Consider the following 72,089-nt stretch of genomic DNA (forward strand, 5'->3'; position numbering starts at 1 on the left):
AAGACACTTGTGAATGCAGGATATGCATTAACTCAACCTACATTTCAACATTATCGGAATGAAATTGTATTGTCAAATCCGGATGCGGGAAGCTGGATTGATAACCTTGCAAGGGAGAAATGGATTAGGGCTTATGATAACGGCATACGCTGGGGCCACATGACAACAAATCTTGTGGAATCCATGAATGGTGTTTTTAAGGGCATTCGAAACCTCCCTATTACTGCACTGGTGGAAGCAACCTACTTTAGGATGACTTACCTATTCTCAACAAGAGATCAGAGGTGGAGTGTTGTTAGAGAATCGGGACAACTGTTCAACGAGAGTTGCATGAAATTTTTGAAAGAACAATTAATAAAGGCCAACAGTCATCATGTTACTGCTTTTGATTGATTCAACCGCACATTCAGTGTTAGAGAAACAATTGACCACAATGAAGGATTACCGAGACAACAGTATAGGGTTCTACTAGATGACCATTGGTGCGACTGTGGAAAGTTTCAAGCATTTCGTATGCCTTGCTCACGTGTCCTAGCAGCATGTACATGTGCGCACCGAGATGCATTGTCACTAATTTCTCCAATTTACAAGACTGACACCTTGCTCGAGGTAGACAATGTCGCATTTCCAGTGGTAGCGAAGGAGGATTACTGGCCTAAGTATGATGAGGAAGTAGTTTGGCATAATGACATGATGCGACGGAAGAAAAAGGGTCGCCTCAACAGTACTCGTATTCGAACCAAAATGGATGTTCGTGACAAAATGGAAAGAAATTGTAACATTTGCCGCCAGCTAGGGCACAATAAAAACAAATGTCCTAGTCGTGGAACAACTTCAACACGTGTTTAATTGTATGCCCTAGGACAATTATTGTGTAACAACTTTGTAAAATATTTTTATGCAATGAACTTTACTTTTTTAAATACCAAAATATTAATAATCAGGGTTAACGACAGAGAGAAAAATCAGAGACAAAATCGATGAGCGGAACTGAAAACTGTGTGCAAAATGAACGAGAATGGGGTATTTTTTCCAAAAAAAAAAACTAACACATATGAGCCATTTCAAACGGCTCCTATGTGTAAGCCTTTGTACATAAGCGCCATTTCAAATGGCTAACCTAATTTAAGTTGAACATAAGCGCCATTTCAAATGGCACATTCACTTAAAATACGAGCATAAACGCCATTTGGTTTGACGCATACTCCAAGGTGTGCTGCCAAATCTAAATATTTTGATAAATTTTTCCAAAATGTAGTTTTTTGTGTAATTTTTTTTTAAACCTTGTTATTTAATTTTTTTTCTTCATAGAGTGGTGAATAAGGTTATGCTATTACACGTGTTGTTGTCTCTAGTAATGAGATGAAATGATCTTTGATCATAACCGAGTGAACATAGGAATACGATAAAATCGGTTGGTTCAGAATCACATATGAGACTATGATCAATGTAATTGTTTCTATTTCTCTTTTTTTTTAATTTTAAATTATTTTTGTTATCTTTTCTACTATTTTAGTGAATCAATTTTCTTTTTTATATAAAAATAAAATTGTATATTTTAATGTAGAACATTTATGTCATTTACTTGATGCATATTTTTTTCCTCTCATTTTATTTTCACTTTCACTCATACTTAATACATTTTCTTTCTCTTATTTTATTTTCACATTCATTCTTATTTAATAAGAAAATTCCTCTCATATTTTTAAATCAGAAATATATATTTAAATTCAAAAAACAGTTACATTGACCATAATTCAAACCACTATACCAAAATTCCTCTCATTTAATTTTCACTTTAACTCATACTTAATTGATTTTTTACCTCTCACTTTATTTTCACTCACGCATACCAATTTTTTTTCTTTCATTTCATTTTCACCTTCACTCATGTTTAATATGTTTTTTCTCACACTATTTTCACATTGACTCGTATCAAATACTTATAAAATTATATATAACATTTCACTTACTTTCTAGCCATTTTTATTTATTAAACTTTTTTTTTTCATTTATTTTTTATCATCCCCCATTTAGGGGTGGGAATAGGCCAGGCCGGCCTACAGGGGTCTACGGCCCAGCCTACATAGGCCTAGGCCAGGCCAGGCTTATTTAATAAAGAGTTCAGGCTTAGGCTTTTTTAAAAGTCTATTTTATTAAATAGGTCAGGCTTAGGCTATTAAAAAGACCTATGAAGCCTTATAGGCCGGCCTATATTTTCATATATATATTAGAGATATGTTAAATAAGTTGGTTCATGTATGCATATATATTAGAAGAAAAAAAGCTAAATAGGTTACCCGATATATATATATATATATATATATATATATATATATATATATATATATATATATATATATATATATATATAACAAATGCTAAATAGGTTAACTTATATATGTATATATAGGCCGACCTACAAGACTTCTTAAGTTATATAGATTAATTAAAAACTTTAATGGGATACAGGCTTTTTAAATAGGCTTTCAGGCCAAGCCAGACTTTTAAAAAGGCCAGGCCAGGTCAAAAAACTGAGCCTATGATAGGCCTTAGGACAAGCTTAGGCCTTTTAAGTTTATCGTAGGCCAGACTCAGGCTTTCTAAAGTCTAGCCTAGTCTATTTCCACCCCTAATCCCATTATAACGGTATAAAAAAAACTCAACGAAATTGTCCTTTTCATTTTACAATATAATTTAATTTATTTATGAGTTGTTTCATCTAATTAATATTTATTGTGTATTAAGATGATATAAACATATTAATAATTAATATTATTTATTTTCTTTCAAGTTTTTTCTTAAAAAGTCTTAGTATCTAATATTATATATTCGAATGTGAGATTTTGAGAGAAACACAATTTTAAGACTCAAGTCTTCATCACAAAACTAAAATTTAAAATTTATTTATTTCTTTCATATATTTTATATTTATTTTTAATTTGTTTGATATGATCGAATAAAATAAGTATTATATAAGATTTAGGGAGTACAAAGAAGAAAAAACTTCATTTTTTTAAATGCATATTAGTAAAAGAAATTAAAAACTCAAATTTTCTAACTACAAGAGCTTTTAGTGTTTGAAAAATTAATATTAATTAGAAAATTCTGAATTTGAGATCCATAAATCCTCTTTAAATCATAAAAATCATCCTTATTTGAATAAAACAATCATCCTCTCCCTTTAATTTTTATATAAAACATTAAAGTCAATTATTTTAATTTTCTACCATTAATTCAATTTTTTTATGAACAATAGAAAAATAAATATCAATAGAAGCTCAAAATATCTTTATGATAATATATTAAAACAATAACTATTTTTAAATAAAAATATGTTTCAACTTAAGATATCCTAAATAATATGATTGTGAACCATACAAAATTGATTGGGTGTGAATTTATAAATTTAGTGAGTAAATTTATAAAACTATAATTTAAAAGATCAACATCTTATAGTTGACTAATTCTAAATAAATATTGTATTTTAAATTAAAACATTCCTATATATTCCATAATACATTTGAGATTTAAAAATTACCGTTTGGTTTTCCATCTTCCTCGTCCCAATCCAAAGACTTGGTTTTGATTTTGTAGTTGTTTTTTTACTAATACATTTTTATTCTTAGTTATCATAAAAAAATTATAAAAAAAAAATTCAAGAGTTAAACCATAATTAAATATGGTCCCATAAACTTTTATCACCAATAAAATATAGTTGAACAGAGCTTCTAATTATTTTATCTATGGTTGAACTATGATTAACCTACACAAAAACTCTAAAAACTTGAAACAACTTTGATCATCGCCCGCTTCATTTTACCCTTTCCCTCATATTTGCTTCTCTTTCTAACCTCTTCTCATATCCTATTTTGCAACTCACCTCTTCCTCCATTACGGTCTCAAAAAGTTTGATTTTCGTTTTTCATTTCTTAGCCAAGTTTCTTTGACCTTTCATCTTTATCTCTTTTCAAGATTTTAATGTAAATGTTTTAATGGGTGGGTGACTAATGATGAAACTTATCTACCTTGATATGTTCGGAGATATGATATGTGTATTATTTTTTTTATGGTTAACACATTCCTTATTCTCTCACGTATATTTGAACGGATATAATTTGTTTAATAAATTTATTTTCTTTACCTATTAATTGTAAATGACTCTAGAAAAAAAAAGAGGTTACGAATTGGAAACAAGGTGATAGAGCTGCTTAATATTAATATTAAGATTTATAATAAATTCAAGAAAGAAGAATACCAAAGAGAGATCAAATAGTCATGGTAGCATAATGGGGCATAATTTTCTTATTTAAATTTACTATCGTTGATTAAACAGATTTTTGTAATTTTATTTTATAAGAATTAAAAATATACAGTTGGATTTTGTACATAGTATTAATCTTTTTACAAATGTCCTATCGAAATTGTTGTGTCCTATCGAAATTGTTTCCTATCCTCAAAATGAATGAGTAAGTATAGAAAATAAATACTAAGAATTTTGTAGGTGTCTATTGAATATTAGAAGAATGAATTAGGAAACCGAACTGATATTCAAAAAAAATTTTATTAAAAAATAAAAAATAACTAAGCTCCTCAAAGGTTTATCCTCCACAATAGAGATATAAATGATTTACAACAATGATGTTATATTCTACTACATTGTATTTTTATTTTTATATTTATTTACTAGAAAGTAATCATATTTTAGATATATTTAATGTCGGATGTGAATAATTCCTAGTTGCAATTTTAACAATAGTTTATCACATTGGAGAGTCTAATATTTATTGGTTTAAAAGATATTTTTTATCTATATATAATTTCTATGATAGAGGGCAAACCCAAGAAAAAAATAGATACTATAGTGGAAAATAAATTTTTTATATTAATATAAATTAAAAAACAATAAGAATAAATTGTAACCTAAAATCAATTGATGGTCCAAAAAATCAATTGTAACCCTTTCAAAAACATAACATATAATCAATTGTTGGGGACAACTTCTCTACCCATCACAAAAAGATGGATAGTGTACCTTCCACCAATCAGATGACACCATTTAATGTTTATGTATTTAATTATTTATTATATAGATTAATTGTTTGATGTTTTCAATGCAATTTACACTAAAGGTAACCTTACCCAACTTTTTGAGTTGGGTAAATAAGAATTCACCTTGTAACAAATTTTGAAATAAAAATAATATTTTGAAACTTTATGACCAAAATATAAGATCAACCTAAATTGATGGATTAAAAATATAATTAAGTAAGAAATATTTTGTAATTAGGTTTATAAATACACCAACAATCTTTTATTGAATCAGTTAGTTTTGTGATTTTATGATTGACAACAATTTTGTTAAAACATGTACCACAGCAAGATGTTGAGCAAGATGTCATGACATGTTTATCAAATATCGTAGCAGGCTGCATTTTTACTTGGAAGATTTGGTTTATTTAATGTGAGATTCTCTACTATTTTATCTCACATATTTTCGCAGTACAAGAAGCATTAATTTTGTAACAATTGTTTCTATTTCAGCTGTACACTTGTTTCATAAAATAGGATGTTGAGACATTTTAGGAAACATGTGAAGTTTGTTCCTTATTTTAAGGAGAAGTTTTCTGCATAAATTATGCAACAGTCAGTTTGTGGATTTGCATCCATTTGATTGAAGAGCCCGAAGCCCATGCTTATCGAAGACTGTTTAAAAGCACGATATGAACCTAATGCATCAACTAAGATGTGTGTATTAAAGATATTTCTAGGGTTTTAGTTTGTTCATTATTTATTGTGAGCCACTCTATTATCACCTTGAAATTAGAGTTAGACTGAGTTTGAGTTGTAATTTATCAATCACTCAAGCTTTTAAACAAGAGTGGATTGTGTGTCTTGAAAGTGTGCATTCTATTATTTGATTGAAGTTGTTATCATTGTTGTGTGATTGAAGGGAAGTGAGAGGGGTCTCATCTCTAGGAGTGTCTTAAATAGAAATAACACATGTAGTGATTAGGTGAGAATATTGTAAACTAGAGGTTGTTTACTTAGGCTTCAAACTAATATTATTTTAGTGGATTTCCTCCTTGTCTTGGATGCCCCCAGAGTAGGTGATGTTGCACCGAACTGGGTTAACAATTATCTGCGTTATTTACTTTCAGCAGTTTACCTTGCATAATTGTTCTTGAAATTGTGACTAATATGATATCAGTGTCGTCGCATCTGGTTCGAAATATGATATTTGTGTACCATAATTTCAATTGGCATCAGAGCAGACACACTGTTCTGTTTTGGGTGAGCTCCACGGAAGTTACTTTCTGGTACCATGGACAAGGAATGAGGATTTACTAACAGACCACCAGTGTTAGATGGAACAAACTATGACCATTCGAAGGCACATATGATGGCATTCCTAAAATCTATGGACAACAGAACTTGGAAAGATGTCATAAAAAGTTGGGATCATCCTGTTGTGAAGGACAAAGATGGGAAGGAGACTTTGAAGCCAAAAGAGGACTAGTCTAAAAATGAAGATGAACTTTCTCTTGGAAATTCCAAAACTTTGAATACTCTATTCAATAGAGTTGACAAAAACATATTCAGGTTAATAAACACATGTACAGTGTTCCATAAACAACATCAAAACACTTATAATAAACACTTGTACATTGTTTCTATTTAATGTATTTCATGCAGCCATTAAACAACTAAAGCAATCACACACAATTTAATCAACTTATTGTGCAATATAATGATCACAATAATTAATCATACAATGTTCCATAAACAACATCAAAACATAAATAACATACAACAACATAGTTCCGCCTACGAAACTACCACCACCCCAATAATAATTATGCCTATTAACATAATTATCCACAAGGCACCAACATATGCATCCATATAATCGATAAACAATCCAACAATCATATTTAGATTAAATACAACACCAAACACAACCACACAGTAGCATAATCATTAGGATTAACACTAAACATTATAGAACAACACATTTGATTCATGATTATTTCACCTTTATAATAACATGGCAACACATCACATGTATTCATACAAATTCACCTCCATTCATCATACATACATAATTAAATTCTCAAACCATCACCATGAAATAGTGCTTCGTATTAGCTTTCTGACGCTTCAAACGACACGTCATATGGACCTATGGAACTAAAGTTACAACATATATTGTCGGGAAATAAAATATAATTCAGTTTCAGGATTTTTCAAAAATGGCATAGCATCAATCGATTGACATAGGGTGTCAATCGATTGAAATCCCCCCCCTTTACTCACTATTCACTCAAAAAAGGCAATTAATCGATTGATACCGAGTAGCAACCAATTATTGTAGTTAATTTTTTTCACTTTTTACACACATGCAATCGATTGACACATGATATTAATCGATTGACACAGCCTAAATTTCCAAAAATTCCAATTTTCACAGTATCGTTCGTATCCTTCATCTTGTACCTCTCATCGCTTAAACCAGTCTAAAAAACAATCATTTAAACTCCCCAAAATCACATACTAATATGACTATAACATCATATAATCTCATAACATCAAAAATATATGTTTCTATCATGAACTAATTCATTATAATTATATTATAAACTCTCAAATTTCAACACAACTTCATCATATAGTCATTTGATTCGTGAAAAGCACAACAACAATACAGCACAACAAATTATCACATCAAATCATGACAAAATAGAATCATAATCATTCATTCATCATATAATCATCAGGTAATAGAGAAACACAGACCCTATTGGAGGTTAAGGGAAACTTCTCTACCCTTTCATGATTTAGGCACCCTTAAATGAACAATTTCTCCTTACCTTGTAAATCCAGCAAAACCATCAACAAGTCGTCAAGCAATCTGTAAGATATTCTCCTCCAAACCCTAGCTTTCTACTCTTATTTCTCTATTCTCTTTTATTTCACGTACCGAGGAAAGGCTTTAAAAATCTAACTCTCTAATTTCCTAAATTTATAATATTCTAATAATTTACTTTTAATTAATCTTTGACCCAACTAACCAAAAGCTCTTCATTATTAACTAAGTATTTTCATTATTCTCACTTTTAATCCAACTTCTATTATTCTCTCAATTTCTATTAATTAAATTGATTAATTCCACCCAAACTAATTAAATCAACAAAATTCATCACAAATGCCACCACCAACCAAAGACGTCGTAAATCAAATAATTATTTAATTAATTTAATAAATAAATCACATAAATAAATGAAATAAACGATTAATTAAATTGGGGTGTTATAGAAGTCGTCTAAATAGTATCATTTGGAACCTTTTAAAATGCCTCAGAATTTTAACTTCTAAACATTAGGAAATGTTACCTAAATTCTCTTTGTTTTCAATAGTTATAGGTATGGTACACTGTGATACTGTCAACCAAACTAATGCATCAGATGATGGTGGGCTAGAAGATTCCCAACCCGGTGGTGTACACATTGATATTGGAAAATAACTTACCACTAAATAGATGTTTATGTTACATGATCATATGCTAAAATCAGTCTGTGCTAAATCTACCAAATTAGGTTTTGGGATAGTAATTGAGAGGTATGATTCGGGTTCCGATAGAAGATATGCATTTGCTACGATGATAAATCAAAAAAGTTGTAAGTATAAAGAACTTATCTAAAAGTTGAAACGTGATGGCACCAGAACAATAAAATGAATATGTCCTTCTAAGTTGTGTGGGTGCCACATGGGAAAAAATATTCTGACATTTAGTATGATTTGCTATGATATAATCACGGATTGGATCAAAAGTTAGTTGGTTCTCTCATTATTATGCGTTTATATTCTGAAGAGAAAAAAATAGTTGGTGAGATTATAATGAACATGGTTCAGCCCCAAAATAGACTCGCAACTTTGAAGCAAAAAATACCTAAGAGTATCTCAAATATTAAGCTAAGTGTCTTGTAGACTCGCAACAGTTGTTTAAATTTTTTTATGAGAAATAATTTGTTTATAGGTATATAATGTGTAGGGTGGAACAAATGTTGAAGATACACTTTGGACGCATCTCAAATCTATTAAGTTTTTTATCATATTTTTCACTTTATTACTTTATTGTTAATTGATTCAACATATAAGATCAAAAAAATAGACTTTCTCTTATTAAAATTGTTGGTGTTACTTTTAAAAAGGCTTTGCTTTTTCTGGAATATAAAAAAAAGGATAATGTTATATGGGTTTTAGAAATGTGTCACAATTTATTAAAAGAATAAAAAATAATGAATGACTCATGGTTTGATCGATAGCCTCTAAAAACATATTAGAATTTGATTTAATTCTATTTTACAAAATTGATTTGTAAGTTAAAAAGTATCTCTCTATATAAATTTGTAAAAGGTTCGTGGAACTTGAATTTTTTTTTTAATAAGCTCAATAAACACAACAAGTCTACAATAGACAATCATTTTTTTAAAAGAAATTTCTGCATGTAAAATAAACAAATATTTTATACCAATACTCCATTAATGTTAATATTTACAAAACACTCATGAATCTTCTGCATTTTATAATATATATATATATATATATATATATATATATATATATATATATATATATATATATATATATATATATATATATATATATATATATATATATATATATATATATATATATATATCAACTTCTACCAACCGAACCTTCCTAGATAACTATAATTGCCCATAATTAGCAAATGAGGTTATTAATTTGTCCTATAGTTAGTAATAGGATTATGCGGATAAGTGCAAACTTTGATTTTTCATAATAAAGTTGTCGAATTTTCACATACATTGATATTTTTAAATTAAGGTGAGTGGAAGAGTAACTCATCAAAAGCTATAAATGAAAAGCTCGATGTTATTGGTTCTTTTTCTTTTGACAAAAGAAACCTACCTATATATATAATTAATATTGGTTCTTAATATAAAGTTGTTCTATATATAGCAAAATCTTCCCAATGAACGAAGCATGACAATACAATAGTTATTAAACCCACTAATCCATTACTTTAAATATGAGTAAATAGAAAAAAGAAAATCTATGGTCATTGGGGTGGCTTGCTACACGGGACCTCTGTTTTTATTTCTGCACATTCTTTATATGGTTGAATAGGTAAAGAATTGTGATTATGAGTGATTCCTTCTTTGCTTTTTTCCCATAAAACAGTGTACAAACTTAAAACCAGCAAAATTCCACCTAAAACACTGAAAAATAAACAAGCCGATTAAATGAATAAGCATTAGGATAATAGAAGTTATATATGTAGTTTATAAATTTGGTTTAACATGATAGAACTCTTTGATAAATATGTGAGTTTTATGGAAATGCCTTTTATTGTATACATAGTTTGTCAAAATTTATCATGGCTATTGATGATGAATTTATAGTTATAATCTAACACATGTAACAAGAGTTTGAAAAATCGGACCGGTCATCAAACTGGTGAGGGTACTGAGTCACTGGTTCATTGGTTTAATTACTGGATCACTGGACGAACTGCATAACTAAATCGGATAATTCGGTTGAATAAATCATACTCTATTGCAATACTATATATATATATATATATATATATATATATATATATATATATATATATATATATATATATATGTATGTATTAAATCGCTCGAACCGGATGACTCAGTCTCTAAAAAACATCACAACACCTACAAAATTTTAAAATTTTAAAATTTCAAAATATCATAATTTCATATGTTTATTCTTTACATTCAAATTCTAAATATAATCATCACTCACAATAAAATAATACAAAATTTAAATTTAAATAAATTTTAAACCAGGGCTAATTGTATATAGTGAAAAATTTGTTCCAAATAAGATTTGAATAAAGTCTAATTATATTTTTATTTTATTTATAAAAAAAATCATAAAAACAACGTCGTTTTGTGCGGAAAAAAACATGCATTTGAACCGCCGGTTTTCTAAAACCGCCGGTTCACTGGTTTTTTTCGATTTTGACCGGTTTTGGTCGATTTTCCCCGGTTCAATAGCATACCTTGTCCAACAATCAGACCAGACCGGTGACTCTTCCGATTCCCGATCCAATCGATCTGATAGGCCAGTTTGATCCAGTTTTTAAAACATTGCAGGTAACATGTCAGAGCTTGATTTTTTTTAGGTGAATATGTATTTAATTTTGAATTTGTGAACATTCTGTATGTGGATGATTTAAATAATGCTATAAAAAAACTATGTTTTTAGTTTTCTGTATAGGTTGATATAACTTAGTATGATAATTCATACTAAGGAGTAAAAGCACATGGCAATTCATACTCCTTAGAAGGGATACTAAGCTTGAGGTTTCTGACTTCCTTAGTCAGTTTGTGTAAGGTAATTTTTTTTGATCGGAGCTTTTGCCCCCTTGTGAGCAATAGCGGTGGTCTCTCTATCTAGTATAGTTTGAAGGATAGATCACTATTCTATTTCTTAAATCAAGGGTTTCTTGGTGTTTGTATGGAGTGAGGTGCTTCTAAGGCTATTTTATGTGTTTAATGTCTATTTTAAGAGTGTCTTGTCATAGATGATGGCAATGTGGGCGGATCTTTGTCTCCGTAAAGAAATCATGGGAGGAGATTGGTGTGTTTTGGATGATTTCAAATTTGTCCGCTCTTTTGGTGAAAAGTTAGAAGTAGTTCCTTTAGTCCTTCTAGGAGTAATGAATGTTTAGTCTTTACCGATTTTATTTCACATAAAGATTTGATTAATCTTCTCCTTTTAGGTAGGAGTTTCATTTGGTTCTAGACTATAGGAGAGGCAGGTGCCAGGCTCGAACCGATCAATGTGTCTAATGGGTGGTGGGATCATTGGGATCCTAGTCTTTTTGAGTTGGTTCATTCTTTCTGATTTGATTCTTCAATCTATGATCAGAAAGCTTTTGTTATTTTGGAGAAGATCAAATCTCTCAAACCAATCTTAAAAATAGGGAATAAATAGGTTTTTAGAAATATTATAAATAAATGTAAAAAAACATTTTTTAGGTTTATTTGTAAGAAAATGTGATAAAGCACCAAAACACGGATTTATAATTATGTATAACTCTAGGCTTTGGAAGCACAATTAAACACTTTGTGTAGATAGGAATCATTAGGTAGATGATCCCTAAAGTGATTTCATTGTGAGTTTAAAGGGCGAGAAAATTAGGGATTGTTCATCTTGAGTAATTGGAGATAATTTCTAGTAATGCTTTTGGTTCTCTTGTAAAGACGCATTGATAGTGAACCGGAGAGTTGCTCTCTCCCATAAATGTAGTTGTCTTTTTATACTGAATTGCATCAACAAACATAAGTGTTGTTCTTCTACTTTCTCTATCTTTGTATTTGGTTTGATTGTTTAATTTTTTGTTTGTATATTGGTTCTTGATTCATTCTTAGTTTAATATTTATTTATTGTATTATTTAATTTGGTTATCATTATTATTTGCTCTTTTTTTCGATCTGCTTGACATGTGGCTCCATCTATGGGAAGTGAAGATGAATATGATTTTGATTGAACAAAAATATGTAGATACATTGGAGGGAGAGGAAAAGATGCCAGAACACTAAGTTAATGGGAGAAAATATAAATGATAAATAAGGCAATAAAGTGTCAATATCTTATGTATTAGAGATAAAGTTTTGAAGAATGTCGCAGGGGAGAAGGTTGTCGTAACGATATGGATAAGGTTTAAATCCCTATACATGACTGAGTCATTGACTTGACACAATAGTTATGTCTGAAAAATAAATCTATTTATTTACCGTAAATCTTGCAGTGTTAATGAATGATGGCCCAACATAAGAAATTAGTATCCAAAGTGGTTTGAAACAATGTGACCTTCTTGCTCCTTTCCTTTTCCTACTTGTGACAGAAGGTCTAAGTGGTCTCTTTTTTTCAAGATTAGAGTAAGATCCTTTAATATTGTGATCATATCTTTAGTATGCAAATGATATTCTTATCTTGGATGACTAATAAATTGAGAATGTATGGTGTATTCAAGCTATTCTTAGGGGTTTTAAGTTGGCATCGGCTTTCAAGTTAATTTTTTTAGAGTATTATAATATGGGTTAATCAAGGCCGTCTCAATTTTTTGGAGGCCCTGTGTAGGTTAGTCCTGGTTCAACCATAACAAAATAATTAGAGGCCCTATTTAATCCAATTTTAATAGTGACACAGATTTATGAGGCCCTATTTAGTTATAATTTAACCATAAAAAATCTGAGGCCCTGTGCGGTAGGCCGCTTTGCACGCCCTCAAAGACGGCCCTGGGGTTAATGTGTATCCTTTTTTTTTAGACTAAAAAAGTGACTTCTCCACTTTATGCCAGGATCTCTTCTATTTAAGTACTTGGGGTTGGTTGTAGGGGTTGATCCTTGCCTTGAATCCACTTGGGACTCTCTAGTTAGGTTGTTGTCCAAAAGGCTCAATTCTTAGAACCAACCCATAATACACAAACAATTTTAGAACCGGAACGAAACTGAAACCAAACCGAATAAAAACTGAAAAATACTTAAAACAAGTTTTAAGAAAATTTTAAAAAATTGAAAAATAGCTTAATAGTTTGGTTCGAGAAAAATTGTCTTCTAAGAGTTCAGTACGATTCGGAATTTCTAAACAGTATATCAAATCAATGATTTTGGTTCGGTTCTTAGTAAATTGAAATAGTCAGATTCACTTCAACTGAATTTTTACTATGATTTGCTTCAATTCAATTACGTTTTTTTCACGAATTGTACCATGAACAACCCTAATCCTATTACACAAAAATAGAAATGTGATATACCAAAAGAATTTGTGTTTGAGAAGGTTAATTTTAGAAGACCTTGTCGGATGCATTCATCGAATCATTAGATGAATCAATGTTTAAGGCTCTGTTTGATAAGACACATTTTTGAGCTTATAGTTTTAGCTTATAATATGACATTTTAGATATTTTTGGTAACGGTCTTTTTATCACGAGTTTATAATTTATTTTGCTAATCTATAACTTATTTTTCATATGTAATTTCAAATAGCATTTTAATTTATTGTATATCATTTTTCTTCCTTTTTTATCCTTATTATTTTAACAAAAACCTACTTTTATCCTTTATAATTTATTTTAATTTAATATGAAATAGTTATATATTAAATATCTTTATATTATTTTACATTTATAAGTTAGTTGAACCGCTAATTTTATCATAATTTTACGAGACATTTAACTAGTTTTTCAGCTAGATAATGTGTCAAATTTGTTAAAGATTAATTTTAGTTCGGAGAATAGTAATTATTTGGGGCTGAAATGTGTCAACAAACATGAATGTTATTCATTAACCATCTTTATCTTTTTTTTTATTTGATTTTTTGTTTTTAATCCAGGCATAGATTCTAAATTTGCTCTTAGGTAAATCTTTATCGGTTCGATTATTTAGTTTAGTTGTCATTCTTAATCGTTTCATGTTTTTTCTTTTCCAATATTTTTGAAAAATAACTTTTTAGAGTTAAGATTGCAACTCACCTTCCTAAAAATAGTGGCTCATCCAATAGTATCACAGAACCAATGGTGGCAATAATAAAACTGAGTGGGTTCCAAGTTGCTGGAAAAACTGGTCCTTTCTTCTCAATCACCAATGCTTGCAAATAGTAAGCAACTGCAGTCACTAATATCCCCTGTTACATTAAAAATAATAATAATAATCAAAATCATTAATAGAGCCGTCTCTCAAAACGTGTGAAGCAGGTTATTGCACATGATTTTAAATTTGTTATAATTAATTTATAACTAAATAAAATCTCATAAAATATTTGTTATGTTTAATAGTGATTAATTATAGCCACAATTTATAATTTTTTTCTAATTATTTTTCTTTAAGTTTAAGTGGAAAAAAAAAACAAATATAAGTATCAAAATAGAATACTACTTACACAATAAACAACTGCTAATAGTCTCATGTTCCAACCTAACTTCCACTGCTCAAAATCTCTTTCAAAAGCAATGGCAATGCCAAATGACTGAATTGCACTTGATACACTCTGAATACTCATGAATGTTAATTTTGAAGGGTAACTTTTCAACAACTGAGACTGTTTTCATTAGAGAAAAAAAAATCAGTATAAATATTCTATGATTGCATCATATAATAATATAAACAAACAAAAAAGTTAAATGAATATCACCTGAAGTACAAGCCACAAGCTCCACATGATGGTTGATAAGAACAAGAGTAAAGAACCCAAAATCCATTTATTGTTATATGAAAAATGATCCTTATGTTGCCAATCATCGCGATGATGATGCACAATATGCAATTGAGGCCCCTTGTAAAACGCCAATATCGACACACCGGCCATGCATAATAATACACTTCCTATTTTTACAATTCCAGATTTTGTCCTTAAATTTACTTTCTCTACTCTGCAGAAATAGATATTACCATATATATAAATAATAAAGATTATACAGAAATATCAGACAAACGGATAATAAATTTACCTGAGTAGAACAGCGAAGAATAATGTTGAAGCAGGAAGACTGTTAACTATTGCAGCAGCCAACATAGCAGAAGTATAAGCAAGGGCAATACCATTAACATTCAAAGCTAAAGTAAGTCTGGAAAACAACCAATTAAAATTGAAGACCTAATTAGTCTTAAAAAAATTTGTCGAAATAAAATCGGTTTAATTAGAGATTAGAGAAAGGTCAGAGAATAGTAATGTATTACCCCAATAATGAAAGCATGAAAATCTTGAAGATAGTCATGAACGAGAAAGTCACTGGCACAGCTTGTTTTCTAAACCATATAACAAAATATATTATTACACGAAAACTCAAATTAAATATAAGCCAAAGAAAGAAATAAAAATTTAGTATTACCGTTCAAATATCAAAGATAAAACAACCATGATAATGGCTCCAACAAATTGTCTATAAAAGACAAACACAGATGTTTTCATTCCTCCATTAAACACAGATTTAGACAGCAAAGTCATCCCAGCATATATTAATTGTACTAAAAACATTGCTAAATATGGACCAAATTGTTCACCCATATTTGATAGTAAAAATGTATATGAATGAACTTATGAATGATGTTCAGATATATATCATGTCCATATATATAGTTTTAAATTGGTTGTTTAGTCCCATTCTATAAAAAGGAAATAGTGCACGTGATATATGGGGGTAAATATTTATGCTTTGATGAAATCACAGGTTGATTAGAAATCTCAGTGGTGTATCTATTCTCATAGCACTTTTAATTTTTTATTAATTATTTCATATAGCATCTAATCTTTCGGTTTTTTTGGGGGGAAAGTAGTAATTTAATACTACAACTGGTAACATTCCTTAATAATTTCGTTGGAAGGAAATTATAATTATTTGTGCCTTTTTATTTTGTGTTTCTTACCTTTTATTTAGTTGAAAAAATATATGCTGCTTAGGTTAAAAGAAAAGATGACTAAATCATGTGAGTATACTGAATAAATTTAGTGGAATTCGTATAAGTATTAAGTAATAAAAAATTGGGTTGAAAAGAATATATCATTAGCTTTATTATAATAAATAGCCTATATATAAGACTTCAAAAGAAAACAAATTACTATATGTTTTACAAAGTATGTAATATTTGATGAATAAATTCAAGCAAAATCTACACTTTTACAATTTGATTACTATTGTAAATCTACACAATTTTATATTTTAAAAATGGTAAAAATTGTCAAAATTGTGAAATAATAAAAGTTTGAATACTCAAATCTGTTTATGAATGAAAAAGTAGTATGGGAATAAATCATGGTTAGAACATTATTCAGATCTTGTGTGGGATCTCTTATATATGTGAAGTGGTTAGAGATCGATCCTCTTACTTTTTGGAGTAGTATGCGGGACATTGTTGGACGACATTCAACGACGAAGCATGATCTGTGGTGTGAATCGAATACAAGCCTGGAGGTCGCAGATGCATTGTACATCCAACCCCTTATGTCTTTCAATTAATGATTAGGCTTTTTCGTTATTGGGCCTCCAACTGGCCCAAAACATTCTCGCCCAAGACCTGCCATAATGTGGTAATATAAATTCCAGCATATCGGGCCGGTGTCGCCTTAGGTTGGGGTCCCCAAGGTGGGTCCTTAGTTTGCAGATATGGAAAAGATTCACATAGCCTGATTGAGTGGCCTTAGGAATTGGTACATTAAATGTCAGTCTCGTCATTTCAATGTTTCCCAGGATTGCCCTTACATGTGGCCCAAGGCTCCTAAGGTAGGTAATGGCTTTCCCCATCTAGGGTGCTTAAATGTACTAAAGTATTGTGGTACTTGCGAGGAAAATATAACTGTAGCTTTTCTTTGCATGATTTCCTTCATTTTGAAGTATATATTTATCTACATATCTCCCTTCATAATATAAAGGCCATCTCACCTTTTAGGGAATATTTCCACCTTTTGCGTAAATTATGATTTTTCTCTTCCTTTTTCAACTTCTGATTCTTCTTCTTTGAGTCTCAACAGATCTCATTTTATTTGTTCTTTTCTTCCTTTGAATTCTGCACATACTGGGTTCAATTCACTTTTAGAATAACCTATCATTATATTTCTCCCTTCAAACTTCCAGCTCTTCGTGTACCATTTCTATCTTTCTCATTTAAAGTTGTTGCTTTATCTCCTTTATTCTAGACATGACCAATGTAGGGGTGAATTATACAATTTCATAGAAACATCCAATGGAGATGATATAAGCGATGCTTAGTTTCTCATTGGGGTAGTAGACTTATAAATGTTAAATATTGATCATTTGGTAGTTGTTCATCCCAAACCAAACCTTGTTTTTATTAGCGATTTTGAGCCTAGTGGGGGTTCCATAAAAATGGTACCAATCTCTTAAGTCACATCTCTAGTTGAAACGTGAGTGCTTCTACAGAAGGATTCAGAGGGATGAGCCTAAATCATCCATTCTTTTATGTGTTAGCCATATCATATCTTGTGTATGTTGAGGCATATTGCGATGGTCTGGGGGTTCACCCTTTCATTAAAGCTTCTTAGGTTTTAAATGATTGAGAACCCAAAGACAATGAGATTAAGGAGCATATCCACTTGTGGGGTCACTCCCGAATTCATGATGAACATTATCATTTTGTTGATAGTGGGGTAAACATGGCTTAAAAGGACTAAAAAGGTCTTGTGCTGCTTGCCGATGTTTCTCAATATTATTGTATGGGGACAAAATCGGCGGGGACAATTTCTACCATCAACGACGCTCAGAGCTTGAAAAATGCTTACTAAGATGTAGAGCCATCTTTTGACAGGTATATTCCTCTATTAACCCCGACAAAAGAGTGTGTAGATTGCTTAATTGCATTTTTTAATGCTCTTGTGTCAAGTTAATATTTACTTTCTTGTATCTTGCTTTTGGATTTCTATGGAAATGAAGGAAGATATTGGCTTGATGTTGAAACTTGTCTCTTGCCCTTTTGCTTTTCTGACAAGTTATTTTGTGGGAGGCTTGAAGACATGTTGATAAGGTTTGAAGTGAAAAAATGGGTTGATGATGATGATTCGTAGATGAAGATGATATGAGGTGATTGATGATGAATTGGAATGACGAATATTTTCGTGAAAATGGGTTTTAGTGAGATGAACGGTTGAAATGAAATGGAGAATGAGAAGTGAAATGAAAAAACAAACTGAACAAATTAAAAAATAACGTGACACTTGGGTTTGTGATTCGAATCCAGTAGTAATTATGATCCAAATCATATGTTTTTTATTTTAGTGAACAAACACTTTGATTGGAATCAAGTTCAAATTATGGCTTGAATCAAATTGAACAACCCCAAAATGCCATAACTTCCACACTCATGATTCGAATCAGGTTGTAATTGTGATTCGAATCAAGTAGTAAATTTTTGAGAAATTTAAAAGCAAATTTAATGCATGAGAAAAAAAGTTCTAATGAAATGTAAAATTTTAATGATGATGTTATTGATAAATAACTTTAATGTAAATGCCAAAATGATTTTTAATGATAGAAATAAATGGTGATGTATGAATGGATGAATGATGCACATATATATACAATGAACAAACAAAATAAATTTTAAATTGATGCATTGAGTGATTGAATGATTAAGCCATGACATGCACAAACATATCGCATACACATATACATTCCAAGCATATAACACATCTAGCACTCAAATAATTATAACATGTATAAACACAAAAAAAGGGGTTAGAACAATCATACCAATTTTGACGATCAAAGCTTAACTTGTTGCACACAAAAATGGTTAGTAATAATCAATAAGACTATCATGAGAGAAAATACGATCAATCATATACTAACTGGATACAACTCTTATTGCATGTCTGAAGAATATTACCATACTCACCTTCATAAGGCTTCAGATGAACTTGAACAACGGTTATTCCAATGATTATTGATTCAACTCTTTGACGATTATTAGCACTTAAAAGAACACATTTCTACCCTTGAATCTTTTGTAATTGTTGAAACTTTAGTGAACATTGCCAATAGTCACAAACTTCCGTTATCTTCTTTTTACGACAACCTTGGAAGAATAGGTCACTATAAGATGATTTTTGTTCTTTTGTTTATCTCTCAAAAGCTTCAATCACTTTGTCATATGAATGCATGTCCGTATTTAAGTAGGATTAATCGATAATAAAATTTAAGACATGGTGTCAGATTTTCAATTACATTGCACATACCTCAAAATATTGTCAGTTCAATCCTGAATGAATCAAAACTTAGAGAATATCTTAAAAACAATTAATGTTTGAAGAATACACTAGCAAGGTTTTACTTTAAGTTAATCTATTTAATGCATGCAATGAATGATCATACATTAGAAAATCAATGTAACATGTTGGAATTCATTGAATTGCATAAGCTTCCAAACAAAAAGGAAAACTCGTCTAGGATCGAAGGAACCATATCCTCAGAATTTGGAGTCGCAAGGTTTTGATCAAAAGCCCTGCTCTGATACTAATTTTTGGGTGGGAATATGGACACAAAGACGTATAGAAGAGGGGTTGAATAGACCTATCCCCATAAAAGAAATCAGAGAATTTAATAAATGCGGAAGCAATACACAACACTAAGAGAGCTTGGAAGTATATCGGTGATTTAAACCAACCAAATGAATACAAGATATCAATAAGGACTTGATTACTTCTGATGCAAGTCAAATACAAGATAACCAAAGTCGCTTTAAACCAAAGCGATTTAAAAAACAGTTTACATAGATATTCATTCAAGACATAATAGGACTTATGATGATCCAATGAGATAAATACATTGCATACCTAAGCTTACACATTAAATCTCTATAAGCACAATCTAACCTAAATGATATACAAACAATGCAAAAATGCACTAGTGCAATAGCAATATTAATGAATGCTTGAAAACTAATGAGGTAAGGGAAGGGAGAAAAGATAGACAGAGATATGTATTGGTTAGGCATTCGTCCTCACTTTACCTGCTCCACTCTTTAATAGTGTTAAAGAACCATTAGGAAATAATCACGATATTCTGTTATTTTGATAAGTTTGATACAAGCATTTTGATTACAACGAACTATCACACGATAATTCTCTCTGTTGATCTAGACACTCAAATTGCTAACAAAAACAAGATCCCCAAAGATCTTGATCCAATAACCTTGCAATCCGCAATTACCTGTTCTAAGTATTTATGTGTGGCAATCCACCTGATCCCACTATTTTTTTTGTTTGAGGGATTTCCATTAGCTAAGCGTTGATTGGACAACTCCCACTTTTATCTGCGACCAGTCTTCCCACAATCTCACAAAAGTTGGACAACTTCCAACTCTGTCTTACAAATAATTTGTACTTGGCTTTGCCAAATTCTTCCGTGGAGTATAATGAAACTCTTTTCTAGATAGATACCAAAAAGATCCAAACTACATTCAAGAAATGATACTGGCACATGTTACAAACAGCAAACTTCACACAAAAAAATTAGATACCCTAATGTACCACTAGTCTCCCTCAAACACTAAGGGCCCGTTTGATGCGCAGGATAGGATAGAGACATGATAGGATATCAAGCAGGATAAGGATAGGATATGATACAGACATGATAAGACTTATCCTATCATGTGTTTGGTTGACACAGGATAGCAGATAGCATATATATATATATATATATATATATATATATATATATATGGGACGTATCAAATGAGAACTTTGGTTATTATAAGAATGAGAACTTTTAATAACAACCGTACGATTTAAAATCAATGCTCAGATATGCATTTATGTGATATGTATTTAAATCAGAATCTATCTATTAATATTGTCTTTTAAAATTTGAGTGAAATCTGAGGCATTGATTTTAAATCGTACGGTTATTATTAAAAGTTCTCAGTTCTCATAATAACCAAAGTTCTCATTTGATACGTCCCCTATATATATATATATATATATATATATATATATATATATATATATATATATATATATATATATATATATATATATATATATATATATATATATATATATATATGTATATGACAAAATTACCCTTGCAAGAACATATATTTAATTTGGTAAAAAATAAAATTAGAATTCGTATTTTTAAAATTTTAACAATTATTTTATTTTTAAATATTCTAATTTTTTATTTTATTAAATTAATTATTAATATTTTTAATTTAATATCAAATTAATTTTTATTTATATTTTGTCATATTTAATTTTATATCTTATATTTTATTCTATAGGGGTAAATTAGTAAATTATTTTCTTATCCTATCCTGCCGAATTCTAATCCAGCTCATATTCAGGATTACAATTTGAACTAGTGAGGCAGGATAGGATAAGTTTCAGGATTAACTTATCCTATCCTGTTGTGTTAGCAAACACTGGATTGAGATAGGATATGATATAGATATCCTATCCTATCTTTTATCCTGCGCACCAAACGGGCCCTAAGTCTTTAGAGATGTAGGTCTACAACAGTGGAAAATGACTAAGGATGAACATGATGAACACTTCCAAAGGAATCTCATAAACACTTTAATCCATAAAGTGTTAATCAAGTAATTAGATGTATGTGAAAGAAGAACACGCACACAGGTTTTCTCTAATTTCTGGATAAATGGGTCTTGGTTCTATATGGATATCATGAGCTCGATTAATCATGAATCACTACAAGATTGATCAACTCACTCTCTCTAACTTCCCTCAAAACAAGAACAAAGTTCAACAAAAAGAAGTGAATCTGACATGGATTAACACTCAAGAATTTGGTCTATAAAATAAGAGAAAAATTGAAGGTTCTAGGAATAGACACGCTAGAAAAGAGAAGAAAAAATGACATTTTGTCTCTATGGGTTTCACCCACATTATTTCACTCACACTTGTTTTGGATCAAAGAAACAACTTCTTAATTCTAAGGTGGAAAACTGGATTTGTTAAGCTATGATTCGAGTCAAGAATAAATCATGATTCAAGTCACAAGGTGTTGCGATTCTATTCAAGTTCAATTAATGATTCGATTTAAATTGTGCAGAGCCCAATCCTTGCTTCATGTAGAGTTATGATTCGAGTCAAATTTACAACATGATTCGAGTCACACTAGGTTGTGATTCATGTCCAGTTAATTTCATTATTTGAGTCAATTCATCCAGAGGCAAATTTAAATTTTCACAATGTCCATAACTCGAGTCACATATAACACTTGATTCAAATAAAATGACTTTTCACCTTGATCTAAGAGTTCTAATTTGTAATTCAAGTCACACCTGATGAAGCGACAAAAAGAAATTTGCTAGGATAAAAAAGAAACACAAGCATGGATCAACACTCTAATTTTATTAAATAATGAAGGGTCTTAATGGTACAATTCTAAATAGATGAAGAAAACACAATTGAACTCAATTGCAAATGAAAACAAACACGTTAATATTTGAATAACAAACAAATTATAAATAAGCGAATAAACAATATCATATACACTAAAATTGACAAAAACATCAAAACAAAAAAAATGATACCGATCAATAACATAACTGTACTTTCAAAAAGCTTACTAAGGTTGGAGATAATCTCGGTAGAAAATCTCCTAGGTTAGTGGTTAACACATGAAAACCCCAGTTAAATTTGAGTTCATCCAATGATAAATGTTTGCCAAGGTTTGAGATCAAGCTGTGTAAAATCTAGATTTTAAAGCTTGAAGACTAACCGCTCCAAGTTTCTGTTTGGAAGGAAGACTCGCTGCTTCTCTCTGTGTTTACTGTTTGATGGAAAGTTAGCCACAAATTTCATTTTTCTTGTATAAGGGGGTTTGAGAGTAAACCTACTAAAACATCTTAAGTTTATTGTTGTGTAAAATCTCGATTTTAAAGCTTGAAGACTAACCGCTCTAAGTTTCTGTTTGGAAGGAAGATTCACTACTTCTCTCTGTGTTTACTGTTTGATGGAAAGTTAGCCACAAACTTCATTTTTCTTGTATAAGGGATTTTGAGAGTAAACTTACTATAACATCTTAAGTTTATCGGATACTCTAAAGAAAAAATCTTGGGGAGAGAATTAAGTCTTTTCTTTTTCACTGAATCTCTATAATTCTTGGTGTTTTCTCGCTTCTCTTAAATTTTACTTTTTGCAATTTAAATTTTTGTTGTTTAATTATAAAATGTTTTTAAGATCTAAATTTTTTCAAACTTATGAAACCTACAATTCACCCTCTTTTGTGTGTGGAGTCATATGTCTTACAAAAATAACATCTTATATTTTTCTAAGAAAAAAACAAAAAAAAAATGTACGGTAGAGGAAAAACAAAACTTTGCTTGATTCTTTATTAGTGTTTCATGTTGGAATCATAAATGAGTAATGGTGTTTTTATGCGGTGAAGTAAACTGACTTGCAAGTATTCCCAAGTTTGTTTTTGAATGAAAAGTAATTTGGGAATAAGTTATGGTTAGTACATTACTCAGGTCTTATGTGGGATCTCTTACATATGTGAAATGGGTAGAGATCCCATTACTTTTTGGAGTAGAATGCGAGAAACCGTTTGACAGAATACAATGAAGAAGGATGATACATGGTGTGGATCGAATACAAGCATAGAGGTCGCAGGTGCATTGTACCTCCAACCCCTTATGTATTTCAATTGATGATTGTGGTTTTTCTTTATTAGGCCTTTAACTATCCCAAAACAGTTCTCCCCAAGACTTGTCTTAATGTGGTAATATGATTTCTAGAATATCGGGTCGATGTCGCCTTAGGTTGGAGTCCTTAAGGTGGGTCATTTGTTTGCATAAGTGGAAAAGATTCACATAGACGAACGGACTGAATGACCTTAGGAATAGGCGCATTAAATATTAGTCTCGTCATTTTGATGCATCCCAGGATTTCCCTTGCATATGGCCCTAGGATTCTAGAATAGGGAATGGCTTTTTGCCTCTAGGTTGCTCTAGTGTACTAGAGTATTGTGGTACTTTCGTGGAAAATTTAATTGTATCTTGTCATCTGCATGATTTCCTTCATTTTGAACTATTGATCTACCTATCTCTCTTCAAAATATAAAGGTCATCTCACCTTTTAGGAAACGTTTCCACCCTTTGCGTAAATTGTGTTTTTCTCTTCCTTTTTCAAACTTCTTATTCTTCTTCTCTGAGTCTTAACAAATTCCATTTTATTTGTTCTTTTTTTTTTCCTTTGGCTTTTGCACATCCTTTTGTTTAATTTACTTTTAGTGCAACCTATCATCGTATTTCTCCCTTCAAACTTCCAGCTTTCTGTGCACCATTTCTATCTATCACATTTAAAGTTGTTGCTTTATCTATTTTATTCTATCCATGACCAATGTAGGGGTAAACTATAAAATGTCATAAAAACATCCAATGGCGATGATCTAAAAGATGCTTAGTCTCTCACTGGGGTAGTAGACTCATAAATGTTTGGCAGTTGTTCATCCCAATCCAAACCTGGTTTTTCTTAGCGACAGTTTTGAGGCTAGTGTGAGTTCCATTGAACATGAATGTTGTTGTAAAAGGTGTCAGAGGAATGAGCCCAGATGATCCCTTTATCGGTTAGGCTGGTATTTCTCCTTTTTCTAATTTTACCCATATCAGATATTGAGTATGTTGAGGCGTATCGCGATGGTCTGAGGGTTCATGATGAACATTATCTTTTCGTTGATAGTAGGGTAAACATGGCTTGAAATGATAAAAAGGTTTTATGTTGCCTACTGACATGTCCGACCCTGAGGAGGAGGAGCAGGCTCTGCAGCACAGAGACCCAAATTTTAGAAGGCCCCCAAATTTGAAAATTCCAATTTTTTTTACATTATTATTAATAAACATAAAAAATATTATAAAAAAGTTGAATAAATCAAAAAATGCTTTGATAAAAATCCAATACATTAAAAAATGAGATTGATCAAAGTCAAAATAGTTATAATTACATATTTTTTATTTAGATGTGTTATTTTTAATTATAATTGTATTTTTTTAAATTTGGCCCCATTTTTTAAATTAGAATGGGGCTTTCAGTTTGATTGGGCCGGCTCTACCTACTGATGTTTCTCAATATTATTGGGTGGGAACCGAATCGGTGGAGACAGTTTCCACCATCAGCGACGCTTAAATCTTGAAAAATGCTTATTAATATGTAGGGCCATCTTATGACTGGTATGTTTCCTCATTCATCCCAATAAAAGGGTGTGTAGTCAATTCAATGAGTATTCAACGCCTTTTTATGAATGTCAGTTTTCGATTTTGAAGCTTTGAATGCCTTTTAACATATTTTAGATGGAAGATTTAAGTAACTTAAGGATTGCACCATTCCATCTGCACCCAGTAGCTTGGGATTTCGTTAATCTGTTTTGATATTGGTGTGAGTACCAAAGAGGACTGCTGACCATGAGATTGCTCTATCGAACCATGTTTTGCAGGTTAATGATCAAAGAAGTCTTGAAGATAAATATGCTTTTGATGACGAAAACTATATATGACTTGAATGATGACAACTAATATGCTTTGAATGATGAAACCCTAAAGTCAAGTATAAAGTGGTTAAAGATGAAAGCGGACTAAGTAGGGTTGATAAGTTTGATCTCTGATGATAGCATCTAAATGGAATATAACTCAAGCCTCATCACAAAGTAAAATTTCAAGCAAGTGTCACCAAGATGGAAGTAACTGAAAATCTTGAAGTGTGTGAAAGCTCATTCAAATACGTCTGAGTGAATAGGGTTTTCTCGTAAAGTTATACGGCTAATCTCACACACAATAAAACGAGCTTAACAAATGATTTTCCTAATAAAATATTTCCAAAAATGCCTTCAAGTCGTGCTGGATGAATTTGGAATTGTCTAAAAAGTCCTGGTCAATTTTTTGTATTGGCCAATTGTTTCGTACTTATATCCAATCGATTGGACTAGTTGAAAAATGTGTCGTAATCCATTAGGACAGTGCCTTAATGAATGGTAACGACTAAATATCTTTTCTTTCATTTTTTATTTTTCTAATCGATTATTTTAGTCCAACCAATCGATTGATACATTATACGAATCGATTGGCTCATAAATTCTGGCAACAAAAAAAAAAACCTTTTTTGCTCCAACCTCTAATCTATAAATAGAGGTTCCTTCATACAATTGTTTTCATCAAGAATTGTGATCTCTCACATCTCACACCCCACTCTCTAAAAATATTTCCTCACCTTCTCTCACTTAGAAATTTAATCATAGTATTTTCGAGAAAGGTTTTTAACGAGTGATGCTTTTGTGTATTTCACGAAGGGTAGAAATGTAAATTCACTAAGGAATTTTTGTTTCTACCTTATTTGAATAATTGATCCAATTTATGGAGTAACCCTACACAATGGGCAAAAAACACCTTCAGCGTCCACAAATACCCTACACTTAAACAAGTTCACTTTAGAAAGAGCCTTATGTTTAAAAAAATTGACCCGAGAAAATAACTATTTTAAGGGAAGGCTACCTTCAAATAAGAGAAAAAAATTGAGCTCACAAAATTGGAAGATAACTAGATAGACCACCATTTAGGGGGAACATATTTTAAGCAAATAATCCATATATATATATATATATATATATATATATATATATATATATATATATATATATATATATATATATATATATATATATATATATATATATATATATATATATATATATATATATGAGAATGTGAGAATAAATATGAATCATTGGATTTTAAAATAAATGGTGGAGTTTATGAGTGAATCTTTTTTTTCTCTCTCCTACATTTTGAAATAAATGATGTAGGAGGGAGAAAAAAAATTCACTCATAATCTCCACCATTTATTTTAAAATCCAATGGTCAAGATTCATTCTCACATATATATATATATATATATATATATATATATATATATATATATATATATATATATATATATATATATATATATATATATATATATATATATATATATATATATATATATATATATATATATATATGGCTTTGCTACAATATACCCACTTATTTTTATGAAGGTCTATTTTAGCAAACTTTAACTACAAAATGGTTAAATGCACCTTAAGGTGCATGTTGCTAAAATAGACCTTCATAAAAATAAGTGGGTGTTTATGAAGGTGTGTTTTAGTAAGTTTTAACTAAAAAATACTTAAATGCACCCTAAGGTGCATGTTGCTAAAATAGACCTTCATAAAAATAAGTGGGTCTATTGTAGCAAAACCCATATATATATATATATATATATATATATATATATATATATATATATATATATATATATATATATATATATATATATATATATATATATATATATATATATATATATATATATATATATATATATATATAACCTCCTTAAAAGGATATAAGATATGAAATACACCTAAAACCTTTAACAAAGTGTCAGTTATCAAATTTGATAATCTCACCAAACCACGTTATTTTATGCCTGCAAAATAAAAATGTTAAATATATTATACATCCAAGTGATTTTTTTATTTTATTTTTGGTTTGTGGGGAAATTATTCCCGCATTACATAATGTATTTAGACCCAATGTAAGTGATCCTACATACTCTATATATAATATAACTTTACAGATTTTTAATATATTTACTTTTATGGAGTCTTATATGTAAACACGAAGAAGCTAAGTTATTATTATTTTTTTATAAATTAAAAAATATTCTTAACACAATTTAAATAAAAATTATATCAAGATTGAAAAACTCAATTGAAACTTTTAAAAGAATAGAATCAAAGTGAAAAAAAATAACACAACGAAAAGTATTTTAGCCAAAATATGATAATGCTACCCTCATAGAATTTTGCTAAAGTTTGACCAAAATGTTTTTAAATTCAATAGACAGGAAATGATTCAAATAGATGATTATTATTCTGTCAGAAACATAATCTGATGCGAATTCAAGTATTCTGTTTCAATGAATGATAATGGCAATCGAAAGAATAGTTTTGCGTGTTTTTTTTTGTTACAAAAGTAGTCTTGCGTGTGTTTTCACATCAAGGCTTTAATTTTAAATTCATTCAGGTTTTAAATGAATTTTCCTATTTGTTTATACACACTCCTTTTACTATTTTTAACTTTGGTAGCGAAAATTACCTTCATTAATTATATTTTAAATAACTAAAAAGTTGAAAGTTAAAAATTAAAAATTATATATATATATATATATATATATATATATATATATATATATATATATATATATATATATATTCGTAGGAATGACAACGGTTGGATTGAGTGGATTAGGTGTGGGTTTCACACTACTCAAACTCGCACCCGAAATCACCACCTGAATCCGAATTCAAACACAAAGGCTATGCGGTGACAAAATAACACTTACACATACACACACCTGTTGCGTTCGGATTTTTTTCACCCGAATCCGTAGCAAAACACATAAAATACAACAGCAACATTGAAATTTTCCTACAACTTTTCAATAGCAACATTACAATTTTCCATCAACTTTACTACAACTTTCCAACATCAACATTACAATTTTCCATCAACATTGAAATTTAAATTAAAGTCTAAAACTTTCTATCAAGTTTGTTACAATTATATATATTTAAGGGCATTTATGTAATTTCATATTTAAGCGGGTGTGGTTTCGGGTTTTGGGTGTCTGTTGTGTGCAAGTGTGAGTTGTTAGTTCCACATTGCTTGGAAAAGTGGAGGTTAGACACTTTATAAGTGAGATGACGCATACACCTATCACCTTAAGGTTTTTGGTGAATATGTGGTGTCTCTTTCACTTGTGTGTTGTTGCTCTTGACCCAATGTGGATGCTCCCCGTGATGACTCAACAGGTTTCACACTACCCAAATCTGCACCCGAAATATTGGGTGGCACCCGAACCCAGGTTTTTCACCAGTTGACTCGTGTTCGGATAGGCCCCACGAGTTGAGTCTGTCTGTCATCCCTATATGTTAATGCATAAGGTTGAAGATGAAGATGAAAGAAGAAAAAGAGAATAGAGAGTGTAACAAACTTTTTAACAAACTTCTCTGAAATTGAAAAACGATTACAAATGATTTCCCTTACACATTGAATCTTGAGTTCATTATTTATACTATCAAATTTAAATGCAACTTAAATTGAATTGAAATACAAATTAAAATTGTGTTAAATTTAAATTACACTTCAATAATATTTAAAAATAAATGAAAGCACATAAATAGTTTCTCTTTCAGAATCTCAAACGTGAGTGTTATATCATTGTTATATTTTTCTATATCAATGATGGAGAGTAAGTGTGAACCTCTCCCTTACATAGCATTTTTTTTATGAATTATTTGATGTGTGTTGTGAAAGCTAGTTCGTTTAGATCATTACAAGTTTATCCAACTAGTATCTCTTTTAGTTGTGGGTCCATGTCATTAATGGTCATTGATGCATATTTAACATCAGGAAGTTGGATTGAACATTTGTAAGCTTCCTTTTTTAAACCTCTCAATAAAGTCAATAGCCAATTCATCCATTTTTTGTTGTAGGTTTGTCAAATTGACTGAAGTAACCTCATTCTTAGGCTAATAGACATGTCATGGAAATACTTCACATATCCCCGAATTTATATTGAGTTTAGTGGAAGAGAAGAATACCAAAAAATGTTGTTCGTGTCAATGATAAAGGGAACAAGTATAGTTTGTGGAATTCATTATTGTTTCCCTCGTCGCATCCCGATGCAAACATTCTAGTATGCTCCATAGTCTACTTGTCATCTTCCTAAGAAAATGAAGCAAAGTTTGGAGTTTTGTAACCTCCAGGAAAAATGATAATTATCCACTCAATCTGGATATGATTTCTTGTATTACAAAATTGTATGGTTAGGGAAAATTAAAGTCTTACATAGATAAGAACTACTCAAGAAGAACTAAAATTCTTATAAGAATACACTAAAAATACACCAAATACATGTTATTAATGAGAGTTATCACAATATAAAACTTAAAATGTTGGTTGTCCTTAATTGACAAAATATACATGTATGAAAACCACTAATGAATTTTTTACAAGTGTACCAAAATAACTCAAGTAATATAATTCATAAAGATATGTATTCGCATAAATTGTTTCAATTTCTACTTAGCAATCATTAATGTTTTTAAGATGTGAACGTTCATAATGGAGGACCAAGAAGGAAAATCAACGATGATATACGTTCTATACGTCTTTAATTGCAGTCACCGAGAAGATGTGCTAACAAAGGAGAGAAATATTGACGTAAGGACACCTCATCACCATGATGATACAACCATGATGATCATTTACCAAAGAATACAATGGACGAGATGGAAGCCTAGATCAAGCGAATAAGACAACTAGTGATTGTCGAAGAAAGGAATCATACATATGAAGATAATTAACAAATGAAGGGTGACAATTGTTTTTCTAGTTAAGAGAAAAATGGAGGAAGATATCAAAGGAAGATGTGTCACAATTTCCTTTCAATTGTTTACCAGCAAGCCTTCCAAGATATGGTCATATTAACCACAAAGAGCGAGTCCATAACCATAATGTTAAGAGAGAATCCTAATCTATTATTCATTCTCAACCTATGGACAAGGTGCCAAATATTAAACAAAATTGAAGCAGAAAGCCTAAAGTTACAAGAGAATTCTCGAAAACACACACACTTCCAATCCCCATAAGTTGTAAGCCCAATACTACTGATATTAAATTCATAAATATTCATATTTAAATGAATAGAAGTAGGGGTGCCACTTCACACTAATTTCGTACTTCATGCGAACAACATGGTATTGATGTCCCTTAGAAAAGATTGTGGTTTATTTAGTGATGCTGACAAAACAAAATAAATAAACATAATAATACTAGTAGTGTATATACCCTTTAAATTCTATTGCTATTTGTAGTTCAAAATAAATAAATAAAATGATAGGGACAAGAATTTCAAAACTAAGGGGTAAAGGAAATAAAGCCCAAAATTTAAAACCATGAGCCCAAATCAATAGACCCAACAAGTTTTTTTTACTAAATCCCAAGTTTGGAACGAAAAATGTGAGGGTTTTAACAAGGAGTTTACATGTATTATAGTTGAGAAGTTCTTTGGGTTACTACATGGACAGTATTGGAGGATTTTGGGCTAACAAGGGTGCTCACTTTTGTCTCTCTTGGCTCTAGGATACGTATCAGACACTACATATCAAACATTGGAGCAACATTATATGTATGAGTCGGCGGCTAGGGTATACCTGTTATTTCTTGTAAGATGTATTATCCTAGCAAATAAGTCCCATGTATAAATTGATGCAAATAAATATCCCTGTTTAATAAATTTAAGCATCTCAATTGGGCATGTAAGTGTGCTGCTTTTACGATATTATATACTGCCCTTAAAGAGGCGATTGTCTTTGAAATGAGACCGTTTGCCAATTATACGAGTCTATTTCATGTATGAATATTTATTATGTTTTATTTATATAGTTCTTATTTATCAAAGGCATTTCATATATGTAATTTCTTCTTCTAATGCAGTGTTAGATATACGAGTATTTCCCATCAATTTGTGGCAGACGTAATAGTGGTCCTATCACTAATGGATTGCCACATGCCATTAGATGGAGGGCCAAACATTCTCATATAACAGGTATTCAGGAGTATAGTCAGATGATCAATGCGCTAACATTAGACAATGTTATATGGACACCTTATGCATACCATATAGTGCATCGGAAGTTTGATGACGCAACCTTTTTTCGGGTTATCTATGATGGGAGAGTTTTGTTGTTAGATATTGACATGAGAGGCGTCTACGTCAATTTGGGTATGTTCAGGGCATCGATAGACTAATCTCTAGTATGTCATTTGAGGGCATTGACAAATGGTTTAGGTCTAACATTATCAGCATCACCAGTGCTATTAAAGATAATGCAGTGGAAGTGTCATCTCCAGGGTAGTGTCTAACATTACTAAAAAACATACATTTAACCTCAGACGCGAAGTTTATTTAACATCAGTTATAGAGGTGAGGTAATGAAGGGTGTCATAATAACTTGTCACTTAACCCATCAGTTTTTGAATAACCGATGGGATAGTTGAAATGGTCATAAGTTTGATCTCCAACAATAACTTTTTATATTTTTAAAACTAACACCACATACTCATTACATTGTTTACACATAATATCAATAAATTAATTTGTTTGGAAATTACATTGTTTACACAAAATATTACATTGCTTACACAAAATATTAAAGTAAAAATATATACAAATTTTGAAAACAAATGTTGGATTCTCATTTCATTGAAATATCGGGGAAGATCAAATGTTAGATTAAAGTATATTTTCAATGGATTTTGCATTCATTTGTTTATGATATAAAATAAAAAAAAGGTTAGATAAATAAAATAAATATTCAGTTATATGATTATTGAAAAACACAAACCTTGAACCCAAATACTTTTCTGCTCTTGCAACCCTTCTTAGAGAACTTTACCAAACTTCTTTACATTTCAAAGTTTTCATGTCAAATGTTTCATTATCAATTTTTGATATTCAAATTGCTTTTTTAATGGATGTCTTTTAGGTTTCACGCGGATCACTAATGACAGTATCTTGAACGTCAATACTCATTAAATGAACGACAAAAAAAATTTAAGGACGGTGAAGAAACTCAATAAACATGTTTATATATACCCTTGATTATGAGTCAAAACTAAGGTAAAATTTGTTATATTTTAAATAAAAAATACAATGAAATATGTTCCATCCCAAGTGCCACATTTATACTGGTTTCTGTTAAAAATCGAGGGGGAAAACTTTTGTTATTTTAAAAGGTACATTGTTTATACAAAATGTTAAAATACATTGCTTACAACAAATTTAAATTTTGAAAAATCTGGTTCATCATCGTCGCTTTTATTCTTAGAGAACTACATATCTTTGTTGTTATCCAGATTTTGTTGCATACCCTTTGTCCGCATATTTTAAAGTTCAATGGATTGCTTGCATCCAACTTCTGATAAGTTATTTGTTCCAGTCAATGCAATTTTTTTCTTCAGTGCTTGCAATTCATCCCAGAGAACTTTTACAAACTTCTTTAAGTTCCAAGATTTCATTATCTTGAGTAAATATTTTCATGACAAATGCTTTCACAAGAAAGAGAACAAAATATATAATGGTGGATGTAGATAGTTTATTGTGGGTTGATGTTTTTGCAATATTTTGAGCGTTGTTACTTTATGAATGTAAGACATATATTCGTTATTGTAGCTGTGTAACAAAACCCCTCGATTCTGTTTTAAAAACGAGGGGAAATGTTTTTTTCTTTTTATTTAAAAATATAAAATAAGGAAACCCCTGGGTTTTATTTAAAAAATCGAGGTAATATGTTTCAAGCAAAAAATGGTGAATGAAAAAAAATTGAAAGTAACATGTCATGTTTCAATTTACATTCACCATTTTTTGTGCTTGCAATTTTCAACATATTTAGGAATCAATTTTTCAATTCCGTCAACCGTGGAAAACAATGTTGTTTTCTTTTGATTGAATACATATGAAGATTATTCAAAAATTCAACAACAACAACAACATTATGTGAGATAGATTGTAAGGGAAGAAAAATATTTTGTTTAAGATAGAAGAACACAGAACATTGAAGATTTTTTTCTATCTTGCAATTCATCCCAAAGAATAATGTGTACGGGTTTGGGGCAGCTACATATAAGTTAGGTTTAGGGTAAAATCTATTTAACGAGTGTTTTTATAGAAAAATCTTATTATCTAATCCTAAAGTTATTACGGAAACCAAAGGAATAAATCATTTCGTTTACAAATAAAAATGAAAGATACCACTTTTAAAGAAATGAAAACATAAACTGCATTAGCTGGGATTTGAAACACGTCCTAAATTGTTTTTTTTCTCGGTTATAATTAGAAACTGAGGAAATTTGTGATTTTTATGTTTAAAACAAATAAAACATGACGCACCTTGACATTATACCTCCGTTTTTTGTTGGTGATATGTAAGCTTTATTATTAAATATATTATTTATAGTAATGTAGATGGTTACTTAGAGTGGTACGTTACAGTATCACACTCTCGCATTATCACACATGCTTAGCCTGTTGATGATATCGAACCTTCCCATGATGGAGAACCTTCAGATGACGTGCCACCACGTCCACCTTGTATGAATGACTAGCAACATTTGTAGAGGACACCACTTCTTTCAAATAATCTCATGGGTTTGGTAAATTCAGATGACATGGTCTATGCAGGATTGTCTAAGATAGCACACGTTGCTTGTGGTGGATCTGAGTAGATTTTATTACTTGGTTTTTCCTGTTCTTGACTTACTTTGGGTTCGTAATAAATTATTTGTATATTATTGATATTTTAGCTTGATATCACATTAGGTGAAAATTAACATTACATTATTGCGACATTAACATAACTTAACACAAATATCACTTAACATAACTTAACAAGAAAATAACATGAACAAAACTTAAACATTAATAAATGATTCAAGACGTTTCAACATCTTTATAATATCATTTACAAATCTTGCAACTGTCACATCCATCTCAATTGATCCCTTTTGTTTCGTATCAATGATATGTGCTCCAGATAACCTTTAAATCTTCGTCGGTCTTCAGCTCAAAGTTGTCGAACGTCACATTTCCTCTAGTATCAATCGATGATGACCAATATTCGATCTTAACCACCTTTGAGTTGTCGGTATGGTGCTAGACTTTATTCAGTTTAGAATTCAAAACAACAAGATGTCCTCTATGAGCCTAAAATCAACAACAGGTTCCACGCAATTGAAGTAATCAAATATAGATACCAAAATTAAAACATTATGATATCTTTTTATTAATAACATATGGTGCATATTTATACAAGTTTTGAATCAGGACCACACAAAATTGTAGGTTCAATCTAGGGGTGATCGTATCCGAACAAATCCAAAAGTAAAATCGCAAATCGAACCAATCCAAACCGAAACCGCAAAAAACCGCGTTTGGTTTGGATGATTTTGGATGATTTTTGGACTGAACGGCGCGGTTCGGTTTGGTTTGCGGTTTTTATTTCACAAAACCGAACCAAACCGAACCAAACCGCATATTTAACTTAAGTTTTAAATTTTAATAATTAATTTATTATCTTTCCAAATCCAATTGCACACAACCACATCTCACGTTTTGAATTTTAATAATTAATTTATTAACTTAAGTTTTGACATAATCCACTTAGTTTTTGTATTTTATTGAGCTACATATATATGTAATTCTCTACTGTCTAATATAAGTATTTCATTTATAATGTATTTTTAGTTCTCTACTGTTTTTGTAATATAATTTCTTTTGTATGGTATAATATCATATATTATATTGACATTGAATTACTTTCCTTTTTCCTTTTATTTCAGTGCATTTTTATTTTATAGTGCAAACCGCAGTCCACCGAACCGATCATAATCGCATTGGTTTGGTTTGGATGACTTTTTAAAAATCAACCGAACTAAACCGAACCGCATGCATTTTTATCTCGCGGTTAGGATGACTTTTATGCTCAAAACCAAACCAAACCGCAACGCGAACACCCCTAATTCAATCACAACTCTTTAAAAATGTCCTCAAAATCACCACCATTAAAAATTAACACCACTAAAATTTTCAGTATAGAAAAAATTCAGTATCCTCGAGAATTTTGGAAAAACGAATTGAAATTCGTCAAGCACCATATTTTTTAAAAATACCAAAAAAAATAACATATAAATTTTTTTATTGACCCATCAATTTTTCGCACGAAAGAAAAAAAAACGGGGGGTGTCACGTAAATCTTGATTAGAATCATGAGCCCAAGTTAATAAACCCAACAACTTTTTCGTACTAAATCCCAAATTGGAACGAAAATTGCGAGGGTTTTAGCTTCTTCCTCCAAACTCCTAAACCCTTCCATTTCCATTTCTACCCCACTTCACACATATGGAGTAACCCAACTGCAACAACCACTGCATCCATTTCTCTCCCCCAACGATGAACCATCTCCTCCGAAAAAATCTTCTATTTTTCACCTCTTCACGTCCCTCATCACAATCTCGCACTCTTCTTGTTCGGTTTCATCTTTGCGAGTTCTCATCTTCTCACACTCCGTATTCCCACTGGAAGCGCCACGACGAAGAGTCACGCAATGTTAGGGTTTCAGTATGGTGGGATTTCGAGAACTGCAACGTGCCTGCCGGTGTTAACGTTTCCAAAGTAGCACCTGCTATCACTGACGCCGTTAGAGCTAACGGGATTAAAGGTCCTGTTCATATTACCGCTTTCGGCGATGTTTATCAGATTTCAAGACCCAATCAGGAGGCACTTGCTTTCACTGGGATTCATCTTAATCACATTCCCAATGGTTCGTTTCAGTTCCTTCTCTTATTCGTAGAATTTGTTGGTTTTATTTTCATGTTTAAACCTAGATATTCAGTGCCTTGAAAGCAGTGGTAGAAAAATGGACAAGTCATTCTTTTGGTGTATGAAAAAAAATAAGAATTTGTCAAAGCTATGATTGTTTTATTTTAGAAATAGCGAAATACTATACCATCGAGGTTTAGTGCAAGTTAGTTTCGCGTAGGATGTGTGGGTGTCGAAACCCTCAGACAATAGAAAATAAATAGAAAGACTATCATAGTGATGCTGCATTGAGTGCATTATATTGCTCCCCAGTTTTGGCAAACTAAATAGTAATTTGCAATGTTTCTGAGAATTCAGCGGTCTAAAACGCATGCTTTGGACAATTTGGATGCCTTAATCAAGAGGATTTAGTAATTGTTGCACCGAAGTTTATCCTCTTTTTCTATGTTACAAGCAGTTCCATGCCATTTCATATTTGAGATGGACGTTTAACGAGTGTAGTAAAGATCGAGTGTTGGATCGTAAGATCATAAGATTTTTTGTGCTAAGGATGCCAGAGAGTGCTAAGATCCAAGAAAGATTGTTTTCGTTGCCGGCGTGGTCAAGATCGAGTTTTTTGAAGCAAGTTCGTAAAAAAAACGTGCTGGGGCTTTTTTTTGTGCCTCTATTATAATTTTCATGTTTTTGTGTGTATGTGTTTATATATGTATGAAATTACCATTTTTTTTCCTTCGGTGGAATCTTACGTGTCTTGCTAACGTCCGAGTTTTACGATCTTTCGTAAGATGACCGATTCTACTTAAGATCTTGTGCTTGAATACATTGGGTTCAACTAATAAATCAAGACAAATGGTTTATGGCTAATGATGCCATAGTATCTTGTCCATATTGCTTCAATACTTTCTGAAGTGTTTCATTCATCTACGTTTTTATCTTTTCAAATTATCATGTCAGTTAAGTACTTTCTTGCAGTTGAAAAGAATAGGGCTGATAGGTCTCTTGTAGATTTCTTCTTGTCTATTCCCTCTCAATGCTCTGTTTAATTCCTTACGTTTTATAACTAATGTTTTATAATGCATATGAGTCTCCCTTTAAAGCATTGGAGCTTTTGATAGTTTGGTAAAAAAAACAAATGAGCAAGTCATCCTTTTGGTGAATGAAAAAAATAAAGAATTTGTCACCTTTGATCATTGTCTTTAGGAAAAACTATCACCGTGCACAATGCACTTTATTACTTCTACTAGTATGTTAGAGATATGGAATTTCAATATTGTTCATGACATTCCCAGTTTTGGCCAAAATCTAGATAATTTGCAATGATTCTGATTTTTCAAGGGGCTGGAATGCATGCTATGGAAAGTTTGTGTCCATTAATGGTGAGGATTTAGGTGAGTTAAACCTGGGATGAAGCGAAGTGTAATTTATTCTTTTTCATGTGACAAGCAGGTCCAAGTCGTTTCATATTTGAAATGGAGGTCCTGCTAATAAATCATGGAAAATGGTTTACATTTACAGCTAACAATGTCACTGTATTTTGTCCACATAGATTCAAGACGTTCTGAAATGTTTCATTCATCTAAATTTTTATCTTTTCAAATTATAATGTCTCAAAGTAATTTGTTGCAGGTGGAAAGAATAGTGCTGATAGATCTCTTCTTGTTGATCTTATGTATTGGGTTTCCCAAAATCCTCCGCCTGCACATCTCTTTCTGATATCTGGTGATAGAGACTTTGCTGGCATGTTGCACCGGTTAAGAATGAATAACTATAATATCTTGCTAGCAAGTCCTGGAAAGGCTCCTGATGTTCTCCGCAGTGCAGCAACTATAATGTGGCAGTGGCCATCTTTGCTCAAGGGAGAAGATCTAACTGGAAAACATTTCAACCACCCTCCCGATGGTCAGTTTGGTTCTTGGTACGGAAACTCTAAAGTGCCTCTTGAGAACCCCTTTTCAGCTACTGAGCAGTCAACATCTTCACAGAATGTACATGTTACGGAAATCAATGAACCCTCCTCAGACTTAAAGGTAGGTGGAGAAGTTCCAAAATCAGTTATAAGGAAGATTAAGAATATATTGAGTTTACATCCAAAAGGCATCAGCATTTCAGAACTTCGTGCTGAGCTGACAAAACGTGACGTGTCTTTGGGTAAAGGCATATTTGGATATAAAAGGCTCTCCCGCTTTCTATCATCAATACCACATGTACAACTCCGGCATTTTAGAGATGGTAATTATTGTGTGTATTTGATCCCCTCAGCATACCATGAACCTTCTGAAAGCAGCACTGCTTTATCAACGGTATCTGCAGTTAAGAATGAGGAGATGAGCTGTACAACAACTCCAAAGCTACACAGTGAAGATAAAGACATAAATAGAGACTTGCATGAGACTCTCTCAGTGTCTTCATCGGATGAAAGGATCTTTGAGGATGATTCAAAATCATTCCAATCTACCCCTTTACAAGGAATACCTATCGAGGAAGACGTGTCGCGTAAATCATACGGCTATGCAACAACTCCAATGCTACACAGTGAGGATAAGGACATGGATAGAGATACACATAGGACTCCCTCGGTGTCTTCAGTGCATGAAAGGATCATTGAAGATGGTTTAAAATCACTCCACTCTACCCCTTCACAAGGAAAACCTATTGAAGATGTGTCACAAAAATCATCTGTAGGCAGTGAGAAGGTTCTGGATGTGTCTAATGCACAATTGTTAGAGAATCAGCTTTCGTCAAAGGACAATGATGTTTACAAAACTGAAATTGGTTCCTTTAAAGTGAGATCTATAAAGTTTTCTGATGATGAAATTGTTAGGTCTGAGAATGTAAGTCCAAAAGTTCTTGAAAAATATACCACTTCAGGGAATTCCTCAATGATGGAAAACAATGATGTAGTAAATTGTGAATCTGGAAAATCTATAGCAAAGAACAAACACGAGGATCAACCTAGAAAGGAGGTTGATGGTCACAGCCCATATTCTTCAGCAGTTGACGACTCTCTGGTTGACGAAAGACCCGATGTTCATCCTGAAACTTACAGCAAAAGATCAACTTTCCTTAGCTGGATTAAAAGTTGGTGGCCATTTCAGAAAAGCAATGTAAAGGCTGATGCTTTTACTGCTTATCAGAACAATGTGACTAGTAATTTTGAAGATTCCAAGTTATCCGAACTGGACCATACTGCTAGTAATCTTGAAACACCTAAGCCATTAGAACCACACCAGGATGTCAGTCATTCTGGAAAGCCTGTGTTATTTTCTAGTGATTCCTTTTGGAATGACTTGGAATCTTTTGTTTTCACCCCCAAAGGATCACTTCTTATTTCCCAGTCTAGAAGCAGGTTTGTGTGTGATAGTTTTCCTTTTTCTTTGTTAATTCCTTGCTTGTTCTAATCTGAGCCCTGACTACTGAAGAAAAAAAATGCAGTACATCAATTGTATCACATAGTTTCTTAAAAGATTATTATTGGGCTAATTTTTAGAAGATTAACTTAGTAATGTTTTGTGTCAGGGAGGTTTTGGCTCATAAATTACAAAAGTATGGACCCATGGTTCTTAAATCTTCTGATGAAAACGATATCATTCAATTGGTGGAACTGTTGATAGCAGAAAAAAAATGGTTGGAGGAGAGCCCCTCACATGCATTCCCTTTTAGGGTAACTCAATCAGTTCGGAAGAGCACGCCGATGGGGCTGTCTAATGGTACAAGTGGTTTGAGATCTCTGTTTCTAAGTAAAACATCACAGTCCAACTCGCAGAAGTCATTTGAAAATGAAGGGGAGAAACACTCTCACAGTACTCAGCAAACGGGAGTTTCCAGACCTGCCACTGAAACAAAATATACTGAGAAGTCTAGAGATGATATTTTACAAGATTGTCAGAAACTTGTAACTGATGTATTAAGGGAACACCCAGAGGGATATAACATAGGTCGTTTTCGAAAACAATTTGCTGATAAATATGGCTATCAGCTTGACATCAAAAAGCTTGGTTATCAGAAGATGGCATACCTGATACAGATAATGCCTGGGGTTAAATTAGAATCCACTTACATTTACCCTTCTACTCCGGCCGTTTGTGCTTCTGACTCGAACACTTCTATCCTCAAAACTCGAGCAACCAATGCTAGTCATGAAAGATTCAACTCATATAATGAATTATCTGATACAGCCCCAAAAGAGTATAACACGGAATCTCCTTGGGAGGAATTAGGTCCTGTTTCTCTTAAAAGTTCTAGTCAGAATGATCTGGAATCAAATTTAACTCAAAATGCCATCGAACTGAATACACCTAAGTATCCTGATTACGAACCCATTGTCTCAGATGAGGATTTGTCTGAATCTGAAGGAGATAACTCTTTTTCAACTCAATCAGAAGAAGATCAAGTAAAGCCAAAATATGATGAGCAAGACAGTTCTTTTTGGCAAGCTCTGGATTCCTGGCATAGCAGCAAGGAGGAAGAGAATAATGTCAAGAAATCCGAAAACATTGATGTCTTGGGCAATTCTCTGCTTGACATCTTAAATTCAGCCCCAGATACAAAACAGGGTATCCGCGATATCGTTTCCAACAAAGAAAAGCAAAGACCTCATAAGTATTCATTTGTTGTTGACCCAGCCTCACCTGACAATGACAAGTTTATTGGTGGGATATTAGATGGTCTGAAGAAAGAGGATGAGCCCAAGATGCATAACTGAGGATTTTCATTACTCAAGATTACACAGACAGGACTAAGTGATGACACTTTATATCAAGGAAGTGTAGTTTAAGCTTACCATAGTACTGATTAGTTAGCATCCAAAGTTTCAACTAGAAATTCTTTCTGTTTGATCATTTATTTATTATGGCCGGAAGAACATTTGAGTATGGTATTTACGTGCCTTTTTGGTATGTTATCACACTTTGAAAGGAGCATGTGCCATATGATGAGGTAAAAACCCATTTTTCTAAGGCCTATTATCCTATAGTTATGAGCAATGCTATGTTTTTGCCTCAGTCAATAATACCTCGTTTTTTTATACATTAAAATTGCACTTCTTTTTTCTTATGCTTAAATTCACTTTAGGCGTTCATTTTTAAAACTGAAGTAGGGCTATGTTGCTTTCGAGAAATTGAACTTGTTTTATAGTGAAGTTGAATTTTTCAGCCTCATGAAATCTCATAATGTCTTTCAGAGGCAAAGATCACCAGCATGAAAAATAGTGGAGGTTGGAGAAAAGTGTTGTGACATTGTCAAAAATAGTGGAGACTAAAATCCAAATATTGTAGAAAAAAATCAGAAGTGCGGTTTTTAAAATTGAATGATAATTAATTTTGTTCATTAATATGGAGATTAAAAGTATGTTTAAGTCATGTGTCTTATTAACTTGTTGCTTTCAGAATGGAGATCTAGTTTATTTCTCTCCAATTTATTACTTGTTGTTTTAAGTATGTTAGTCTTTGAGAAAGTTAATTTGTCTTTATTTGATTGATGAAAAAATATAAAGAAAAAATACGAGAAAATGTAGTTGTTCGGATTAAGAGAAAATAAAGTGTTAGTACATGACATAAATTTCTTCTAGTGAACAATACTACTAATATAATTATAACTGTTGGGAGGAAAGTGTCATGGTTCGAATTCGTTTCTTGATCATCACATAAGTTGTTTAAGAAAAATTAAATACAATAGAAAAAATTAAAATTAGAATTTCATTATAATCAACTAAATATTATGTTATAAAAAGAAAAAAAATCTTATAGCCAAGAAAGTTATTTTTAATTTTTTTTTTTTAGCCAAATGATGTATTTTTAAAAAGCTACTATTATAGTTTCATTCAAACATTGTATGATTAGCTTAAAAATATTTAATAGGGAGTATTATTGTCCTTTGATTATTTATGGTCAATTTCTTTTCAATTAAAACTAGTATTTATTACAAATCTCTCACATTTTAAATATTTGATTAAGAAAAAAATAGGATACATTAAAAATTAATGATTCATACTCCTAAACTAAAAAAAAAAAAAGGAGAGATAAAAACTAGATGACAAATGATTAAAAAAACAATAATAGACTCATATACAAATAGTTAGTTAATTATATGGATTTGTATTACTATTTTTTATCTATTAATAAAATTGTTTTAAAATTATTTATTCATAGGATGTACATACATAAAAGAATTCAAAAATTATTTATTTTATTTTATTTATTATTATAAAACAATATATAAATTATTAAGTTGTAAAATTTTCTTCTATTATTACGAAATAATTTTATATTTTATATTTATTTTTCTTTTCACATTTAATTAAGAGGGTGCTATATCGTGCACAAAATTGCGACATAAGTGTGAATAGGTACTAATTTTTAAATAGATATAACTAAAGCTTTTAATTTTTAGTGGAATTGTGGCTCTTAAAATAGATATAGCTAAAGCTTTTGATACTCACAATTGGGATTTCCTGACTAAAACTCTTATAGTTTTTGATTTCAATGATAAATTTTATGGGTGGATAAAGACTATTCTTAGTTCTGCCACTCTATCTGTTTGCTTGAATGGAAAACAAATTGGTTACTTTCATTGCTCTAACAGGGTGAGACAAGGAGATCCCTTGTCTCCTCTTTTGTTTTGTATTGCTGAGGAAGTGCTCAGTAGGGGTATCACTAACCTTGTCAACACTAATCAAATCAATTTAATCAAGGCTAACAAAAATTGTTTTGTTAATTCTCATACTCTCTTTGCAGACGATATTATGATTTTCTGGAGGGGTGATGCAAAATTCCTCAAGTCCATTTCTAATCTTCTCAAAGACTATGCTAGCTGCTCTGGCCAATTCTGCAATTACTCTAAATCTTTGATTTTGCTGGTGGAATGTCTTGTAATAGACATTGCAGCCTTGCTGAAATCATCGGTTTCACTAAAGCTAATCCTCCTTTTGTGTATTTAGGTGTTATAATGTTTGTTGGTAAGCTTAAAGCCTGCCATTTCTTACATATTGCAGATAATATAAGGTTGAAGTTGGCTGCATAGAGAGCAAAGCTCCTCTCAATGGTTGGAAGCGTTCAATTGGTGAAAATTGTTATTCTTAGCACGATGATTCATTGTATGTCAGTCTACAGTTGGCCTGCCAGCATAATCAAAAGGTTGGAGACTTGGATGCGAATCTTTATTTGGAGTGGCTGTATTGACAAGAAGAAGTTAGTTACTATAGCTTGGAAAACATGCTACAAAGGAATGGATGAAGGAGGATTGGGAATTCTTTCACTCAAAGCTTATAATTCTGCAACTAATATTCATCTTTGTTGGAAATTTCTCAACAACAATCAGAACTGGTCTAACTTTCTTAATGCTAGAGTTAGGAGAAATGGCAAAGTTATCAAGTATTCGATTAAGTCTTCTATTTGGAGTGGCATCAAGGAAGCTTACAATCTGATCGAGAATTGTATATGGATCATTGGCAAAGGAAAAGGTGAATTTTTGGTTGGACAATTGGATTACTTGTTGCAAAATTTAAAGTTCCAGACAGATTTCATAGGTTTTTAACTTCCATGGTGTGTGATTGGTGGACAACTCAGGGATGGTCTGTAAAGGCTAGCATTCAAGTGGCTCTTCCTAAGCTGTTGAGCACCATTTCCTCTATTGTAATCCCTAACTTCAATGTAGAAGACAAACTGGTCTGGAAAAGCAATACAAATGGTGAATTAAGCTTCAAAACAGCCTATAACATTATTACTAAACCTTCTCCCTCTAAATTCAGGTCCAATTTCCCTTGGGATAAGGACTCTCCCCCTTCTCAATCTATGGTGGTTTGGAGATACATTCATCGCAAATTACCTACTCATGATAGCTATGTCATCCGTGGATTTTCTCTTCCTTCAATGTGCTCTCTCTGCCATTCTTCTCAGGAAACAATGGATCGTCTCTTCTTTGGCTGCAAGTTTGCTACCAATTTATGGAAGTGGCTCAAGCTGAAGTGTGGCATTAATTTTAACTTCCAATGCTATAATGATTGTCTGAAGCTGTTAGATTTTCCCTGGTCTGCTCAAGCTCTTTCTGTCCTTAAATCCAGCTTTGTTGGAATATTTTACCACACTTGGAGGTCTAGAAATAAGGTTCGTCAAGAGAATCTTCGCATCCATTGTCAATCTTGTGTTGCGTCTGTGGCTGCCCAGGCTAAGATGGCTGGAAACACCTCCTGTAGAAAATCCAACTCGACTATCTCGAGCTTCGCGATGCTTAAAAAATTTGATGTTAATTTGAATCCTAGAAATTCTTCTACTTTTGTAGATGTTCTTTGGTCTCCTCCTCTTCAAGGTTGGATAAAATATAATGTGGATGGTGTGGCTAAAGGATCACCTTAGAAATCGGCATGTGGTGGTATCTTCAAGGACTGTCATGCCAATCATGTTCTAAGTTTTAGTATATTCTTGGGTTGTGAATCACCTGCTAATGCTGATTTGCTTGCTGCTATTGTGGCCATGGAAAAAGCTATGGAACTTAAGATTAACAAATTTTGGTTGGAATCGGATTGCACTCTTGTTGTTAAAGCTTTCTATAACCATGCTCTTGTGCCGTGGACTATCCGATCTCGTAGCCTTGTTTGTTGGACCTACATGATGAACATTGATTTTATGATCACTCATATTTTTAGAGAGGCCAATTTTTATGCGGATCTTCTTGCTAGCATTAGCTTAGATTGCAATTCTTCTCTTTGATTCCACCATGTGCATAGGATTATTAGAAGAAAAAAAATTGTTAGATATGAAGGGTACTCCTAAGACTATCTCTTATCATCCTTTTGCCTTAAAAAAAGTACTAATTTTTAAAAATACCATTCCTTAATAATTTAGCCATGTGTGCTGCAATTTGTAAATAATTGTCATTTTCATAACTCACAACATAGAGTGATTTGATTTCATGTATCACAGCCAGCCACATATAAAGTTGTTTGTGATTAATCTCATAAACAAATACAACTGCAAAATCATATTAATAATTTTGAGTTAAATCAAAATTAAGAAAAATTTAAATAACACTTAAAAAACTCATTCGTATAATAGCACGCATAGTTTTTCGTACAGTATAACATTTTCTTTATTTTTATCATAATTTATTTTAGTTTAAAGACATTTATGTCGCATTAATTGTAAATACACATATATTTTCTCTATGTTTATTCTTTTCTTTTCTTTTCTTTTTTCACAAAATTTTCCTTTTGGTCCCTTAAGTAGGAATGTTCAAAATCAAATCAAATCAATCAAATAGAAAACTGCAAACCGAATTAAACCAAACCGAAAACTGCATTTGATTTGGATGTGTTTGACTCATATTTTGATAAAACTGCGCAGTTCGGTTTGCGGTTTGTGTTTTGCAAACCGAATCAAACCGCATTATCTTACAATTTAAATTTCACCTAACTCACATCCAACTCAAACCTAAACATATTATGTCTTAACCTTATGATTAGAAAAGCGTTTTTTTACTCATACTTAGGATTTCAATTTCAACCTTCTCAAGTATCTTCTAGCAGTGCATTGCACTCTCCTCCAAATACATCTTGTCTCTTCTCTAATCTCTACTCTCTTATATTCTTTCTTTTTCGCCTTCTCATTTTTATGCTACTGCTCTCTCTTTCAATTTTGTTTTTATCGCACATTTTCTTCTTTAATCTCTCATCTCTTTTGTTCTTTCCTTTTCATCTTTACTAATCTCTCACCTCCTCTATTTTTTTGGTTTCATTATAATATTTTTGATATTGTTTCTATGTTTATTATTCCATTTTTATCAAGTATGATTTTTACATATTAAATGAAAAGTTGTGGTCCAAATATGATGAGTTTTATTGTTACTTGGTAGTGTATGAATGACTAAATACAAAGTTATGTTGTCATCTATATGTTTATGTATGGCTCAATAATTTTTTTTATAAAAAACCAAACCAATCGAACCAAACCAAACCGCATTAGATCCGTTTGGGTTGGTTCAGTTTTATTTCTAAAAGTCAACCGAACCAAACCAAACCACATGCTTTTTTCTCTTGCGGTTCAGATATTTTTTGCATCAAAACCGCCCAAACTGCACCGCGAACACCCCTACCCTTAAGTATACCCTCTAGTTCACTTTGGTCCTTCAGCTTTTTTTCGTGTCATTTTGGTCCTTTAAGTTTCCTAACATATCCACGTTAGTCCTTTTGTTAGTGAATCGTTAGTCAAAGTTCAAAAAAAGCTTCCAGATGGCAGTTTGTAAGGTGACGTGGGTAAGTGGAGTCCAGATTGCAATGTAAGGCATACGTGTACAACCAAATGTAAGGGTTAACCCCATTCATTCTTATCAAAACGAAATATCCCTAAGTTTGGAACAAGAAGAAGAGAAGGCGATTCTCGAAGCGACTGCGAAAAAGAAGGCGATTCTCGTAGCGATTGTGCTAGAAGGGATGACTGAAGACGAAGGCACGATACTAGATAAGTATTTTCTGCAAGTTATTAGGGTTTGCTTAGATTTCGGGTTTAACAAGATTTATGGTTTTGTTAGATTTAGGGCTTTCTGTATTTTCTGCATTTTATTTGATGTATTTAACTATGAAAAACAATTCAAATAACAATTTGCAAACAATCTTTGACAAGGATAAGTTGTTTGGAACAAACTTCATTAAGTGGCACAAAAACTTAAAGATTACCCTCAAGCACGTGAAAATGACGTATGTTCTCAAAGAGCCCGTTCATGAATATGATACACCCTATAATGCTCCCAAGGATGAAATAAATGATTATGAGAAGAATTTTTATGAAGCCTAAGAATTTTTTTGCCTCATATTGGCTACCATAATCACTAAGCTTCAGAATCAACATAAGAGCATAGAGGCATACAATATGATCAACCACCTCTACACGCTTTATCAATAAAAACATAGTGAGATGGAAAATAAAACAGTTGATTTCTTGGAGTAATTCTATATTATGGAGGTGAAAGATCGACTAAGATATAAGAGAAATATTTATGAGTTTGGGTTTTTTAAGTGAGGCGTCTTCTTGATATTTCTCCATTATTTATAACTTTTAGTTAGTTTCAACCAATTGTTTTTGTTGTTCTAGATAGGATAGCTCCTCTTTCAGTGGCAAAGTGGAAAGCAATGAAGGAAAAAGCTAACGCTCGTAGAGGCAAGGTAGATCCCAACCATCATATATATATATATATATATATATATATATATATATATATATATATATATATATATATATATATATATATATATATATATATATATATATATATATATATATATATATATATATATATATATATATATATATATATATATATATATATACATTTGTGAGGCTTCCAAAATTAGACAACTAAGAAGAGAAAAGGAAAATGAGTAATGGGATTTTTAATGCTCATAATCGATTATGCCACAGGTGCAATCGATTATGAACTATAAAATGGAAAGTTTTCAAATTGTGTTGTTATTAATCAACTAACAACCCTAGTAATCGATTATGTAGTTACAATTGAGATAATCAACTAGTTCTAATGGATAATCGATAATTCAGTGTAATTTTGCTCATAATTGATTATTTGGATTTGTAATCAGTTAGCTATATGCAAAAAATGTTTATAGTGATTTTATAAAAAAGATAGGGTCCTCAAAAACATTTATTCAAAGTTGTCTTAGTAACTTATGAGTTAATCTAAAATATTTACAACACTCTGGCCATTCTAACATTGCGTTAATCTCATGACCAACCAGGTGAACTTTCACACTTCCTCTCTTTCACAACTTTGAAGCTTAAAGATCCTTGCTATATTATATTTGACTTTATCACCTTTTTGGATTCTTAAATCCTCTCCTTGATGAGGCTTGAGATAACTTTAGAAAGAGCCATGTCGTCAAAGACAATTGGAAAGATATCATCGAGGATCAACACGATCAAGCAACATATTCAATCATCATTATTCCTCTTAACAACAAAGTCATCATTAAAACTATTCTAATACTCAAAGGATCAAGGCATCAACATCTGTAGTACATGCAAGTATATAGATCTGCATTCTCCCCCTATTTGACGATGACAACACATATCTTAGTAAGGTTGACAAACAAAGAAACAAGGGTGATATAATGGAGCAGTTAAACTCCCCTGACATATATATAGAATATACCATACTCTTCCTAAGAGTATACTTCTCCTCATTTGGAATTAAAAAAAATGCGGGAAAATAAACACGAACCAGGACATAGATCATGTAATTCACATATAGAAAGGGAAGGAAAAGAATGAGAAGAAACATTTGGAAGGTATTAACCCATGCATGATTGATCTGATATCCCTAACTCAGTTTTATGAATAAGAAATTTTCTTTAGGAAGTGGTTTGGTAAAAATATTTGTAAGTTGGTTATAAGAAGACACGTGCTCAATTACACAATTTTTTTTCAACACGATGCCTAATAAATTGATGTTTGACCTTAATGTGTTTCGTCCGAGAGTGAAGTACCAAATTCTTCATGAGGTTTATAGCGTTAGTGTTGTCACATCTTATTGGGATAGCTCTTAGATTAACTTCGTAATCACTTAGTTGGTATTTAACATATAGAAATGGAAGGAAAAGAATGAGAAGAAACATTTAGCAGGTACTAACCCATGCATGATTGATTTAATATCCTTAACTCAGTTCTTATGGAAAAAAATTTCTTTAGAAAGTGGTTTGGTAAAAATATTCGTAAGTTGGTCATATGAAGATACATGCTCAATTACACAATTCCTTTTTTCAACATGATGTCTAATAAAGTGATGTTTGGACTTAATGTGTTTCGTCCAAGAGTGAACTACCAAATTCTTCATGAGCTTTATGGCGTTAGTGTTGTCACATCTTATCGAAATAACTCTTAGATTAACTTCGTAATCACTTAGTTGATATTTCATCTAGATAATTTGTGCGCAACAGTTACCCGCATCAATGTATTCTACATCAGTTTATTTCTTGCTATGTCATGAGGCAAGCGATTTGCCAAGAAAATGACATGTACCGCTGGTACTCTTCTGATATAAAATCATTCTAATCACTCAGAGGATCAAGAAATAATCAGTTGTAATACTTGCAAGCAAATATAGCCAAACTTTTGACCTTCTTTGTTTTAGCTTCATCACTAGGTAGTTGTTCACTTATCAAATATTTAATTGTGGACTGACATCCACCAATTGTTGTTATCCACCTTCACCATTTGGATAACCTCTACCTAAGTGCTAAGATTGGCCTAATGTATAATTATTTTGTTGAGGCTTGGTTTTTGTAAAGATTTGGACCACCTCTACCTAAGTGCTAAGATTGACCTAATATATAATTGACCTAATATATAATTATTTTGTTGAGGCTTGGTTTTTGTAAAGATTTAGACTACCTAAGTGCTAAGATTGACCTAATATATAATTATTTTGTTGAGGCTTGATTTTTTGTAAAGATTTGGACAACCTCTACCTAAGTGCTAGTATTGTTACTCAATACTAATAGAGTATCAAATCATTTTTAAATTTTATTACTTTTAATAATATTTTATTCCACAAATAAAAATACTAATAAAAGTAATAAATTTTAAAAATAAGTTTTGTTGCTTTTAATTATATTATTTTTTATAATAATACTTTTTTACTAATTATTATTTCATTCTATTTATTTTTTTCTCGTAACAAATTTATAATTTAAAATATATAAATTTTATAAAAAAATAATTTGTTTTACAAATATGACATAGAATTAAAACTATAACTTAGAAAGAGAAAAACTAATTTAAAAAAGGATTAGGTACAATTCTTTAACATAAAGAATCACGTTTAAATATGTAAAATATCCCAATCCAAAAGTGACATGTATAATAAGACGAAAAAAGTGAACAACAAAGCAAAAATACATTTTCTCACCCCCTTTTGACAAAGTTCTGCCACATTAAAGTACAAGACAATTTATTTGAATCAGTTATTTTCCCGTAAAAAAAAAGCAGTACAAGACAATCTATACAATTGTTTAATTGAACCACCAGTCTACCACCTATATTCAAACTGTTGAAAGAAATTTTCACCGACAATCAAGACTACGATTATTTATTGCTAATAGATTATCAAATCTTCCAAAACTTCCATAGTTATCTACAGAAAATAAAAATACTCACTGGGACTCTACATGTGGAAACTTAATTGGCATTGACTTCGGAACCAAATAATTATTAATTGCAACAGCAACAGCGACATGAATTTTCCCGCCCGACAATACCCGCCATCCATTAGTAAATGGTCAATTATTACTTTTGTTTTTTTGATAGAAAATATGATCATTTCTCTACTTTGTTTATGTTTTCTTTCAAAAACAAAAAGTGGCTGAAATGAAAATACCATTTTCATATCTTTAACGAAAAACATTTGTCACCCAAATTCCATCCCCAATCCTGATTCTTGAAATCATATGCTCCTTAACATACCAACAAAAACTGCTTATATAAGCCTTTTTTCCAAAAATGGAAATGTTATGGAGAATTTTTTTTCTTCAGTGATTATTAATTTAAGCAAATAAAAACCACAAGAAAAAATAAGTTTATAGTGAGGAGGAAAATCCAGAGGGAGAGGGAGTAACACGGTTGAGGACTTATATATATCATCCCAATCTCCCACAAGCTTTTTTTTCTTTTTCTACACTTGAAATTTGCATCAAAAGCTGGTCATTGTATCACCACTGCCTTCCGTGAGAACTGCCACCACCTCTGTTCTTTGCAAAGAAAGTGTTCTTTGATTTTGACTTAGGTAACTCATGTATGTCCATCACTTGAATAGTTCTTTGCTTTTTGGCTATAAACAAATAAACAAATAAATAAAGCACAAATCAGTTTTAGATATACAGAGAAAACTTTGGAAGAAAATGAAAAATATAGAAGCAAAAAATTCAACCATTTTCAGCTTCTTTATAGTTCTCTTGAAGCCGTTTTCTTGCAGATGCAAGCCTCTCGGCATCAAAATTGCTCTCTCTTTGTTCTCTCTGTCTCTGCAATCATTCACCATTATGTCAATATCCCTTCAATTGACACTAGAGACATGACAGTAACATCGCAACAACAAACTTTAACACAAATTTTCATAACCCTACATTTTGAGTAGGGGGAGCGGCAACTGGGGGTGATGGCCTTAGTTTTGGAGGTGGTTCTTTGCGTGGAAGATTCGGTTTTTGTTTAGGTTTTGGTTCTAGTTCGGAAGTGTTACGGTCAGAACCAGAGCTTCCATCTGTTTCATCAGCAAAAAGAATATCAAACAAATTCAAACAAAAGGTACTATCATCAACAACAAGAATATTTGAATCAGATGCTATTCTCACTCTGTGGATTTGGTGAGTATGCAAAATCAGGAATCTGTAAAAACGAATAAAACACAACATTAACAACCCAATAACAAAGCTTCTTTAGAAAAAAGCAATTAGAATAAAAGATTTCTTTGACCTGATGATGATGCCCATTTGGGGTGGTTTTCTGCAAAGGAGAGTCTCCATCAGCTGCAAATGTTTAATACTATTAATTAAACATTAACGAATTACACAAGAATATTCCAAAACCCTTTTAATTTCTACTTTTCAACTCTTTCACAAATACTCCCAAAAATACTATGATTACCCATGACAGTGTTTTTTCCTCTTATTGGATTCAACTTCACCCATTCATCAACAATTTCTTTCCACTTCCTGCTCATTATCAAAAGCAACATTCAAAACTCAACAAATGCTTGGAAAAAAACATCAATTTCTTCAATAAATTCAAAAACTGTATCTTCCATTACTTGACAAGTAGCTTCACCAAACTGCGAACATCGCTGGATGGATGTTTCCTTAACTGATTCACGTTCCTCCCAATGTCAGTCTCCTGCAAGAACCAAAAACCGAAAACAAATCATCAACAAATCAAATCAAATCAAATCAAATCAAAACAAAACAAAAACAATTCACAAGCACATAAAAATGAAAATTGAATAACAATTTCAAAGCAAATTAAAGTTAACTATTACCTTCAACTCTTGGAATGTAATATCAATATCCACCAGATTTTGCAGTGACTCCAACAAAGTATCTTCAGTCTGAAAATTATACAAAAAAAAAATCAGAAGGTTGTTCTTCATTCATTTCTAATAATTACTAATTAAAAAAGCATTCAATAACCAAAACCTGTCTCGGATCTTCAAGCAACTCTTTAATTTCTAGAATCCTCCTCTGTCCATCATCGAACAAACCGCCGTAAGGATCTATCTCCTCATCTTCCTCATCATCGTTCCCCTGCGACTGCGGCGTCGGAGGAGACGAGCCGCCGCGACGGTGCTGATTTTGCTCAGGGCTTAAACTAGGGTTACTCTGTTTCCTGATTTGGTTTCCCTCAGTCAAAAGGCTCCCTCCGCCTTCACAATTCTGACAAAGCGGAGGAGCAGTGGTGGCGGCGTAAAGACGCTCGACGATTCCGTCTCTCCGTTGCTTCAACTCTCCGGCGTTGTCCAGAGAAGCGACGGATATCGCGGTGTCGATGAACAACCACACGTCAACGCCCGCCGTGTCTAGTATGGATCGGAAATCGTCCAAATCCATCGGCGAAGCGCGTGCGTGGATCGGAGAATCGGAGAATCCGATTGAAGAGAATTGATTAAGTGCTTTTTCTCTCTTGCGTTTGGTTTGTGAAGTGAAGAAAACGCTAACGAAACGCGAAAACTAAAATATCGGAAGATTCTATTGTTCTATATTGTTGAGTTGAAACGTAGATAGCGATTAGGTATTTAGGTTTTCATTTTAAGTTAATAGATCTAAAAGCAAAACGGCAACCGGTGGATTGAAACGACGAGATTGTTAAAAGTGTAGATCTACGGTGATATTTGTGAGATCCGGGAAGGAATTTAGGTTGGTGAAATATGTGAAATGAAATAGAGATTGATACAACAACACAAGTGGTTGTAGTAGTGGGTATATTCCAGAACAAAGAAATGTCTTTTAATTATTAATTAATTTATGTTATAATAATTGAAATAGCTAATTGGGTGAGAAGGAAAGAGTGTAGCCGGTGGTGAGAGAAATACCACCTCCAGTTCCACCCAGACGACAAGTTGGTGCGAATGGTTTTGGTGCGAAGATGTTTTTTGTTTTTTTCTATGTGTGTTTGCTGTGGGTGGGCTAAGGGAGGTGAGCGGACAGAAAAACAGAAGAATTCTTACTTTGCATTACACTACTTTAGGGATGGGTGGGAATTGGGATGCGGTTTTCACGTTTTTTTTTTTACTGCTTAATTTAATTTTAATTTAAAAAGGAATAAATATAATTTAAAAAAAAAGATAAAATCAAAATAAAACCTATTCCGCGTGGCCAGTACTCAATACTCCTCACATGTGATAAATGTAGGAATATATTGAGACGTGTGTTGTGTGTTTAAGACATTGGATTGGAAACTACTCCTCTTATTTATTGTTGCAAAATTACTACACTGTCAAAAGATCAAAACAATGTTCGCCTTTGATTATAACAAAAATTTCTAAATAAAAAATTAGTTATTTTATATTTTAATTCACTAATTGAATAAATAAATAGAGATAAATTTTATTTTTAATTTATTCAGTATCAAGATAAGTGATGTAATTGGGCTTAGGCCCTTCTTATAAACCAAAAAAATAAGTGATGTAATTAACCAATTCACACTTAATTAAATAATTATAGTATTAATTAATTAAAGAGAAACAATAGTATTTTTATTAACATTATTCTTCCTCGTTATAGTTAATATATTTAATTTTTATATTAATCAAATATTAATTATTCAATAAATTTAAATAATTATTTATATTTATTTAATAATGATCATAATGGATATTATAGGAGCATCACCAATTCATAAGATGCAAAATCTAATTCATAGAGGCTATTCGAGGTATCAAATGCTTGAAGAAGTTTTTGTCTTGTTAGATGCTATCGTAGAAGATATCAATCGAAACAAAGATAAAGACTTGGACTATTTTGAGACTTTTTCAATGGACATAAGCTTCAACGATCATGTTAGGTGAACTTGGCGCCTCAAACGGAAGAAGATTCAAATTTAAATGATTGGTCTTATCCAAAAAAGGAGGCGTGGAGGTCTTAGAGACCGAGGAACATGCAAGCAAAGAACGTGGCATTCCGTTAGGAAAAGACCGTTAGGGTCGAATTAGTATAAATTAAGAACGTAACATTAGATTTTTGTGTGTTCAATCTATACAAATACTCGATTATACTCAAAGTACCAAGTATATCGAGAAACGAGTGCTGAGAAATGTATGTATGATTCACCATCATTTAAATAAATTTTCAGTCATTTTGCCTTTACTTTATCAAAAGTCTTTTACTTTCTTTTGCGTTTTTAGTCGAAGCCTTTAAATTACCTTTAATTTTCCTGCATTTTACTTTGTTTTTTAAACAAACCCTTTACTTACAAATTAACCAAACGATTGAAAGATATGTACCAAACGAACATAAAAAATATCAAAAAATCAGACTGTGTCATAGGATTAATCTAGTCGATTATGCGAGTAACCAACAACTTTCGTTTTTGGAGCACTAGCGATTGTTTACGAATTTACAGCATAAACACCTTGTTGGTGGGCTTACATAAGTAATTGTGTGTTTACTCTGGTGATAATTATTATTGAGCTTGTATGTTAATGATTTTGAACTATTGATGAGTATTTTTGAATATTATATGATTGATCATGTGATTGAACTATAACTCTATACTATGTTGAGTTGAGTAGTTCAGAGAGGAACTACCGTATTAGCCTTACATTGGCAAAATTATGGGTTCATAGAGGAACTTTGTTGAGTAAAAGATGTGAATATTATTTATTTTTAAATACGAGTTGTAAATGTTATTGGTGTGATTCATGCATTCATGTATATCAAAGATAGGTAGGACTTCGGTCCAACGAGGTCATGATTCATAGAGAAACCAATGACGGTCTCAGGTTTTGAGACGAACTAGGTTCTGAGAGGAACCAGTGACATGGATAATTCAGTAACATAACTCTGACATCCAAAAAATTGGTACCACGTGCATTTGGAGGAGAATTACATAGCATTTCATATTTGAATTGTAATTGTTTGTGGGTGTAAGTTAATATGTGTGATTGATGTTAATGTTATTGGAAACTATCCTTATTGTTGTATACACGGATAACATCTGTGAATTTATCCTCACCCCTTATTATTTTGTTGTGTCGTTTGTTGTGATGGTGATGCAGATACTCATGTAGAGGAGCACTAGATGCTGCTTGTTGCGAAGGATTGGCGTAGATGCCTACTTCTTTATGTTTACTGTTTTGAGTTTAGTTTTCCGTGGTGTCGCTCTTATAATGTAACATCAGGACAATGTTATATTATTTGATGTTTTATGAGATTTTGACTTATTTGCTTATGTTGAGATTAAGTCTTTTGTTTTGATGATATATATATATATATATATGATGTTTCAGTTGAGATAATATGATATGAATTTTTGTCGCGTTGTTATAAATTTTTTATTTAAGAAGCATGGTTTTGAGAGAGATGTGTGACACCCTTGTTGTTTAAATATGTAATGTTCACATAATTTTATTTAAATAAGATTCTTTGGGGTTTTAGGGTGTCACAAAGGCAACTTATGAGTGGATTGTATGTGTGGGTCCCAGGTTAGTTTTACTGATGCCCCGCAATTAGCGTCAATTGTACTAGCTAAAAGTATAAATATTTAAAAACCCCTATTGGATAAGGGTTGTCAGAGACTTTAAGGTTATAGGGTATTAGGAGCTAAATCACGTGAGGTGAAAAGTTACTGTATATGTGTATTTTTCTACACTACTGGTTGTTTCTTTTACTATTGTGAGACATATTTATAGCCCCGAGAATATAGAAACCTTCACAAGAATGGGTGGTTGATTCTTGAAAATCCAAGAGGTATAGTTAAGTCCCACAACTTTCCATCTTCCGACTGTTGATCCAGTATACGCTCCCCCATGATCGAGCACTTTGGGTGGAGAAACGTGAAGTTCGGATGATGCATCTAGACAAGAGGCAAGCAAACCAAATGAAAGGCGCTCCTCCCCCAAAGTCTATCTCAACTATACCACTAAAAAACTCATGAGAGAGAGAGAACAAAATCTCAAAACAAACAATGGCTGTGGTTGAATGAATTTGGGCAAAAATACAACAACCTAAGGGATAACTAGTATAGGTGCGGCAGCCAGAGAGAAAGATTATGGTGGAAGTGTGAAGGTCGAAAAAAGAGACCATAGTAGATGTGTTGCAGTCAAAAGAGAAGAGCGTCATGCAAGGTGAAAGAGATGAAAAGAGATTTGATACTTTTTAGCTTATTCTTTCTCTTTTAATTTTTTAAATGAAAATGTCTAATGATATTTTATATATGTATATGCTTTTGTTTCATTTCATACTTTCTGAATGGTTAAAGGAAAGTTATAAAAATGAGATTTGATGAGTTCCAGAGATGTATGAAATATATGTTACGGGGTTGTGATTATCTAAGAATGATGATGGTTGTTGGATTTGTAGTAAGAGTTTGTGAAATATTAGTTTTCTCCATATTTTCTTTCTAAAATTTTATCTTTTATGTTTCTAGTTCTCTTAGAAAAATCTCTCTATATTTCTATTTGCACCCATTAAAAAAACCTTTCTTTCTTTGGTTTTTAGTCTTTAACTTATAGACTCAAACGATGTCATTCATGAATTTTTTAAGTGTGTTTGAATGAAGCATTTTAATGAGGTAATGTAATGTTTTGAGAAAATTTAAAATGATATGCACAAAATTTATTGTTTGGAAACAAAAATGAATACTTGTTAAAATGATAAAAATTTATGGAGTATTTTATTTAAGTTAAAATTTGTCATTTAGAAATAACACCAAAAACAGAAGAATTTGAAATTCCTCTCGTATTCCATAGAATGTATTTGTTACTATTATTTCTTCGAATTTTTTAAATTGTTCCTCATATTTTTTAAAATGGCATTGCTAACCAGTGCCCTCAGGGCAATGGTTAAGCATTCCAAAAAAATAAAATATTTTATAGAAAATGTAATATTTCAATTTTCGAGGCATTAAATACGCAGATTACCGAGATAAATTTACTATTTTTAAAGTCTTAATCATTGCTCTAAGGGCATGGGTTTGCATTTCCCTTTTTAAAATTATAAATTTGACCCCAAAAAATTACAAACTGGTCCTTAATAATTGAAAATTTCTTTGTCAACCTCCCAACCTTCTAGTTCACCTCTGGTGAAAAACCCAAACTACCCCTGACTTCGGAAATGAACTTCCGAACTGCATGAAAAAGGTGTTTTCGGAAGTTCATCTCCGAAAGCGCCTTTTTTTTAAAAAAATTGTCTTATTTCGGATGTTCATTTCCGAAATTGTGGTTTCGGAAATGAACTTCCGAAATAAGACACGTTCTGCAGATTAAGCAGAACACTCCCCCTCCCCCATTCATTTACCCTAATCCAACATCAAACAACACCAAAGGCGAAATTTTGTTAAAAGACTTCCAAGGCAACATCAAAGGCTCCAACAAGCTTCCTATACTACATTAAAAAGCACTCCAACCTCTTCAATCGGTAAGCATTTTGAGTTTTAGAACTATGCTTAAAATTGATATTAGGGTGTTTACAAATAGGAAAATATGTATTAGGTTAGGTTGGTACTGGTATTTAGGATGTTTAGAATGTGTAGACATAGGTTTAAAGTTTGATTTTGGGGTCTGCCATTGTAGGTTGCAGAGAAGCTCTGCGCAGGGGTGTTTCGGAAGTTCATTTCCGAAAACACCTCCATCCCAGTTTCGGAAATGAACTTCCGAACTGTATCAGAAGTGCATTTTTTTTTTGTTTTTTCATTTGTCTCGCATATTAATCGATTTCGATTGTTTACAGGAACATGTCAGGCAACCAGCCAGCACGCATCAGACAGGGCAGGGAGTCCCAGATTGCGTCGGCTAGACGCGAGCGGGCGGCGGCGCAGCTGGCGTCGACACGCGGGCGGGGCCGGGGACGCCGTGTGCACGTTCCACAGGACTTGGTGGAGAGTTCATCTGCTTCAGGCTCTAGGAGTAGGCTGGCTCGAGTATCTTCTTCCCGCCAGCGAGAGGAGGAGGATGAGGATGAGGAGGATGAGGAGGTCATACCGGATGTTGACCCTCCAGTCGGGGAGGAGGAGGAGCAGGAGGAGCAGGAGGTGGATAGCTATCCGGGAGGGCCTTTTGACACTTCCCTGCTTATTCACTACCAGGATCACGTCGCTCGGCGGATCTGGGAGGGAGAGGTATTTTTTTTAACTTAGCCGTTTATTTGTCACCATTTTTTATAATTTTACCGTTTATTTCTCGCTTATTTGTTTTTTTTTGTAATAGGAGAAAGAGCCATTGAAAATGGTGAACCACTCCAGGAAGATTTTAGGTCTGTTTAAACCAGCAGCTCAGTGGTTTAACGACCATGTGCGAGGTTCAGGGCTTAGCGGGCTCTGCATGACCGGGTACACCACCATCAGCACCGGCATACAGGGGGCATTTGTGGAGCGCTGGCACAAGGAGACGTCTTCTTTCCACTTGCCGGTGGGGGAGTTGACGATCACCTTGCATGACGTCCAGTGTCTTCTCCACCTGCCTATTAGGGGGCCGCTGTTGGACCATTCCAGGATCCAGAGGGTCGAGGCCATTGAGTGGATGATGCACTATTTGGGCCTGCCGCACAAGGTTGCTCACTTTGAGTGCGTCACGACTTGTGGGCCTCATGTCCGGTTCACTACACTGAGCATCTATTTTGAGTTCCACCTGGACGCGGCGGCCGAGGCCGAGCAGGAGGATAACGACCTATTCAGGGAGTACCACCGCGGCTGCGCTCTCCGGTGCTGGTACATGCATGTGGTAGGCGCTGCATGCTTTGTGGACAAGAGTGCCAGGTACGTCGACGTGGCCTACCTCCGCTATTTCATGGACCTGGATACCGTTCACCAGTGGAACTGGGGGTCAGCTACTCTGGCATATCTCTACCAGAAGCTGAATGAGGCCTCCAACTGGAGGACGAGGCAGTTGGTCGGATCCTGCACACTGCTTACGGTACGTTTTATTTTAATACATTATCGTATTTATTTATTTATATATGTTTCGTATTTAATTTTAATACATTATCTTGTTTCTGTTTCAGAGCTGGATCATCTCCTACTTCTCCCGCATCCACGGCTTTCACATCGATCCTGCGTACGTGGACGCCATGCCCAGGGCCGCCAGATACGCTCTCTAGAGGGGGAACGATGCGGTGGGACCATACCGTCTGTACTTGGACCGCACGATGCACGACGACGTCACCTGGAGGCCGTTCGTCGACTACGCTCAGATTGTCCCCTTTGACGGCATTGCTCTATATTCAGGCTGGTTGGCATGCGGGACCGACATCATGGTTCGATATCTCCCTGAGCGGTGCATGCGTCAGTTCGGATTCGTGCAGCGGATACCCAGGTCACCCTTTGAGGCTGCTCCCGACACTGTGACCCGAATGCAGCTCACTGCCATATGGGAGCATTGGGAGGATCATGTGGTACCGCTGGAGTACCGTCTCACTCGGGTCACCCAGGACTGGCACAGTGAGGAGGGATACGTCACATGGTTCTACCGGGTGTCACATCCTCTTCTGAGACCCGACATTCCCGGCGCTCCTAGGCCAGCACACGAGGAGATCCTGGAGAACCAGCAGGCCGAGGATGATCACGCCATTGATCTCATGTCGATCTGCCAGCGGATATCGATGATTGGGCGGGACGCGTTGGATCGAGGTATCGTGGAGCGGGGCGGTCCAGAGGCAGTCGCGGTGATGGAGATGATCGTCCTTGATGCGGACCGTGCGGCGACATACACGCGGCAGAGGAGGTCTCAGGGCGAGAGGTTTAGGCACACCCAGTAGTGGTCGGGTTTATATATTTTTTGTTATCGGATTGTATCTTTAGCACACTATTTTTATTTTTTTCGGTTTGTATATATTATTTTCATCGGATTAGTATTTTTTTTTGTTTATTTATCATATTAGTATTTTCAGTTTATCTATTGCTTATTTTATTTGGCGTTTGCGTTTAATTAAAATGCGAGACTGTTATGAAAAAACATAAAAAAAAAAAAACACAGTTTCTGCATAATTCGGAAGTTCATTTCCGAAGACACCCCCCATGAGGTGTTTTCGGAAGTTCATCTCTGAAGACACCCCCCATGGGGTGTTTTCGGAGATGCACTTCCGAATTAAGGAAATTTTTTAAAATAAAAAAGCGCTTCGGAAGTTCATTTCCGAAGCAGGGGTATTTTGGGATTTTCGCTGGGGGTGACCCCCATAGGGAGGTGGCCAAAGAAAAAACCTAATAATTTTAAATTTTACAACTTAATCCTTCAAATTTTTAAAAACTACAAATTGGTCCATATTTTTAATTTTTAATTTGGTCAAAAAATTTTAAATTTTATATAAAATGACACTAAAAATCTAACAATGAACTATCTTATTACTCCATCCAAACAAAATAATTTTAAAAACAATAGATTTCAATAGAATCATTTGAATTGCTTTCAATTTTAAATTTCTTTAAAATTTTCAATTATATCATCCAAACAAATAGTTTTCAATAAAAAATGTAATTTGATTTGTTAATTACTTTGCCTGATATTTTGAACTTGCAGGTCTCAAAGCGATACAAGGTGACTTTTGATTGAAATGTGAAATGGTGATAACTTTGAACATTTTTAGAAAACGATAGAAGAGTGCAAGCAAAATAAAAACTTGGCATGCTTGTTTATAGACTATTGCATTTTCTGTGTTTTTGTTTTTATATATACTTTTTTGTTTTTGTATTTTTTATTTATTTATTTGAGATGTAAATCTAAATAGACGCTTTGTAATATTGGGCCCAACATTCTTGGAGTATGAAATAAACTTGCTTAATCAAAGGGATGTTTTCGAAAAATTAACTTACCACCCCTTTTTTCACCTTGCACCTCATATATTTCTAATCCAATTTTATCTTTGTTAAAAAATATTGAGATACAAAGAATTTCCAATATACCGGATATTTGAAATTTCTAGTACATATCAGAAATTTCAAATTTATGGTATCACAGTTTTTTTTTTTTGCAAAAAATACCAAAAATTTTCGGTACATCATACCATAAAATTTAGTTAATTTCAAATTTCCGAAACATCCCTCCCTGCCTTTAAGCAGCGGTTTAAAAAAAATGTTGACAAAAACAGCTAAAATCGTTGCCAAAACTCAGAAGTAGGGCTGACAATGAACCAAACTAACCCGATAATAGTTTGAAACTCGATTCGAAAATTAAATTGTTGAACTAGGTTCATAAACCAAATGAGTTGAGTATGAGCTAAAAACTAAGTTCGTTAACTAAATGAGCTGAACTTGAACTATACATAGTTCGAGTCGTTAGGTTCATGAGTCAACTCGATTATATACGAGATAGATTATATTGTCTTTAAGAGTAGGTTTGAAAATTTGCTCTAAATTTTAGTATCATATTTTATTTTAATCTAACGGTTATAATTGATAGTTTATATTCTCATGTGAGAAAAATATTTCTACAAATAATTATACAAATAAAATTAACATCGTATAAATTTCAATCTTATAACTTTTATTTTATTTTTATATTTTTTATTTAAAAAATATTAATTTAAAATGTCAAAATATACATATATATATATATATATATATATATATATATATATATATATATATATATATATATATATATATATATATATATATATATATATATATATATATATATATATATATATATATAAAATAAAAGTAGACTTTAAAAAATTACTTTTAAGCCCGTGAAATAAGCGAGTTGAACCTAACAAGAGTAATCTAACGAGTTGAACCGAAATGTTCGTGAACTTCTAACAAGTCGAGTTTGAGCTGAAAAAAAGTTTGTGATAAACTCGAACTCGAACTCAAACTCAGACAATTCTTAACGAGTTGAGTTTGAGCTAAAAAAAAATTCGTCTTTAACTCGAACTCGGTCAATTGTTAACGAGTCGAACTGAGCTGAGGCGAGTTCAACTCGACTCGACTCAGTTCCAACCCTACCCAGAAGAGACAAAAAAATAAAACTGCAATATTTATAAGGACCAAAAACTTATTTAACCTAAAATATATTATAATTATGTTTCTTGTATTTTATTCCTTGATACTCTTGTAAAAAAGATTTAATTTAAATATTACTATACATTAATAAAAAAAAAATGAGTATACCGAATTGTAAATTGCTTTTAAATTTATAATGACAACTATTAATACTTTTAATAAAAAAACAACAAATTAAAAAAGAAAATGAAGTGTATATTACAGGCGGAAAAAAAAAACAAAATCATACAAATTAAAATAATATTTTTTTTTAGGGAAGTTTGGGGAGCGATGTCCGAAAATATTAATAATGCAAAAGTTTATGGTTTCAAAAGACTTTGACATCACATATTCAACTAAAACCTTAAGAGTGTGTTTGGATGAGGTAATTGAGAATTTTTAAGTAATTCAAAATTTTAAACAATTCAAATGATTCAATTGAAATTCATTCATTTTTTAATTCTTTTATTTGGATGGAGTATTAAAATGATTCATTGTTAAACTTTTGAGCTATTTTTGTAAATTTAAAAAAATTTGGGTCAAATTTTAAAATATGAAAATAGGGATCAATTTGCAATTTTTGAAAATTTCAAGGGACCAATTTATAAACTTTAAAAATTATTAGGAATTTATTTACAATTTTGTGAAAATTTTGATGGTAAATTTATAGTTTTTATAAAATATTTGAACCATCTTGCAAAATTTTAAAAATTAATAATAAACAATTTAACATCTAAATTTTGGAGCAATTTCAAATTCTTTACTTTTTGGTATTATTTGAAATACCTTAAATTTAACTTGAATAAAATACCTCATAAATTTACATCATTTTAACAATTCTCCATGTATTTTACCCAAACAATGGATTTTGATCAAGTCATTTTAAATTCTCTTAAAAAAATTACTTTCCCTCATTAAAATGCTTCATCCAAACACAATCTAAGGCAATGAGAGTATGAGTCATCTCTCTTATAAACCTAACATTTCCTCCACTCCTAACCGACGTGGGGCTTTAGCATTTCAAATGCGAGTCAGCCACATCACTAGCCTTGATCCATACTAGGATCCACTTCCGCTCCCCCACCGAACCACCACTTCCGCTCCCGCTTCCCACCGAGCCAATCATGCCTCTACTATCACTTTTGAGAAGTCCAAGGAGATCATTAGCCATGATCCATACTAGAATTGACTTCGCTCTCTCCACCAAGCCAACTAGGACTCATATACCATTTTTCGAGAAGTCCGGATAACAAGGTCCGAAAGTGTCATTGGACTAAACATCAATGATTCATTAACACTACATATCCAACAAAAACCTTGAGTCAATTGATGTATGTCATCTGTCTCTTATAAACTCAATATTTCAAGTTTATATATATATATATATATATATATATATATATATATATATATATATATATATAATTCACCCCTACTCATTGTCTCATACAGGGGATCCCTACCTTGATGGCGCTTGGTACAGCTAGGATGCAACATGGGCTTTACTCCCCCATTCTCCCTAGTTCCAAGAATAATTTTCCCCTTAATCATGTTCCTCACCCCCATAGGTTGCAAGTGGATATTTAAACACAAATACAACCCCGATGGCACTATTCACAGGTACAAAGCCCGCCTTGTGGCCAAAGGCTTCAACCAAACACAAGGCCTCGACTATTTAGAGACCTTCAGTCCGGTTATCAAAATTGTTAGAACAAGATTTGTTCTGATCAATTATCTTAGTTTTGATGATAACAATAATATGAATTTTGCTTAAGATAATATGGTACTCTAATCCAATGCAATTTCCTTTTCAGGAAATATATAAAGAGTACGCATAATTCAGCGCTCAGAAGCTTTGTCTCAAAGGGTTCAGCATGCAACATCAGAACATGGTCTGGCAAGACATCAGAAGATGGTCGAAGCAGAATCAGAGCATGGGTCTATGGAAGCATCAGAAGAACAAGAGAACAGAAGCACTGAAGTTCTGATGGTATCACGCTCAGAAGCACTTCAAGGTCAGAAGATCAGAAGATGCTTTGCACCAAGCTGTTTGACTCTGATGATATTCAAACGTTGCATTCACAAACATCAGATCAGAAGGAAGTACAAGTGGCAGGCTACGCTGACTGACAAAAGGAACATTAAAAGCTACTAAAGGCTACGTCAGTAGACACAGCGTGAACAAGGCTCGAGGTAGTTGACAAAAGCGTATAACATTAAATGCGATGCTGTACGGAACACGCAAAGCATTAAATGCACTCAACGGTCATCTTCTCCAACGCCTATAAATATGAAGTTCTGATGAGAAGCAAGGTTAACCAATTCTACACCTATTCTGTGAATATTAACTTGCTGAAACGCTGTTCAAATTCAAAGCTCAGAATCTTCATCTTCATCAAAGCTCACTACATTGCTGTTGTAATATTTTAGTGAGATTAAGCTTAAACGTTAAGAGAAATATCACAGTTTGTGATTATAGCTTTTAAGAAGCAATTGTAATACTCTTAGAATTGATTACATTAAGTTGTAAGGAACTAGAGTGATCGTGTGAATCAGAATACTCTAGGAAGTCTTAGAAGTTATCTAAGCAGGTTGTAACTAGAGTGATCGTGTGGATCAGTATACTCTAGAAAGTCTTAGAGGGTATCTAAGCAGTTGTTCCTGGAGTGATCAGTGTGTGATCAGAAGACTCTGGAAGACTTAGTTGCTGACTAAGTGGAGAACCATTGTAATCCGTGCGATTAGTGGATTAAATCCTCAGTTGAGGTAAATCATCTCTGCGGGGGTGGACTGGAGTAGTTTAGTTAACAACGAACCAGGATAAAAATAACTGTGCAATTTATTTTTATCTGTCAAGTTTTTAAAGCTACACTTATTCAAACCCCCCCTTTCTAAGTGTTTTTCTATCCTTCAATTGGCATCAGAGCGTCGGTTCTAAGGTGCAAGCACTTAACCGTGTTTAGAAAAGATTCAGGAAGAGAAAAACGCTTCAGTAAAAGATGGTTGATGAAAGTGAAAAGTCTACACCTGCATCTACATCTGGCTCTGCTGAGCAATACAACGGTAACAATGGTTATACTAGACCGCCGGTATTTGATGGTGAAAACTTTGAATACTGGAAAGATAAACTGGAAAGTTACTTTCTTGGTCTAGATGGTGATCTATGGGATCTTCTGATGGATGGTTACAAACATCCAGTAAATGCCAGTGGCGTAAAGTTGACAAGGCAAGAAATGAATGATGATCAGAAGAAGCTTTTCAGGAATCATCATAAATGCAGAACTGTTTTGCTGAATGCTATCTCTCATGCTGAGTATGAGAAGATATCTAACAGGGAAACGGCCTATGACATATATGAGTCTTTGAAAATGACTCATGAAGGAAATGCTCAAGTCAAGGAGACTAAAGCTCTAGCTTTAATCCAGAAGTATGAAACCTTCAAGATGGAGGATGATGAAGACATTGAAAAGATGTTTTCAAGATTTCAAACTCTTACTGCTGGATTGAGAGTTCTTGACAAGGGATACACCAAGGCTGATCACGTAAAGAAGATCATCAGAAGCTTACCCAGAAGATGGGGTCCTATGGTGTCTGCATTCAAGATTGCAAAGAATCTGAATGAAGTTTCTCTGGAAGAGCTTATCAGTGCCTTGAGAAGTCATGAAATAGAGCTGGACGTAAATGAGCCTCAAAAGAAAGGTAAGTCTATTGCATTAAAATCCAATATCAAGAAATGCACTAACGCTTTTCAGGCTAGAGAAGAAGATCCTGAAGAATCAGAATCTGAAGAAGAAGATGAACTGTCCTTGATCTCCAGAAGGCTAAATCAACTCTGGAAGACCAAGCAAAGGAAGTTCAGAGGCGTCAGAAGTTCAAAGAAATTTGAACGTGGAGAATCTTCTGATGACAGAAGATTTGACAAGAAGAAGGTCATGTGCTATGAATGCAATGAGCCTGGACACTTCAAGAATGAATGTCCAAAACTTCAGAAGGAAAATCCCAAGAAGAAGTTTCATAAGAAGAAAGGTCTTATGGCAACCTGGGATGAGTCAGAAGATGATTCAGACTCTGAAGATGAGCAGGCTAACTGTGCGCTGATGGCGACAGAAGATGACGGATCAGAATCTACATCAGAATCAGATTCTGAAGAGGTATTTTCTGAACTTACTAGAGATGAGTTAGTTTCCGGTCTAACTGAACTTCTGGAACTCAAGTCTCAGATAAGTCTCAAATACAAAAAGCTGAAAAAGCTATTTGAATTTGAAACAAAGAAGCTTGAGTTGGAGAATTCTGAATTAAAAGATAAACTGTTAAAACTATCCAATAATGTTGGATCTCCTTCTGATTCAGAAAAATCCACTCCTAGTCTAAACCATATTCTGAAAGAATATGATTTAAGTTTCAGGAAGTTCTTATCTAGAAGTATTGGCAGAAGTCAGCTAGCTTCTATGATATATGCTGTGTCTGGAAACAAAAGAGTCGGCATTGGTTTTAAGGGTGAAATCCCATACAAACTTGAACCTGTTGATGAAATGAAATTCACATACAAGCCATTGTATGATCAGTTCAAGTATGGCCACTCCCATGATATTAGGCACACTTCACATGCTCAAAGTTTTCACATTACACACACCAAAAAGCATGTGACACAACCTAGGAAATATCATGAAACTCACATTAAAAATTATCATGCTGTTCCTCCTATTGCTTACAATGTTAAACCCAAGTTCAATCAGAACTTGAGAAAATCTAACAAGAAAGGACCCAAGAAGATGTGGGTACCAAAGAAAAAGACTATTTCTTTTGCAGATTCTCTTGGCGACAAAGAAGATAAAATTCAACATGTCATGTCACCTGGACTCAAGTTGGTCTCAACACTTGAAGGGAAGAAGGACTGTCTTCCAAGTTCTGGTTCTTAAATCTGTTGAAGAAACTATGTTCGTAGGAGATCAGAAAAGAAAGTTTATTAGTCTTGGAACCATCTGTTTTGTTTGTTTCTAAAGCATTGATGTTTCGTTCTTGAGTATTCTAAATGCTCTAAATGCTACAGAATATACAATATTGAAACATTGATTGTGGATGAATCAATAAATATCTGGTTTGATGATAAACTTGTTTCTGATGAAACAAAGCAGCTTAAGAATTTCTGCAGATACAGTTTTGTCTTATCAGAAGCTGCAGAACAAAGAAGTGAATCTCCAGAAGCTGTGTATATCAGAAGTAATGGATCAGAAGATCATTCAGATTTACATCAGCACACTTCAGAAGGAATGTTTCCTGAAGAGAAACTTGATCAGATCAGAAGCAGTGATCAGAATCTGAAGGCGTAAAGTCTATTCTGAAATTTACAGCTGTCATCTATTATCTGATGATGAACACGTGTCTCTACGGTCAGTACGAAGCGTGCAGTTGAAAAGACGCCGACCTAGGTAACTGTATTAAATCATTTCATTTACCATGCTATCTCTCCTAATGTCATTTCTCATTTAATGCAAAATGATTTAAATTATTTTCAAATCTTTTAAATAGCCCGCTTCAACTTCTTTCTTTTCTCCGTCTCTCTATTTTGTTGCACATTTTTTTTGCTGCATCTGTTTTTCTTTCTCAAACCCTAGTCTTTGTTCTAATCTTCGGCATAATCATCATGAACTCTTCCTCTTGTTCATCTTCCTCAAAAGAAAAACTTACTTCTTCACAAATCCTTCTACGAAATTATGAATATGCTCCTTTGAAAACTTGCTTGATACCCACGAAGGACTTGGAGGTTTTATGTGAAACTGCTGTGGACTTAAACAATCTTAAAGCGAATGGCTTTAAGTGTGATGCAAGAATCCTTGAGCAAGGATGGTCCAAGTACCTTAATAGATTGGTTGGTCCAATTTATCCTGATCTTGTGAAGGATTTCTGGATACATGCAACGGTTACTCCAACGGCCATCATTTCATTCGTGCTAGGGCATGAAGTGGTTATCTCTAAAAAACTGATCAGGAAGCTATACAATCTAAATGATGAAGAAGGTTGGTCTGGTTTTCGACATACATCCGTTGATTGGTCGATAGTTGAAAAACAAATCTCTAAGTCTTCTGGGATTGACTCGAATAACACAGGCACCTTGAGGCCATTTTATAGAGTATGGGCTGAGATTATTCTGGGTTCTCTTCACCACAGAAAAAGGATGCTCTCCTCTTCTTACATCACTCCAGATCACAAGCACACTCTTTTCTGCATTGGCAAAAAGACTGAGATCAACATTTCTCACATTCTGTTTGAGAATCTAAAGACTTCAATCCTTGAGTCAAGAGAAGAGGAAAGGGCGAAGTACCCTCATCTTTCAAGAACGACTATTCCGTTTGGAAGAATGATTTCAGACATTCTTATTGAAAGCAAAGTGCTGGACTCCATCAGAAAACTCAATGCATCCCATTTGCTTGGAGTAGTTCAAGGTCCCATTTTTAATGGTGTGGATTTGTTCAGATTAGAACTCATTAAAAATGTACCTTCTGTGTGCCCAAGCTTTCCTGACATTCTCTCAAGAAGAGTTGTTGCTGAAGGTTTTGCCTCCCTGTTTCAAGAAGAACTGCATCAGGTTGTCAAGTCTTACCTAGAAGATTGTGTTAGGAAGCAATCAGATATTGATCCTGCTTGGATCCGTGGCAGAGTACTTCCGTCCAAGGCTGATCTTCTGAAGAAGGATCAGAAGGAACTAAAGGCTAGGCTAAAAAGAAAAGCCCAAGAAGATGAGGCTGAGAAAGCCAAGAAGTTGAGGGTCACCTATGATCCTGACAAGGTGGACTCTGAAGAACGAAGAGATAAAAGGATCAGAGATTCCTTTCGCAGAACCAGATCTTCTTCTTCTTCTGTACAAATCTCCAGAAAGGTTTTTACTCCACCTCCTTCTGTCCCTAAACCATCTTTCCAATCACCTCCATCTGAACCAAAAATAAACTTTACCTTACCAAATCTTTCTCCATCAACCTCCTCCTCTCCCATTCTAAACCCCACACCTCTAAGTATTCTTCCCCCAACTCCTTCTGATAAATCTTTCTCACCAATTCCCTTTAAAAATACTCCATCCTCGTCTCAATCTATCCCTTCTGATATTCCACCCTCATCAATCATTCTCTCAGATATCCCTTCTTCCTCATCCATCGCACCTCCACCTTCTATATCCCATCCCTTACCTACCAGAAAATCCAAACCTTACTGTCTTCTCTACCCTGACTACAAATTCACCTTCAATCCGCCTGAACCTGAACCCTATACCTACCTGGAACTTTTCAGACATGAGGTGATTAGAAGTCTAGACCTTCTGAAGGATGCATTTCTAAATGGTCTGGATGATGTTTCTACAAGAAATCTCTGGAGAAAATTTCGCAAGGATTTTCAAGAAGAAGCAATGGGAGTACAGAAAAGACTAGTGGCTGCTGCCCCTGGTTACCCTGGTTACCTTCTGGAAGATGATAATGGTATATACTACCATTCTCTCAGAAATTGTGTTGCTGCTGAGGAGAAGCCCTTCTTGGATGAGATGGAACAATTAAGACTGGCTGCTGAAATGGAAGCAAATCCATGCAGGGATATCGTTGTCTTTATTCCTGATTATCCTGTTCTGCTCGAAGACTTCAAGACTCTCTTTGACTTTCTGAGGGAAAACCCTTCTGAGAAAGACCCAAGCTTGGTCATTCCAGAAGTTGTTGATCCACCAGAAGTTGAAGGTCCTTCTGCTCCCAGGAATCTAGCTGCCATTCTTCAGGCACTTGAGAATGGAGACTCGGAAATTCCTGCTGCAGAATATGGAGATGCTTCTATGCAAGAAGCAGATGCTGAAGATCATGTTGCTAAATCAGATCCTGTTGAGGAAATCCCTGCAAATGATCTATCCATGGAAGCTATAGATCAAGTTGCTATTCCTGTGGTTGAAAGCGTTGAAGCTTCTTCTGATGAATCTTCTCGTCTTGCAAGGACTCTAGGAGAAATTCAGAAGAGACAGGATGAGCAAAGCTCACTCAATGATGAGTATAGAGCTTTCATGGTGAGGCAAGAAGGACACAACAATGCGGTTCAAGAGATGCTGGCCAAGATCTTGTCAAGGCTAGGGCCATCTTAGATTGAGTCTGTGTTGTTTCTTTCTTTTCGTTGCATCTGTCTTTGTGCATCTGATCTTACTTATCTTCATGTACTTCTGTACCTGCTGTTTGAACTTCAATGAAATCATCTTCTTCTTCCGTGTGTTTCGTTTTGTTTGTCTCTGAATCTTTTTTGCTTTTTGATGATATGACAAAAAGGGGGAGAAATATGTGATAAATGATTTGATTTAATCAGTTGCTTTTACTAACAAGAACTGCAAGTTCTATATGGTTTAAGTGTTTTGCAGGTATAAAGAAGTGAAGAGAATCTTCAAAGCAAACACAAGAAGCAAAACCATAAGAAGTGTTATTCTGTAAAAAGAATAAGCTCATGGAAACTGAAGCAAGCTGAGTGCTATCAAGCTTCAGAAATCAGAAGCACTGATAATAGAATTTGATCCATATTTGTCTATTTGTTCTGACAAAATTCTATTTGCTCTGATACATTACTTTAGCCTATATGGCTCTGATACATATCATGTGTTCTCATATACATTTTATGTTCTGACTCGTTCATGCTGACTTTTGTCGTTTAGTTTTTGTTCTGTAACATTTCAGGATGTAGAGATGCTCTGATGATGCTCTGGTACATTCAACAATGTTCTGATACAAATCTAGCATGAAGTGATGTTGGTAGAAATTCAAAGCTCTGAAGCTATCCGAGGGAAGCAGAAATCAGAAGCTGTGAATGTTATAAAGATCCAGAAAACTCAAGTTCTGAAGCTGTCCTAAATGGAAGCAGAAATCAGAAGCTGTGAATATTCAGAAGATCAAAGAAATTCAAGTTCTGAAGCTGTCCTAGATGGAA

At 32.9% G+C, this 72,089-nt stretch overlaps 4 protein-coding genes across 5 annotated transcripts; 2 read left to right on the forward strand and 2 right to left on the reverse strand.

The window, feature by feature from the left end:
* Window positions 1-9,919: 9,919 nt before the first annotated feature.
* On the reverse strand, window positions 9,920-16,095 carry LOC131655526 (WAT1-related protein At5g64700-like). Its single transcript, XM_058925382.1, has 7 exons — window positions 15,920-16,095; window positions 15,768-15,836; window positions 15,539-15,655; window positions 15,223-15,460; window positions 14,971-15,129; window positions 14,564-14,715; window positions 9,920-10,268 (listed from the first exon to the last, which is right to left on the reverse strand). The coding sequence occupies exons 1-7, from the start codon at window positions 16,093-16,095 to the stop codon at window positions 10,109-10,111; spliced, it is 1,071 nt and encodes a 356-aa protein (XP_058781365.1). The 3' UTR covers window positions 9,920-10,108.
* Window positions 16,096-36,472: 20,377 nt separating this feature from the next.
* Window positions 36,473-42,320, forward strand: LOC131661147 (uncharacterized). Of its 2 annotated transcripts, XR_009301122.1 has the most exons (4): window positions 36,473-36,985; window positions 38,611-40,330; window positions 40,501-41,919; window positions 42,164-42,320. XR_009301122.1 is itself a non-coding variant. In XM_058930577.1 (3 exons), the coding sequence occupies exons 1-3, from the start codon at window positions 36,616-36,618 to the stop codon at window positions 41,684-41,686; spliced, it is 3,276 nt and encodes a 1,091-aa protein (XP_058786560.1). In that variant the 5' UTR covers window positions 36,473-36,615; the 3' UTR covers window positions 41,687-42,092. The 2 variants fall into 2 exon arrangements, 1 of the variants encoding a protein (XP_058786560.1); XM_058930577.1 differs by lacking the exon at window positions 42,164-42,320 and having other exon boundaries at window positions 40,501-42,092.
* Window positions 42,321-44,519: 2,199 nt separating this feature from the next.
* LOC131657941 (uncharacterized) lies at window positions 44,520-45,332 on the forward strand. Its single transcript, XM_058927286.1, has one exon. The coding sequence runs from the start codon at window positions 44,520-44,522 to the stop codon at window positions 45,330-45,332; it is 813 nt and encodes a 270-aa protein (XP_058783269.1).
* Window positions 45,333-51,343: 6,011 nt separating this feature from the next.
* Window positions 51,344-54,193, reverse strand: LOC131661148 (probable mediator of RNA polymerase II transcription subunit 26c). Its single transcript, XM_058930578.1, has 9 exons — window positions 53,165-54,193; window positions 53,008-53,076; window positions 52,783-52,865; window positions 52,620-52,687; window positions 52,449-52,501; window positions 52,328-52,361; window positions 52,103-52,236; window positions 51,907-52,000; window positions 51,344-51,807 (listed from the first exon to the last, which is right to left on the reverse strand). The coding sequence occupies exons 1-9, from the start codon at window positions 53,573-53,575 to the stop codon at window positions 51,689-51,691; spliced, it is 1,065 nt and encodes a 354-aa protein (XP_058786561.1). The 5' UTR covers window positions 53,576-54,193; the 3' UTR covers window positions 51,344-51,688.
* Window positions 54,194-72,089: the final 17,896 nt, after the last annotated feature.

This window comes from Vicia villosa, linkage group LG3 (assembly GCF_029867415.1).
Source record: "Vicia villosa cultivar HV-30 ecotype Madison, WI linkage group LG3, Vvil1.0, whole genome shotgun sequence".
NCBI lineage: Eukaryota > Viridiplantae > Streptophyta > Magnoliopsida > Fabales > Fabaceae > Vicia > Vicia villosa.

What these genes read in the sequence shown, in the direction of transcription:
- LOC131655526 (XM_058925382.1), bottom strand. Translation starts at nt 16,095, where the DNA reads ATGGGTGAACAATTTGGTCCATATTTAGCAATGTTTTTAGTACAATTA. An exon ending in TTCTTCGCTGTTCTACTCAG is followed by an intron (nt 15,461 to 15,538) that starts GTAAATTTATTA and finishes CTATTTCTGCAG; the next exon opens with AGTAGAGAAAGTAAATTTAA. An exon ending in GAGCCACTATTTTTAGGAAG is followed by an intron (nt 10,269 to 14,563) that starts GTGAGTTGCAAT and finishes TTTATTTTTCAG; the next exon opens with TGTTTTAGGTGGAATTTTGC.
- LOC131661147 (XM_058930577.1), top strand. Translation starts at nt 36,616, where the DNA reads ATGAACCATCTCCTCCGAAAAAATCTTCTATTTTTCACCTCTTCACGT. An exon ending in TCTTAATCACATTCCCAATG is followed by an intron (nt 36,986 to 38,610) that starts GTTCGTTTCAGT and finishes AATTTGTTGCAG; the next exon opens with GTGGAAAGAATAGTGCTGAT. An exon ending in ATTTCCCAGTCTAGAAGCAG is followed by an intron (nt 40,331 to 40,500) that starts GTTTGTGTGTGA and finishes GTTTTGTGTCAG; the next exon opens with GGAGGTTTTGGCTCATAAAT.
- LOC131657941 (XM_058927286.1), top strand. Translation starts at nt 44,520, where the DNA reads ATGGTGTGTGATTGGTGGACAACTCAGGGATGGTCTGTAAAGGCTAGC.
- LOC131661148 (XM_058930578.1), bottom strand. Translation starts at nt 53,575, where the DNA reads ATGGATTTGGACGATTTCCGATCCATACTAGACACGGCGGGCGTTGAC. An exon ending in ATACTCACCAAATCCACAGA is followed by an intron (nt 52,237 to 52,327) that starts GTGAGAATAGCA and finishes CTGATGAAACAG; the next exon opens with ATGGAAGCTCTGGTTCTGAC. An exon ending in CTATAAAGAAGCTGAAAATG is followed by an intron (nt 51,808 to 51,906) that starts GTTGAATTTTTT and finishes ATTTGTTTATAG; the next exon opens with CCAAAAAGCAAAGAACTATT.